A 72,089-nucleotide genomic window follows, 5' to 3' on the forward strand; every position below is an offset into this window, starting at 1 on the left:
TCATTTTTGAAGACCTATCCATAGATACCCCACACGTATGGGTTTGATGAAAAAAATTTTTTTTTTAAATTTTTATGACGTATTAAAAAAAAACTACTTACTAGATCTCGTTCGAACCAATTTTCGGTGGAAGTTTGCATGGCAATGTATATCATATATTTTTTTTAGATTTTTCATTCTGTTATTTTAGAAGTTACGGGGGGGGGGACACACTTTTTACCACTTTGGAAGTGTCCCTCGCGCAAACTTTTCAGTTTAGAAAAAAATGATATTAGAAACCTCAATATTATTTTTAAAGACCTATCCATTGATACCCCACACGTATGAGTTTGATGAAAAAAGATTTTTTGAGTTTCAGTTCTAAGTATGAGGAACCCCCAAAATTTATTGTTTTTTTTCTATTTTTGTGTGAACATCATAATGCGGTTCATAGAATACATCTACTTACCAAGTTTGAACAGTATAGCTTTTATAGTTTCGGAAAAAAGTGGCTGTGACAGAATCGGACAGACAGACGGACATGACGAATCTATAAGGGTTCCGTTTTTTGCCATTTGGCTACGGAACCCTAAAAAATAGACCTATAGTTTCATACTTATGTAGAAATAAAATATAAACAGGTCCGTGGTTATTACAAAAAACAAAAATACTTAAATCTGTATTTTATAATAATAAATACTTGAAATATGTAAATCAGTGATTTGATACGTCTGTAGAAAATAAGTTACATATACGTCGTAGTTCATTAAATTTAAGCAAATAACAAATTCCAGTTAAAATCAATATTTAAACGCATAATTCATAAATATTATCATTCAAAATCATGAATTAAAGGTCATTTCTAGCAGCCAACCAATGGGAACAGCTCAAAATTTGCATAAAATTACTTTGCCACTTGTACTCGTAGATAAATTGCAACTTTCTTATCAGTTTTGGAAAAATAAAGAGCCTTTACGGGGATGGTGTGGTGAAAAGATTGTTTGTGTGATGTATTGTAAGTAGATGAATAAATTAGTGTTAAAAAATATTATGGGACAGCGACCTATATGGGTTAGATAAATCGACGGTAAATATGATGATAATGTAGTCACAAAACAAAACTGTTTTATTTATTTATTATATGTCACCGTTAAATTGTAAACACTCGTCAATTTATAATCTCGCTAGTTACATTATAAACTGACGGTAGTTAGATTACAAACTAATCTAACCTAACCTACGTTAGATTATAAACTAACGGGTGTACAATCTCACGGTGTCATGTACATTGAGTATATCTTAAGAACTAAACGTAGTCCCAGAAAACTCAGGAGCGAGTTTTAGGTTTAAATCCGGCCTCGGCCGCAGGGGAATTGGTAATTGTTTGAATAATATATGATTATTTCATTAAACAAATCTAAACTTTAACCTATAAATGACAATTTTTTTTCTCTCATGGCATTTTGTGGTCTGGGGCGACTAAAAGGTAAAACATTTCTAAGCCTTCTTAAAAAACTCCAAAAGCGCGGACTCACATAAACATAAAAGTTACAAGATAATACCCTAAATGTATTTCCGCGTACAAATTCAGCTGAAATCTGATAAAACTCTCTCGATCCATTTCGTAGAACTTTCCTTTTATCTTTACCGCCACGCCTAAATTTGTACACGCTTATCGCTCAAACTTTGCCAAATTCCATTTTACATTCAATCTTTCAGCAGTCACTGCACGCTGTGATAAGGTTTTTTGGTTCATAGATGCTATTGAATTTTATAAAATTATCGCCAGGAAATCAGAGTTGCTTTTAGATATAAAGAAAGAAACCTGTCCCATGGGTCCTGTTATGAGTTGTTTATAATAGGTAGATTTACACTACTTAGGTACAGTTAAGAAATTTGAATTATCAGCCACTTTATCACAGAGACAATCTCTTTGGATTTCATTATTGTATCTTGCTATACAAAGTGGCACAAAATTCAATAAAAAAAAAGAACTCTCTCGTAATTTGTTATTTTTTTATGACACCGTCCACCCAACCACCACCGTGTGTTACGGCATATAGTATACTAGCAGCTCTGTGAGGTATAGACCTCGCGAGTATAACTTAAAATCTAATGAATATATGCTCCGCCATTTTGAAAAAAGAAAACCAAAAATTTTATCGACAAAAAATCATTGCTCACAAAGAGGACAAACGAAAGCATGTTTGCTTAAGCTGAAACGGAGACCTTCGCTAACGCTCGGTCAATAAAACTAATATATTTATTTTAATAAAAACTGTCGCCCGCGGTATTTCTGGACCGGGACGATCTTCAAACCTTCAACAAAAGTGCTTTAAATATTTATTTTATTCTGTTTTTTAGTATTTGTTGTTATAGCGGCAACAGAAATACATCATCCGTGAAAATTTCAACGGTCTATCACGGCTTATGAGACACGGCCTGGTGACAGACGGACAGACAGACATTCAGACAGACGGACAGCGGAGTCTTACTATAGGGTCCTGTTTTACCCTTTGGGTACGGAACCCTTAAAACTGGAGTGGTGTCGTTCGAAATATGTACAATGTGTAACAAAAATTGTTAGGATCCATTTTTTTTGACGTGAAAAATTTTTGGCGTTTGTATGGACGACCTGCTCAATAGAATTTCTTTTTGTGTCAAAAGTGCCGTTAAGCCTTTTAGACGAAAGAAGACGGCGGATTCTCCATAGAAACGTAGTCCCCATTATCCTCTCTCGATATTTATATTTTGGAAAATATATTTGCATATTGTGGACGCTCTAGGACGACATGGCCTGCACTGCAAGTTGAGCGCTGGCCGTCTTTATAGGCATTCCTCCCTGAACGACTTAGTCCGCCGCGCCCTCAGCACCGCCTCTCTTCCCGCGACTTTGGAGCCATCAGGCCTCTCCGCGGCTGACGGTAAAAGACCTGATGGCTGCACTCTCGTGCCATGGAGCCTGGGTCACCCCTTAGCGTGGGACGCCACCTGCGTCGATACGCTGGCCCCGTCCCACGTTGAGGGATCTGCTCGAAAGCCTGGGACGGCCGCGGACCAGGCACAGACACTCAAGCGCCGCAAGTATGCATTCTTAACGAACGAATACGAGTTTGCGGCGCTTGCAATGGAAACATTGGGTCCTTGGTCGACCGACACCAAAAAATTTATTAAGGAAGTGTCGGTTCGACTGGTAGGCGTCTCGGGCGACCCTAGGGCAGGCTCGTTCTTTGCCCAGAGGCTAGGCTTGGCTATTCAGAGGGGGAATGTCGCTAGCATTTTGTGGAGTTTTCCGGAGGCGGGTGATTTTGGGGAAATTTTTTATATTTAGTTTATTTTTTATTTTTTTAAATATTTTAATTGTATCTAGTTATTGCTTGTTTAGTTTTATAGTTAGTTGTAGTTAGTTGTAAGTTTGATTTGTGTTTGTTCTTTTTAAAGTGTTCGTCTGTAAGTTGTATATCTGTAAAGTTAAAATGTATTAAAAGGGAATAAATAAAGTTTTATCATTTGCATAATTTGATATATATTAGCCATAGCTCTCTCAAACTCAAACGTAGGGGGTTTGAGTTTTTTTCGTTTTTTTGTTATTATTATAAAAATTAGGAGCGAAAAACAGATTTTATACAAAATTTGAAAAGCTTCTAATTTTTATAATAATTAAAAATTCGAAAAAAAAACAAACGTAGGGTCATAGTTATGGTCCAAAAAATTGTGTCATAATATTTTCAATAATGTTAATATCCAGAGGGAAAAATGATGACTATATGTTTGTATGAAAAGGTGTTTTCGCACAGGTCCTCCGCTTTCCTCTTAAACGCAGCGCACATTTTTTACACCAATATTTCCATTTAGTCACGTGTTAAGTAACGTTCCTGCGTAAAAACGTCTCACTTGTACATAATGTAACTAAAATGTAACGAGAAAAAAATCTCGTTTCGCTATGTTGTTCATGCTGACGTATTTTCCTTAGAAAAAACATACCTAGCCAAAAGGACAAATATTGAGACAAACAAAAGAAGTCAGATGTCACCGCGCAGACAGGTTTTTTATTGTATGACGTATGGAGACGTAGCTGCATGCATATTTAATGCTTGCTAAATCAGTATTGCTGGTACAAGGTGGATATAGTACGGAGGGATCAGTCGTGTGGCCTATCTTCAAAATGTTTGTGAAATCGTTGGTGGCTGTTGCCTTTGTAGGTTTAGTTAGCTCTAGTGCAGGTAAGTTTTTTTAATTTTTTTTTATTTTTTTTGGAAAAAATAATTTTTCAACCCTTATAAATTATCCATGCTTGGTGCAGTATAAGTTAAGCCTTAAGAGGAAAGTGGAAGGCCCGCGCGAAATCGTATTTTCATACGAACGTAGTACTCATTTTCCTCCCTGAAGATTAACGATATTAAAAATATTCTGACACAATTTGTTGTGTATCAACCACAGCTATCCCCCTTTGTTTGATTTTTTTTTTAATTTTAATTATTATAAAAGTTAGAAGCATTTAAAAATTTGTATGAAATCTGTTTTTCGCTCCTAATTTTTACAATAATCCCAAATCTAAAAAAATCAAACGTACGAGCATAGCTATGGTTAATATACATCAAATTATGCAAAAATATTTTCCATAATGGGAATATCCAGAGAGGAAAATGGGGAGAACGTTTGAATGAAGACGAGGCCGTTACCTCTCCTCGTAAAATATCACGCTATGGAAGCCCAGATAAAAATTAAAGCTTTGAGATTTATGTTAATTTAGAACTAATTCAGATTACTTTAAACTCTCCAATGAACGAAGTAAAATTTGTTTTTTTTTTTTTTTACTTAAAACGTATTAATATATAAATAAATAAATAAATATTATAGGACATTATTACACAAATTGACTAAGCCCCACAGTAAGCTCAATAAGGCTTGTGTTGTAGGTACCTGGGCGGATCAACTATTTCTTGTATCGAATAAACTTTTTTTGCAAAAAAATAAAGTTTTGTTTTTCCTCACAATATTATTTAATATTGATAATAATACTTCCAAAGATTGCAAATATATCTCGAGCATCGCTCGTTCTTGTGTTTTGATGGAAATTAAACATATATTTGATAACACACTCACGTAAAACGTCTACTGAGTCACAGATACAGATTTCTCGATTTAGATATGGAAACTACATTTAATTTAAAAATTCATTCCTTTATTACTGAAAGTAATTAGTAATGAACACGGTTACAAAATAAAAAGTACAAAAGTCAGTCTCAATTTCGTAATACTGGGGTTGTTATTGTCTCTTGAGTCACATGGGTAGTTTGATGTGAATATTTTTTAACGTAACTCAGTATGCACTCAATATAACTAAACAAGTATAGTGACAGTACTTAACAGAGTTCTAAGCGAAACATTATTTGTATATAATGTCAATGAATGTTTCTTATGAACCGTTTAAATGCCGGTAATCTGTTGCAATTTAGGGGGACAACACTGTAAGCGAAGAGACAAAACATGTGACTCAAGAGACACAATTACACTAACCTTGAAGATTTGGAATCAACTTATGATTACTAGATGTCTAGATGGGTTACAAAAAACACATTATATTACATAAATCTTATATATTATAACTTGTATTACTACTCTAGCTCGTGAGATCAACAAAAAAACAAACAATATTCTTTAATTAAAGTATTATATGTATTTTACGATGGCGAGTAGATTAAGCGTAATTAGAATTTAGAATCATAATAGTAAGAGCTTCGTCATTCGCTATCGTAAATGCTTGAGCAACGAATCATGCCTAAAGAAATGCTCATTATTTCGTAACTTCCACATTCTCTTTGAAAATGAAATATTGTACGCATCGTTTAATAGTAATGTTCGGCTTATCCAAAATTGTAACTATGTCTGTATAGTCTATAACAGCAATATCAGTTTTGTTTAAAACAAAAGTACTTTTATTTTTAACATAACGTAAAAACGTGACTCTTATATCACCGTCATCGTGCAGCTCATCGACAATACAGACATATTTAAAAGTTTTCCCTTTGCTAGAACTTACATTTACTAATGGGAAGTCTCCACGCTGCATTCCTCGATTTTCTTTACCCGTTGCATTTGCTGGCTGATGAATTAGGTTTTGAACGTGTATGTTCATCGTCATCGGAAGTTTCAGAATAAACAGTATCATACCAGTTCTTGTTGTGGGCTTTTGTCAGTTCCAGTAAGTCAATCTCTTTAAAAGGGGACCTTTGCCGTGAAATCCTGTAATTACTTAATACATCATCATCGTCGGAGCTAAGTCTACTTTCATTAAAATTGTTTGCCTTCTTATTCTTCTGCTTCTTCTCCTTTACATTCTTAGTTACAGGTCTCAGTGGTTCATAATTTTTTGGAGAAAGACATTCACAAAAACCTCTACTGCAGAAACAGCTAAGGTTCCTGTATTTTAATTTTCCTACAACGGTTGTAAATGTTTATTATCGGCTATTTTTGCAGTGTCTTTGGATAAAATTTCGTAGAGTTTAATCTTGCTTATATCTTTTAGACCATCGTGAAATTGCTTACTGTTTAAAATGTCTGCACCCCAAGCTACCAACTCCTCAGCTGACCTTTAGGTATCCTATTCCATCAGCTGGCCCTTTACCATGCCCAGCCTCAAAGTAAGACCAGGACATAGCAAGAAACCCGTGTTCAAAAGTCGTGGAAGAGCTGGGGTAAAAGTTTTGTTTTTGACGATACTAACTGAAGGGACCGTCAATATAAAGATCTATGGTTGTAATATCTGGATGAGAACTACGGATGTCCCGGAAGTAGAAGAAGAAGAAGTTTGCAGCTATAATTTTCACTAAAGTCCGCAACCACAACCGCTTCAGTGTGCTGCAAATTGTCGATAGCTTGTCTAAAGCTTTTGAAATGGGAAGGGAAGGTTCAATTTTACATTCTTAAAGGTTTTCAGCTGCTCTATTTCTCACCGTAGGTAATTGTAAATTTTCCCGCAATAATTTAAATCGATCTCGTCTTGTTTGTTTGCGACCTCCTTTCTTTCTGGTTGTGCTTTGAGGACTGTCGATTCCAGAAGCATTTTCATAGGCTCTATATTTTCTGGCTGAGGGCTTTCTGACATTAGGCTCCATCATCGTCGGAGAGCTTGGAGGGGTGTCATTAAGAACTCGGTTTAAATTTTTCCTATACCGTCTTAAATTTTGCTGGCTAAGTTTCCAAATTACTCGTGCATTTGTATCTTTCTTGTGTCGTTAAATCATTGACAAGTCTCTTTTTGCGTAATAATTTGCTCGTTGATTATTTTTGTAATTTTCATACTTTTCAGGGTCAAGTTTAAGTTTATCTTTATAGCTTTTTTGTCTTTCTGTCGCTGTAAGTGGCATTGCTACTGAAACAAACGAACCGACGCGACTTTTAAAATAGGTTAAGACGATGTGCCTTTGCTTCAAAAATATAATAAAGTTAAAATGTGGGGATCGTATTGTATTTTGGTTATTTAAATCGAATGTTATAGTGTCAGGTTCACATTATCTATTAACATTCGTGAACGCGATACATCCATAAAAACTATGAAATTTGAGGTTGCAGATACGAAAAAAAATATTGTGCTTTAGTAGTACTATTGTAGCAACTGAAGCAATAATTATCAGGATTAAATTTAACGTATTATATAAGGATTTAAGGTTAATCAACCTAAAAATGTCTCTTAAGTCACGTAAAAAGTCTTCAGAGTCACGAAAATCGTGACTAAAGGGACTGTGACTAAAGAGACATTTTAAGACTGTTTTGTTGTTTTTGTCGCAAAACTATTTAAATTACGATAAAAACATATACACTGAGCATTTCAGACTTAAAAGGAACTTAACTAAGATACAAATTAGATGTGAAATATATATACTTACCGGAATTCTAATGTCACTCAGCCGACACACAATAAACACACGCTGCCACCTCGCGAGTCACGAACGAAATGGCTGAGCCAGTATGAATCTAAAGCAAACGCAGGCGCCATCAAGCGATACTTAGATCCAGCTCTTATTGGCTGAGCCGTTCATAGTCCCTCTCACACGCACATAGCAAAACAATCTATCCTGTGACTCAGCCGACTCGTGTTATCTTAACGCCTGGGGGACATAGTTTTGAAAAAATATTTTGTATACTTACATTATATATATCGTGCGCGTTAATAAGAATTTAGATAAAAGTTACTAATTTGTTTTTAAAAAGCTCGAAATATAGGAAGTCGTAATGGAATTATTTTTCAGAATTTCCAATAATAGCAAGTCAGTACGCCTGGGGGACAGTGAGATTTTGTATGAAACAAAAATTTCGTCACCTTAGTCACGAGGAATTTTCTATAAAAATGGAAAAAGTTTGCTTTATAAAACTAAGGCAAACACAAAACAATAGATCTGATTAAATAATTAACGTGTAATTATATATTTTATGTAATAAAAAGTAGTGTTTAATATTTTAGAAGTAAACGGGACGCGTTTATACAAAAAAAAGTTGATCGGCCCACCTAGACAACGATATATATAATAGGTTATAATTATAAATACTTAAATACATATAAACACCTATGACTCAGAAACAAATATCCGTGTTCATCACACAAATATATGCTCTTACCAGGATTTGAACCCATCAGCTTCATAGGCAGGGTCACTACCCACTAGGCCAGACCGGTCGTCTTTAATATGTACTTGTAATTTGTGCATAAGAAAAGATAAAAGCGTACTCCCATCTTAAATGCCGGCAACGCACTTAGAACCCCTCTGGTGTTGCAAGTGTCCATGGGCGGCGGTAATCGCTTACCATCAGGTGATCCGTCTGCTCGTTTGCCTCCTGTATGATAAAAAAATACTAATCTTGTATGTCTCCGAAAATTTCGAGCGTACATTTTAATGAAATCACAACTTTCAGGTTTACGTTTTACGTTTTAAGAAATGAAGTTACGTACAGTCACGGTCGTAGGCCACTATAGAACCATGCCATAATGACTTCTACGACAGTGCTTATTGAGTGATGCGTGTCAAGTATCTAGTAGTTAAAGCGACAAGGTTCTATAGTGGCCTAGGATTCAAATTGGTTGACTGTACAGACGATTTCATAAACATGTATACATTTTGTTCACCTTATTACAATGGATTAAGGTGAAGAAATGTATACGTATTTATGAACTCGACTATACGTAGTACGTATAAAGTTGACGACCGTAGCCTCCGTTTTCCCCTCTGTATATTGACATTATTAATACTTTTAGACGTATATTAGCCATTTTTATGTCCTTTGTTTGATTTGTTTTATTTTTAATTACTATAATATTTTTTTAACATGTTATTTAGTATAATTAAAAACAAGTACAATAACAAAACTTATAATAAACTACTACTAAAATGGACTATGATTACTATGAACTAAAAAAAATATTATACTAAAACTTAAACTCGCCTATCTTAGGTCCCCTAGATCTGTACCCCTAGTGTAACTTTGTTCGACATCATAACGTGACGAACGCGTTTGCGTTAAGTCTCATTTTGTATAGGATTTTGAGTTTCCAAAACGTCCCGCTTGGCGCGCTCTTTCGAAATCCAATACAAAATGAGACTAAACGCAAACGCGTACGTCACGTTTGGAAATCGAATTTATTTACACTAGAGGTACTGACCCCTGCGGAAGGCCGCCCATAAGGCTACCCACATTAATATAGATAGCAGGACCGACAAACATTTTGCTAACAAATATTGGAAGCTATGTTTGTACGGGAGCAGTGGTCAATAGTTATCCACTCTTAAACTTTGGTGCATATAATATATAATAAACAGTTTCTTGATCTTCTCAGAAACCCTAGTGTAACATGACGTACGCGTTTGCGGTAAGTCTCATTTTGTATGGGATTTAGAAACAGCGCGCCAAGCGGGACGTTTTGGAAACTCATAATTCCATACAAAATGAGACTTAACGCATACGCGTACGTCACGTTTCGTTGTCGAATAAATTTACACTAGGGGTACAGTTCTACTTTACTACGTGGTTTTTTAGAAACATATGTTGAAAACAAAGAGGAGTCATCGCCTGAAATAAATAGGTATTGTGATGTGTAAATGATGCTTTCTAAATTCAAATGCTTGACTTGTTCTTCAAAGTAACGAACACCGCTTTTATCAATAAAAAGTTAAAACGGTTTTTTTATAAATTAAATATTTAAAATAATTATCTTAAGAATAAAACAACGCTTTTAATAGTACATTACGATACAAGTGCGAAAAATGGGAAATTCGAAACGAGTGGCGATAAATTAAAACACGACCGAAGGCAGTGTTTTAAATCGACACGAGTTGCGAATTACCTATTCACACATGTATCGTACAACGTTTTACAGTACATATGGCCCTTTAAATGTTCGACACAGTAACGTAATATGCTAATTTTCGCACTAGTACAGTAAAGTAGCACCATATGTACTGTAAAAACTATTAATCTACAGACTAGCCCAAAAATACGTCAACAATAATTCAATGATATTTACATTTTTACTTACTTAAGAGTCCGCAGCAAGCTCAGTTCTCCATACAAACGTAGTTACGCTCTCATTTTAAAACGATTGGTTAGATTAATCTGAAACTTTGTACTTATCATAGGATAAGGTATATCTATGCCTGTAATTAGCTTTAGATACAGTAGTAAAAAAATACATCGAATTTAAGTTTTATATAAATAGAAAACTTGTTTTTGCTCTATTTCGTTTGTTTTATAAGCTACATGTCATTGTATGTGCAAAGTTTCATTACAATCCAAAGTATTTTAAAAATGAGAACGAAACTCCGTTTGTATGGGAAGGTGAAATTCGGCCGAGCTTGCTGCGGACCCTTAATACAAATCCCTTGCAAATTACTATTTGTGGCATTTTGTAAGAAAAGGTACCTTATGCGTCACGCGGGTCTCTATTGTTTCCCATAAAGTTTTAAGTCATAATGTATTGTTTGTCCGCATTTTCGTTAGTCATAATTTGGTTTATCTCAGAAACGCGTAACTGTTCAGGATTGCCATAAAACAAACCTAACCTATCTATAGGATAACCTAAGGAAATTCCTGAAAAGTTAACGGTTTCAGAGTTATAACTAATGATAATATGACTATCATTACATTATGACTTTCGATAATTATGCGAAAGAAAGGGATCCGGCGTCACGCACACAGCGTTGTATTTGTATCGGAGCATCATATACGCTGCCTTTTCATAGATTGTTCATAGATTGTAGCTAGAGTGGTAAATGAAAACTAGGTTCTTATGGTAAAACAATATAACAGTTAAAATATGTACAATGAAATAAAATAATATCCGTCAGTACGCGAGTCTAAACCAAATAAATATCGTCACTGGCCTTAACGTTCTCGAATTCCAATCTTCATCGAGCCAAACGATGAATTCCGGCAGCGCGTGCTACTGCGGGCTTGGCGGGCTCACCAGGCGCAAGTAGATAAAAACTTCAGCAGCGAATATCAACAAAATAAGTAGCTTCAATCGTGCGTCTTCAATTTTGAGCCAGAAGAAGGACGTTAGAGACAGCCCATTAAGAAGTAACTTTCAACAATAATACAGCAGTTAAGCTTTACATAACATTAAATTAATCAGAGTTGTGCTATTCGTCGACAAATTGTTAAGAAATTTACATGGAAAAAACAAAAGACAAGCTATACTGGCAAAGTTATTTCGTCACCGGCCAGTGCGCGCGGTGACTGCACCATGCAGGTTTACCATGCTACAAGATAGCGTCACATGGTCTATCTATCTATCTATCATCTCCTAGCCGTTTTCGACCACAGCGACTGCGTTCTACCGCTGAGAGCGTCGCTGGTGCGCTCTCAGGTGACTGATATAGCCAATTTTTGCAGCAAATGTACGACCACACTCGTTGCAAGTCAGCACCCCTCCGACATAATTGTAAAGTATGGCCGCAGGTGGTGGGCGTCACATGGTGTCCTACTTATCACACCACTATGCAATATTTCTTTCATATGATCGCATTGACTATGTCAGTCGATTACGTCTTTAAAATAAAATCGCTAAGCCGATTTAGATGTATATAAATTGTGTCATTCACGACGACGCGTGACTCTTGACTCGTAATATCATGTCATTAAATCTGCGCGTCATCATGGATAACCCAAACTATAGATGACATTTGGTACGCGATTCAATTCGCAAGTCCCAGTTTTTGTGCATATATTAACAAAATATTATGTCTCATTATTGTTACAGTACCCCTAACAAAATGCAAGATAGACGACTCCAAATGCATCAAACAGAACACGGAAGTGCTGATCCCTCTCTTCGCTGCCGGAATCCCGGATCTTGGCATTGAGCAGTTAGATCCCGTCTCGTTTAAAAAGATCGACTCCAGCAGCGATTTGCTGAAGCTGGTCTTCAGAGATGCTACCCTTAAAGGACTGAGCACGTGCAGATTTAAGAGTGTTAAGTGAGTAATTTTACTGGTTACTTTTTATAGTGGGAACTGAGTGGACGCTCGAGCGGAGCGCGCGGCGTCCATAACAAACAAATGGAACTGTTTGTCGCTTGCCGCTATGCTGCCCGCTCCGTAAAACGCTCCGCTAGACGCTCGCCACTGAGACCGTACATTAAGTGAGGAGCGTTAAAAATATGCGTAGGTTTTACAATATGAACAGCTTTGACTTTCTTCGCAGATATAGGTTTTCTCGCAATGTTTTTGTTTTCAAATAATAGCTATTGTCAAAATGGTTTTAAAATTCCTTTTGCGTAGAATCCAGTAGAATAAAGAAAGGTCACAGGACTATTTTATTTTATGAATTTCTAAGACTTCATTGCGTATATAACAATTAAACAGAGAATAATTTACCATTTTTTATTTATGATTAATACATTATTTTGACGACCAGTCCTCCTGACCCTGCCTATGACGTCGATGGTCCCGGGTTCAAATCCTGGTAAGGGCATTTATTCGTGTGATGAGCATGGATATTTGTTCCTGAGTCATGGGTGTTTTCTATGTATTTAAGTATTTATAAATATTTATATATTATATATTCTCTGTTGTCTAAGTAATCTCAACACAAGCTGTAATAATGTCCTATAATATTTATTTATTTATTATATACTACATTTACATAGTATTCACTATCATAGTCTAATAAATATACTTAGACGCGTAAGGCGTATAGCACATCGGACCCGATTCGCATATCGCTCCGAGCGGGATGTCGCTATAATACGCACATAGCGTTGTCTCGCTCTAACATCGGAGCGACGTGCGAATCGGATCCAATGTACTAAATAAGCACCTGAAGGTAAAATATTGTATATCCGAATATTTATCAGCTATGAAGATTGTGACATACAGCACCAAGTGTTTAATGGGAGCTAGGTTGCGAAATGTCAGTAGGATTTCATTTTTTTTTTAATTTACAGACGCGAAGCTACCAAGTTGAGCGCCAAAATCCACTGCGATGTCTCCCTGGACGGCAAGTACGACATGAAGGGGCAAATCCTGGGTCTCCCCATCAACGGTGACGGAAACATGCACATCGAGCACGGTGAGTGGCTCATGAAGGTTTAAAGTTTTCATCTTCAAATAAATGTAGGTTTTACCCCAACTCCGACCCCGAGGTATTTTATGGAACACTTCAATAGGATTCGCTCGACACTGACTTTAAGACACAAGGCACAGTAGGGGGTTCTTCAGAAAAGGAGTGTACAGGTTTTTAAAGGGTCGGCAACGCGCATGTAACACCTCTGGAGTTGCAGGTGTCCATAGGCTGCGGTGACTGCTTACCATCAGGCGGGCCGTTCGCTTGCTTGCCACCGACGTGGTATAAAAAAAGACAAGAGAAACATTTCTGTTCAGGCATGCGGTTTCTGTTATCTTGACCAAATGAGGTCACCTTATTGGTGGCCTTTTCAGGCTGCCATGCATGTCTATCGCCATACTTTTGGGAAAACCGATAAACGGTGGTCAACGTTTCGAAAATGAGATACCTATTTTTCGTCACAGTACTTTGTTGTACAATCAAAGAATTTAATTGCAGTACTATTTCGTATCTTGTCCCTAGGGACCTCATAGTATGGTCACTGTGACAAGATGAGAAATGGTTTTGAAATCAAATTCATTGACCTTTCAAGAGTAAAAGTTTAGTACTCATTATTATTCTGTCGTCCAAAGAATATCCAGAACCTTGGTCACTTCCACTTCATCTTTGATCACTATATACCTGATGACAGATATGTATAAAATAAATAAATAAAAATAAAAGTTATTTATTCTCACACAATTAATACAGTCCATATTTGTTAGTATCAACTTACAACCTATGTTACGTTACAGTACAATAAATAACATAAATGAAATTAGGTAACTTACACACTTTAGATTGCTAATTATTGTGGGGGATCTACCGAACTGCACGTTTGTGAACATGCAATTCGATAAATCGTCCCAAAATAACAGAATCAAACCGCTTGGCTATCATTTTCGGGATCCCGTTGGTGCTCCCGCGTACGGTGTATAAAAGCAATGATTTCAATTCCATTGAATGGGCTTGCCGATAATTCTCAGTCATATTTCTAGACAAGAACATTTTATATATAATGTATCTGCAAATATAAGTTATTTGAGTTAAAACTTTTGAGGCATCCGTTTTTCCAATATTCAGAACAATAATGCATACTTAATGTATATTTTACCTATTTTAGAGATGGGCCAAATATTCGGTATTCTGCATATTAAACAAGTTTTCCAATGTTCGAATTCGGCCGAATTAATCGGCTAAAGTACCAAATATTCGGTAAATATTTTGTATTATACTTATTTGTCCTGTTGCAACACTAAAAGCTCCCCCAGAGACTTTAATAAGGTCTTCCATAAGGTTACTTTTTCTTGTTATCAATAAAACACATGATGAGACTTGCTGAATCCAAAAGATACGAGTATTTCAATTATTTGGAGCGTTGAATTAATTAATTTGTTTGTCTAGGAAGCGATTTATCCTTAGCTAGAATTAAAATCAAATCAAAATTATTTATTTGCATGAACACGGTACAATTACAGATCTTAAAATTAAAAATAGGTTCATCGTATTCAACCTGCATGCAGGTGTGCAAATAGTAAATGCAAGTACAACACGCAATGTGCTGTTGAGAGCATCGCTTACTTAATACAATATTTACAATACTCATTATACCTCATTATATTTATCCAAGTACTCCTTAATACTATAAAACACTTAATATTTGGTTCGGTAAATCTGAACCGAACATTCGGCCGAATATTCGTATTCGGCAAACTCCATATTCGGCCCATCTCTACTTTATTTCTGAGCAAAATTACATATTATTGGAATATTCCAAACATGTTTTACCTAATTTATTCAAGAACACCAAACACGTTTGTCATTCCTCGAAGGTTGCGGTCAAATTAAAATAAATAATTGCTTGTTTGATTTTAATAGATCTGTAAACTTTCGGTTGGAGAAGCCTGTTTGGATGTAAATGACATCATTGTTTGCCACCTTTGACATGCTGCCGAGGCCAAGACACACGCCAGTCAACTTTTATTACAATTACCCCTTGAACGGGAGATGTCTTTTGAATTCTTAGTAATGTTTTTTTATTGTATTATGACAAGCAGGTCAATTTGAGTTTTACTTATTAAGCGTCATTCCAATATGATGCTGATATGATACTGAACTGATACTTAACTGTCATTGTCAAAAGACGTTTTTAGATTCGAGTTTTAGTTACCTTAATAATCTAATTATCTCATTCCAATATGATACTGATCTGTTAGTGTCAATGTGACGTTTTTAGTTGAAAGTGGACATAGTGCGCAACTGCGCAATCCAGCAGGTCCTCCAAAGGAGATTGGAACCATCTCATATAGGAATCATGTCAGATCCATGAGTAATCCGACTACATCTCAAAGTTTTGGACCATACTTAATTACCATATTGTTACTTCCAGAAAAGGTTGAGATCACCTTCGAACTGAACTACAAGGAAGAAACTGGTGCTGATGGCAAGAAGCACTGGACCACTGGCGCCTGGACGCACTCTTTCGCCTACAAGGGCAAGACCAAGATGGAGTTCGACAACCTGTTCGGTGGAAACGAAATTCTAGGTAACACCTTGAGATTCGCACGTTGATTACAAGTCATGGGTCGAACACATTAAAAAAAAGGTCTAGTGTCATATGTGGACAATGCAATCAAAAATAATGAATTTTGTATTGAAGTCTCAAATAGATACTGAAAAAATGTATCTTGTCTTGAAGGGTGCAGCGTAAAAATAAAAAAGTAGCTATAGTAAATTAATTTAATTTTGCGATATCTATAGGTAAAACGCGAGCGAGACATACTATTTTAAAATGTATAATGACCCTCATCTTAATATAACCTTAACCGCCTTTTGTCTTGATCGTATAATATATTGGTGCATGCGAGATTCGGTGCGATTGCAATACCAATTCAATTAACCACAGCTTTAAACATAAGCTACATTTACTTACATGAGCTAAGTGATCCCAACTTCCATAAAAAGCTTATTTTAAAACCGTAATGATACACTGTGTCTCACAATATTGGCAAGCAGGTGTCCGACAACAGTTCAACCCTATACGGCACTAGAACTTACATGCAATATTCGATACATTGCTAACTATAGCGTACAATGATTTCATTCGATCAACCAAATATCGCACTGTAACGAAAATTACATGCAAGTTCTTGATCCGCCTAAATGGAGCTTTACTTAAGCCTCTAAACTATCTTCACTCCAAAGATCGCACGCAGAAATTGGCGAGCTTTCAAACATTTATTACACAAATTACCGAAATAAATTTCCTGTTTCCAGGCCGTGCCGCCCGCGAACTCATGAGGACCAGCGCCAACGATATAGCGAGCATCACCGCCGGACCTGTGATCAAAACCATCACTGGCAGAATTCTGAAGAACGTCAAGATCTTCTTCGAGAAAGTGCCGGTGGAAGATTTTGTCCTGGAATAAATGGCTTAATTAGCCATTGGGAATTGTCGTAACTGAAACGACATACGCGGTATATATAAAAAACTGTCGTGTTTTGCCGATCTGTTTATCGAAACGGGTCGTGCGACTGTCGATTTAGTTAGGACAATTTATTAATTAGGCTCCTCATGTATGTACGGTCAACGAATTTAATTCTAGTACCAGGTCGTACCTCGTCACAGTGACAATAGTATGAGGTATGAGGTGAGGTGTAGTATGAGGTGCTTAGCGACTTCCATATTGGTTGTCACTGTGACCAGGTACGAAATTGTACTCAAATTAAATTCTTTGGCTGTACGTGCGGTGCGTACAAAATAGCGATTTACGAAACGTCAGGCAATGAAAACATGGTCCTTTGTACGGACAGAAACGCTCATTTAATCATACTCCGGGTTTTGGATGCGGTAATGTTACCTCCTAGCAACGCATTTGCTGCCGCTCCCCAAATCCGGGGGTATGCTTAAATTTTTTCTGCTTTGTCGCAAAACTAGGACATCTAAGAGTGAACCTAGTGGAAACAGCTATAATTCCGACCTGAAAGTCTGGCCGAGTTATTTGGTAGTCCTAGACTATCCGATCGGTTAAACCTCCTAAAGCCCATCATACAAAAAATGTCATTTGAATTTAAAATCAATACTGAAGGATATATGGTTGAATATATTTTGTTTTAAAATCAAAAGAAATGCAACTCTAATTAAATTCAAATGGTTTTAAAAACATTAAAGTAATAAGTACTACTGGTAGGTAAAATAATGGCAGCTGATATTTAAGATAAGTGACTACGTCAGTGGAGTGCATTTAGTCACAGAGAGATGAAGTGGACACAATGGTTAATTTCTACTCGATGATGACGAAGATGACATAAAGGAAATTGTCACAAGCTGTACATGAATCCCAAATCGACAGCTCTTCCCACCAGACTTTAAGGCCGATAAAGGACTGCATTCCTACAGGAAAAGTCAACTATGGTTTAACGTTTTCCATAAAGTCTGCAGTCGGAATGTAGTCTGTACAAACCTTTGGTTTCTGAATGTCTGTACAAACATTTGGTTTCTTAATGTCTGTACAAACCTGTGGTTTCTGAATGTCTGTACAAACCTTTGGTTTCTGAATGTCTGTACAAACCTTTGGTTTCTGAATGTCTGTATAAACCAAAGCTGTTATGTATGTTTTGTTAACTATAAAGTACTTTGCCATTTTCTATGCAGGATAATTCATAGTAAAAAAAAACTATAGTCCACTCGATGTTTCAAGTATGTACTAAACTCGTGTAAGTAAATTAAACGTTATTGTTGTTATTTGCCAAGAACTGAAATGGGAAATGTTAAGACGGCTTTTTTACAATTTGTATGAATAAAATCTTTTGAGAATTTATTTTTTATTTATTTAGATAAATTTATTTACTAAAATGGTTATACACATGTTATACCTTTAAACGAGCAATTCTTGTATATATGTATTTATATATTGCGGGGCTCTCGGAAACGGCTCTAACGATTTCGATGAAATTTGCCATGTGGGGTTTTTGGGGGCGAAAAATCGATCTATCCCGAAGAAAACGCGCATTTTAGAGTTTTTATATGTTTTCCAAGCAAAGCTCGGTTTTCAAGATATAATGATTCAGCACAGAATCATAAACTTAGTTAAGGTATTGATGCCCTCGTAGTATCGGTGGGGTTAGTACGAGTACCGATAATTGAGTTTATCGATGTAGGAACACTCTTTCTCATTTAATTTTGCCCCCTTAAATCCGATATCTGTTCCGATATTTACTCGTGCACCGGTGACCATGAACTGAATTTTGCGTCATTCATTAAATCGTATTATGAATTCTCTGTATTTAGTCACGCTATTACAAATAACGTGATCCTTCTAGTTTCATGTGAGTAGTTTACCTTGACCTATAATTATCGATTATCGGCAACTAGAAATATAAATAAAAACACTTAAAAATAATAATAGATATTTAAATTGTTAGTAAATAAACTGTCAAACTAAAACATGAATCTTTATTTGCGCAAAATCTTAATCTGGCGGCAGCCCCCGCCAAGACGAACATAATGAAGCGCAAAGGCACTCCTACCTTACCTCGACCTCGACCTTTTCTCGAGCGCTTCGTCGTTTTTAGGGTTTTTTGAACTCTCACTCACTCACTCACTAATGATCATCAAAACACTTAGGGTACTTCCTGAAGTCCTAGGAAGCTGAAATCTGGTATGTAGGATATTATTATTACGCAAACAACAAAAAATTCAAAAACTTGACATTTTTAGCCCTGAAGGGGGTGAAAAGGGGGGTGGAATTTTGTATCGGGAATCAATAACCGCTGAACCGATTTAATTGAAATTAGGTATGTAGATAGTTTTTGTTATAGGGAAGGATATAGAGTATATTTCAACCCCAAAGTCACCCCGTAAGGGGTGAAGGGGGAGGAAAAGGGCGTTAGGGGAAAAAAGGGTCGAAGTTTGGGGAATCAGTAAAGAAAGCAGACTGTATAAAACATGCCCCCAGATATATATTTCAGGATTTTTAATAGTAAATCACCCCCAACTCTTTAAATAAGCGGTTGGAAGATTGTTATAACCAGACGTAACGTATTTTTACAAGCAAACCCTTGAGTGATCACTAGTATATAGAATTAGCATCGATAGTTGACTTCATCGATACAGGAACTCCCTACTTGTCAAACAATTTTGCCCCGCGGATTTCTATGTCTGGTTATAACATAAGCAACTTCCAAAAGGAAGTGAAATCCCATCAAACACATTTTCATGTAAAATGTTGCCAAGGCGAGACCATGGCTATGGTTATTATGGTTGTTATGGCTCACACTGCCATACTCGTACAAATCAAAATTCCAAAATATACGAATCTAGTGTAGGACATAAAGTTGATTATGTTTTGTTTGAAAATTGAACGGTACAAAACAAATGCAACTCAATATGAACCCAATTGAATATGATTTAAATTTCATCTGATTAAATACTAGGGCCTTAAGCCTTAGAAAACACTTCGGGGGTCATATGGCAGCTTTTGAACTCTATTGCTAAGTACATAAATGTCTTGTTAGATAATTTTTCTCTATGGGCTAAAACATAAAGTATTTTTAGGCATTGTGAAAAATATTTATAGACATTTTTTTTTAATTTTTTTTTGAAAAAACCATACACACAGGATACATGGCACTATAGCCTAGCTACATATATCATATAGTATGTATAGCATTGAATAGGTACTTATATTTTTTTAGCTAGAATGGTCCGTGTTATAGAGCCTTTATTTTGTATGATTATATACAGTTTTTCATACTTCTTTCCTAAATATTTTGGTTATAAAGTTGATTTAATGGAAGAATTCAAATAAATAATTACTTTATTATTGAAAACAAGCAACAAGGATCAGAACTGGTTATTTTAATTATGTGACGTAATTCGAAACCAAGACGGTCTCCGCATATTTAATGGTAATCAAATCAATCCACGTTTAAGGTTACTGGTTTGATGGCATCAGTCGTGTGAGGATCTTGGTTCAAGATGTTTGTGAATTTTATAGTAACCGTTACGGTATTAGGTTTAGTGAGTTCAAGTGCAGGTGAGATTTAATGTTATTTTAATTAGTATAGCAATACAGTGAGGAAATGCTGCCAGCATCTTCGGCGCAATGATGCAGGGGTTTTTAGTATTTTATTTTAAGATCAGTAGCGGTAGTTTTTAGTATTGACGCCCTGTCGTCATGTATTATGTGTTTTACTGTAAATATTATTTTCTCTGTAAATATTATTTTGTGGTTATAAGATGCTATTAAGAGGATTTTTTTTTTTTCGGACCATTTTGATTGTATGACCGGTTTTGTATTGTATTATTGTCTATTTTGTATTTATTGTTAGATTTTGGTTTTCAGTTAAAAGTTTAGTTATTTATTGGAGATGTATTAAATTTGCATGTTGATGAAGATAAATAATCCTTACATTAATTTATTCATAAATGCAAGTTACATTATAATTACATCTTTCGTATGTCTGTGATTCATAAATTCACTTAACGAGTAAAACGCCTTATCTGCTATATAGTCCTTAAGCTTACTTATAAACATATTATCCGATTTAAATTAATTCGCGTTCGATTATAGATTCTACGACTTATGTACCACACACATTGTTCAGACTTTTTTAATCTGCGTCGGTTAAGGAGGAGATTATTTCCATTTTGGCAATTAAGACCACGCATCCTAAGTTCATAATTGGTAGCCGCTTTCGGATGAAAGAAGCGCCTGGTGTCCGTTGGCTCGTTGGGTGGATGACATTCTAAAAATCGGGGGCCACTCCTGGATGAGTGTAGCCCAGGACCGTGATAAGTGGCGTACACGACGAGAGATGCCTATGCTCAGCAGTGGGCGACTGGAGGGTAAAATGATGATGATGATGATGCCATTTTTGTTTGCTTTTTTATATATCAAATATCAAACATTTATTCAGCAAATAGGCCACAGGGGCACTTTTACATGTCCATTTTTACAAACAATAAAAATTACAAAAAAACAATTACGAATATGGAATCGATGAAATAATAAATACTTTATTAGAAATGTATACTGTCTCTAAATGTCAAAATACACAAAAAAAATAAAACCAAGTCTCTAAGTGTCAGAGCTTGAAGCTCCAAGGCTTGAATTCTTATATAAATAATTAAAAGACAAAAAATTCAATCAGACAAGAACCGCTCACGAAATATCAATAGTTCTAAGAACACTCTATCCCTACTATCCATACTAATATTATAAATGCGAAAGTGTGTCTGTCTATTCGTCACATCTTCACGCTTAACCCGCTGTACCGATTTAAGTGAAATTTGGCTTGGAGATAATTTGAGGCTCGAGAAAAGACATACGATAGTTTTAATCTGTCATCATCATTATCATCATCCCACGCAGACTAAATCATGGGCAAAAGCTAGTAGTATTATAAATGTTGAGTAACTCGGTCTACCTGTCCTCTTCCTGCTTACCGTTGAAAAAATTTGGTATAGAGATAGCTTGAGAAGAATGGCATAGGGTAGTTTTATTGATCATCATCATCCCACTCAGATAAAGTCACGGGCAGAATAGCTTCTGCTCGTGAGCGGCAAATCAAGGCCATTTACACATTGCACTCGACCAAATGTATTACATCCTTGATTTGCTGCTCGCTGCGCCGCGCGCCGCTTACCTCCAGTCCGTAGTCTAAATTTAATGCCGTAGTTTCAAAGGGCAATTTAGGTATTTCAAAACTTATATTCCTAATTATCACCTTCTTTTCAGTACCCCTAACAAAATGTAAAGCGGAAGACTCAGAATGCATCAAAAAGAATACCGAAGTTCTCATTCCCCTGTTTGGCGCTGGCATCCCCGAGTTGGGCATAGAACAGTTGGATCCCGTAGTCTTCAAAAAGATCGATTCCAGTACCAACTTCTTGAATCTCATCTTTAGAGACCTTACAGTTAAAGGACTTAATTCCTGTAGATTCAAGAGTGTTAAGTAAGTTTTTTTTATCATTCTGGATTTAAAATAATTATATTTAGAAAACTGAAGTTCTGGTTCCCCTGTTCGGTAACAGAATCCTCGAGTTAGGCATAGAGCAATCGTATCCTGTGTTCTTCTTTAGAGACACGGTGCGAGTAATATTCACAAAGATGTCTTTAAAAAAGGTTTCCATTGCCTCCAAGAGGATTGTAAGATTTTGACATTGAACAGAGAGATCAGTTAGCAAAAATACAGAAATTGAAACAAAATAATAATTAGTGGGGATCCGTTTAAGGGCATATTCGTATCATGCTCTGATCACGAAAAAGTAGAAGATTTTTTAATTTACATTTCCTAATGTGATATTATTCGATGCCGAATATATTCTTAAACGGATCCCCATTATTTTCGTTACTCCTTGAATAAAAGTCAATGGATGTTTCATCGTCTCATCTCATGAGGTTGAGGCGCAAGTCTTTTATTTTGAAAATGGCTGTAACTTTGTATTGATTTGAAAGCAACTGTTGAGCTACTGCTCAACAGTTGCAGCAGTTGCAGCAGCAGTTCGTGAAAGTATACAAAATGAGAAAATGTTCTTCCACTTCTAAATATTTTCCATTCTCCATGATTTTTTTATTATGTTATTGACACAACGAAAAACTAGGTTTATAGGTTCTCCTGTTCTTCAGCAAAACAATTCTTTTTTAATGCAAAACCTAGAATATATTATGCTGAATCGATTTTTTAAGAAGTTAGTGGAAAACGTTTACTCCCGAAATGGAATTTCGTCGAAAAATGAACGTTAAATATTTCGTTACATTCAAAAAGCTATTCCTCCCTTTTAAGGGACGAAAAATTGTATTAAGTAATTGGTGTAACTGCATTATCACCCTATAGCACGAGGCAAGAAAACTGTTACATTAATATTCATGTAAAAGTTCAACGCCAGAACTTCACGATACACGTGGAATTTATGATATAAGGTTTTTACCGAAACTTGTCCTTGAATATTTTTCGCCTTTCATTAACTATGCCTACCGATCGGCTATACCAGTTCTTGGCCAACGAAAATATATTATCACATTTCGTATTATTAAATATTTAAAGTAATCTAAATTTATGGAACTCGTTTTGTATCTTTGTTTACCACGTTAAAATTCACGGATTTAACTAAAAAAGATTTGATAATATAGCTCTATACCTCTGTACACAGCAATGTACCTGAAATATATTTACTGAGAAGCTGACACAGGACCTTGACATTGAATGAATGAATAAATGTTTATTTGAGTCAAACAAGCGGAACAGGGATATGCATGGGTGTTACATTTTTGGTTTTGGCTGATCCTTGTTTTGCCATGACTGGCGTACAAATATTGTTTGGATAGGTCAATACGATACGAAAAAATATGGCTGCTGGACTTTTCCCGCACTTACATCAGCCAGTTGCCAGTGGGCTTACATAGTGGGCTCTGTTTATACATTGCTTAGTCTTTATTGTGAGTTCATACATTTACCACTAAACATCCAAGTGCCTGCGACGCATCCTAGGGATTTAGTGGCCAGGAACTATCTCGAACGTCAGATTGTGGCAGATGACTGACCAGAAACCCATAGGCCAGGAAATCCTTTAAAGAAATGGCGATGGATCGGACTCACGCTCCGTAGACCGAACAACCACCTGTCCAAGCAGGGCCTCTGCTGGCATTCGACTGGCACGTAGACGGTCAGGGCGGCCTCGTACCACATGGAAGTGATCAGTTGAGAAGGAGGCTGGTTCAACTGGACTCGGCTGGAAAGAGCTGGAAGCCGCTCAGGATCGCGACAAATGGGAAATTCTTCTGCAAGTCCTATGCCCCTAATGAGGGATAACAGGATTACACCATCACATTTGCCACTAAACATAAGTAGCAAGTAAAAAATTTATGAACTCGCAATATACACTCAATGTATAAAAAGGCCCCGATGTGAAAACCAGACACATTTATCCCGTAGCCACACTTATTCCTACCTACTTACTACCTATTGATCTTAAATGCTTTTGTAAAACTGATATATAATTGTAATTTACAGAAACAACAAGGTTAAACACTCGATATCCGCCAAAATCCATTGTGATGTCGTCCTAGATGGCCAGTACACAATGAAGGGGACAATCTTACTATTAGCCGTAACTGGCGATGGAAAAGCCCACATTGAACACAGTAGGTATCAGGAAAATAACTATGAACTCGTCTTTGTACTAGAGGGTTTAGGCTAAAGTTACGCTAGCCTAATGTCAATATTTTTGAAGTTCTGATGTTTATATGTTTCCTTACAATGTTTTTTGAGTATTTTAGAAGCTTATATTATATTATTTGACAACCGATCTGGCCTACTGGGTAGTGACCCTGCCTATGGAGCCGATGGTCCTGGGTTCGAATCCCGGTAAGGGCATTTATTTGTCTGATGAGCACAGGTATCTATATGTTCCTGAGACATAGATATTTTCTATCTATTTAAGTGTTTGTATATGTCTGAGTACCCACAACATAAGCCTTCTTGAGCTTATCGTGGGATGTAGTCAATTTGTGTATCTACAATATTTGTTTATTTTTATTATCAGCCATTATTTGCACTCATGACCTCTGATTTGAAAGTTGCATGCACTCCACGCGCCGAAATTTTGCACATTTTGTAAGCTTCAGATTGAAATTACAATGTGTACAGTCACCAGCAGATATATTGGAGCAGCCAAGGCGTTCACAAATATCTGAACAAAGCCTTTATTAAATATCAAGACGTTGAAGTGCATGTTCCTGTATTTTTGAGCACCTTGGCGGCCCTTATACATCTGATGGCGATTGTACCATATCGAATCCAAAACCCTTTTCAATAGTTTTCAATACTAAATGGAGAACTGATCATTTTCAGAGAAAATTGAGATTAATTTCGACTTAAACTACAACGAAGTGACCGGCCCCGATGGCAAACAGCACTGGGAGACCGGCCAGTGGACGCACGACTTCAAGTATTTGGGAGAAAATGCATTGGACTTTGACAACTTGTTCGGAGGAAATGAAGTTTTGGGTAATTTATTTGTTTCTTTTCTAATTAGTCTCTTAATCAAAGGCCGGGAATGGTGTTCTTATTTTTACTGTATGTAGTCGTAGTAATAGTAATTGAATTCTGAGGCACGGTAATACCCCCGCCAAGATGAGCTAAGCGAAGCGCAAGGGCACTATCTACCTTTCTTGAAGCGCTTCGTCGTTTTTTAGGGTTCCGTAGCCAAATGGCAAAAAACGGAACCCTTATAGATTCGTCATGTCCGTCTGTCTGTCCGATTCTGTCACAGCCACTTTTTTCCAAAACTATAAGAGCTGTACTGTTCAAACTTGGTAAGTAGATGTATTCTATGAACCGCATTAGGATGTTTACACAAAAATAGAAAAAAAACAATAAATTTTAGGGGTTCCCATACTTAGAACTGAAACTCAAAAAATCTTTTTTCATCAAACCCATACGTGTGGGGTATCTATGGATAGGTCTTCAAAAATGATAGTGAGGTTTCTTATATCATTTTTCTCTAAAATGAATAGTTTGCGCGAGAGACACTTCCAAAGTGGTAAAATGTGTGTCCCCCCCCCCGTAACTTCTAAAATAACAGAATGAAAAATCTAAAAAAAATATATGATATACGTTGCCATGTACACTTCCACCGAAAATTGGTTTGAACGAGATCTAGTAAGTAGTTTTTTTTTAATACGTCATGAAATAAAAATAAAAAAAAAATTTTCATCATACCCATACGTGTGGGGTATCTATGGATAGGTCTTCAAAAATGATATTAATGTTTCTAATATCATTTTTTTCTAAACTGAATAGTTTGCGCGAGAGAACCTTCCAAAGTGAAAAAAAGTGTGTCCCCCCCCCCTGTAACTTCTAAAATAACAGAATGAAAAATCTAAAAAAAATATATGATATACATTGCCATGTAAACTTCCACCGAAAATTGGTTTCAACGAGATCTAGTAAGTAGTTTTTTTTTAATACGACATGAAATAAAAATAAAAAAAAAATTTTCATCATACCCATACGTGTGGGGTATCTATGGATAGGTCTTCAAAAATGATATTAATGTTTCTAATATCATTTTTTTCTAAACTGAATAGTTTGCGCGAGAGAACCTTCCAAAGTGAAAAAAAGTGTGTCCCCCCCCCCTGTAACTTCTAAAATAACAGAATGAAAAATCTAAAAAAAATATATGATATACATTACCATGCAAACTTCCACCGAAAATTGTTTTGAACGAGATCTAGTGAGTAGTTTTTTTTAATACGTCATAAAATTTAAAAAAAAATTTTTTCATCAAACATATACGTGTAAGGTATCTATGGATAGGTCTTCCAAAATGATAGTTAGGTTCCTAATATCATTTTTTTCTAAACTGAATAGTTTGCGCGAGAGACACTTCCAAAGTGGTAAAATGTGTGTCCAAAGTGGTAAAATGTTGAACAAGATCTAGTAAGAAGATTTTTTTTTAATACGTCTTAAATTGTACGGAACCCTTCATGCGCGAGTCCGACTCGCACTTGGCCGCTTTTTTATCCTTCATAACTTGGGCTTGGATTATGAATGAATGAATGAATATTTTTATTACATGTAACACATGGACACATATTTTCATTAGTAGAACTTACAAACTAAGGGGTTAGTAGGTACAACAAACACTAATTTAAAATAAAACAACACTGATGGGGGAATGCCATCCCTCACAGTGCGACAAGTAGGGACAGTCGACCCTATCCGCTATCATTCGTAGGATGCTGTTGGGATTGCCACGCACCCGGCGCACCAGGGATGCTGCGCGTGAACGCATGGTAGTATAAAAACAGTCCACGCGCGCCGTCACGAACATCCCCGATGCGCTACAGAAACGGGGCAGCCCCATCAGCACCCGGAACGCATTGTTGTACTGGACCCTAAGGGCCCCGTATGCCCGTTGCGTATACTGTGCCCACAAATTGCAAGTGTAGAGGGAAGTGCAAAATGCCCTAAACAGTGTGACCTCTTTTGAGCACCTTGCAAATCTGCGGGCGATCATATTCGCTCGGACCGACAGGGCCCTTCGTTCCCTCTCCATATCCAGGTCGTCCTTGAGGTCGGTCGCGAGAACATGGCCTAGGTACTTAAAATGGTCCACTCTATCTATGGGGGTACCATTGAGGCAAATAGCAGGAATATCCATTGTCTTTTTGCGACCGCACTCAAACACCATGAACTGACTCTTGGTTGCGTTATATTTAAGACCATGATTTGAGACATACGTTTCGCAAATTCGCAACCGTTTACGCAGCCCACACACCGACGCGCTCAGCAGCACCATGTCGTCCGCATAGCTTATGTTGTTGACACAAACTCCATCCACATGACAGCCGAGATGGGTTCTACTGAGCGCCTCGATTAGTCCATTAACATACAGGTTGAAGAGCGTAGGTGAAGTCAACCCCCCCTGTCTCACCCCGCACTCCAACCTGTACTCATCAGATAGCACGTCTGCCCATCTAACGCAGTTGACCTGGTTTCCATACCAATACTTAAATATTCTAATGGTTTCCTGCGGTACACTGGTATTCTCCAGCTTCTTCCACAGTATATGATAGGAAACCAGGTCAAAAGCCTTAGACAGGTCAAGGAAACAGGCCACCACCGGGGTTTTACTTTTGGCATAATACCTGACAGTGTGCTTAAGATTATACCAGATAAACAAAATTCTCAGTATACGTATATAATAAATTTAAAAGTGGAAAATTTTTCTTTGGTGAGGTCTTGGTGGCTCAGATGGCAGAGCACTGGAGTATCGATCTAGAGTTTTAAATTTATTCTAAGCTTAACTGCATCGATTGCAGACGTTTCTGCTTGTTAAAAAACAATACGTATATGATGTCAATAGTGGATTTATTAAAGATAAAAAGTTTCAATTGCATACCTCTTATACTACAAGAACAATTGTGTAACAGAAAAGTAATGAACAGTTAATAAATTTTTCACCTACGCCCATGTGGCGGTAGAAAAACGGCCAAACGAAGTGAAGTTAGGGCAGTAGAGTTAGAAGCTTGGCTCAATAAATGAGATTTGATAACTTTTTGACTGTGCGAGCCATGTGGTCTCGTCTTGGCAACATTTTACATGAAAATGTTTTTGGTGGGATTTAATATTACATGAAATACTTAGTCCTTATTTAAATAACGTGCATTTATTTACTTCTTAGCTGGAGCAACAAAAGCGCTGATGAAGAGCCACCCCAAAGAACTCGCAGAGCTCACAGCGGGACCGGTCGTCAAAACCATCGTTGCAAGAATTATAAAGAACGTCAAGATCTTCTTTGAGAAGATTGCCGTGGAAGAATTTGCTCTGGATTAGTTACAATATAATACAAGCACAGGTCTAGAATATACAAGATTACTTATATGTTTCAAATATTTCCTATATGTGCGACTAAATTTGAAATGACGTATTAAATTCAGAAATAATATGTGTTTGCGTTAATTATTTTTGTAGCAGTTTATTGCAAGATGAAATACATAACTAAATTCATCGAACAATTTTATTATACTATGTCGGTGGCAAACCAGCATACGGCCCGCCTGATGGTAAGCAGTCGCAGACTATGTACGCCAGCAACACCAGAGGAGTTATATGCGCGTTGCCGACCCTAACACTCCGCCCCTCGTTGAGCTCTGGCTACCTTACTCACCGGCAGGAACACAACACTATGAGTAGGGTCTAGTGTTATTTGGCTGCAGTTTTCTGTGAGGTGGAGGTACTTCCCCAGTTGGGCTCTGCTCTAGATCTGGAAAGACATCCGCTGTGCTGTGCCCTACTACACAAAGCGAGATGACATTGTCCAGACCTCTCTTTGGACGTAACGACATACCTCCAATTAACTACACCAAACTAAATTATAATAAACTAAACAACGTATACTAAAGTTTGAAACAACAACGTAATAGTCAGGTATCAAGTACGCTTAAATTACTATTTGAGAGCAGTTTAAGACTTGGGTCATGTAGGAGAATATTATAACGAGCATATAACTATTAAGCTCATGCAAGTGGAGCATTATTTAGTTCCTTCACTTCACTTGGATGAGTAAATAGTTATGAGAATTGTATTGGTTTATTTAATTACTAAGTATTTTTAGATTTGTCGAGGACTTAATAAAAAAAATTAAACAGGTTTTCTGACGAATTCTCAGAAAGCACCATTTGTTTTTAAACTGATTTAACAGATATTAAAATTACAATTTACTATCATAAATAATAAAGTTTATTTATAAAAAAAAAAAAATTAAACAGGTTTTCTGACGAATTCTCACAAAGCACCATTTGTTTTTAAACTGATTTAACAGATATTAAAATTACAATTTACTATCTTAAATAATAAAAATTATTTATAAAAATATAAGGTTAAGTCATGTTATTAGCATCTTTTGGCGGCCAAACAGCTTAAGCTTAACTTCTGTGTCATTGAACAAAATTAAGATGCTTTCTTGACGTCAAATCAAAATTGTTATTTTTTTTTATGGCTATGAAAACAAGTCACTTCGTAATAGAAATACTATCCATACCACAATTAAACAGGTACCTATACACTGGTACAGGTATAAACTAGTGTTACTTTGATTCGCGGGGTAAATACCTACTAAACGCGATGCAGTTTGTGCTGTAAGTGCTGCCAGTAAAGTGCTCCTGGTTTGGCAGATCTCTTCTTTCTCGATTTCTCATGACTTAGGCTCGTGACCACATGATGTCGTTATTTTGTACACCAAGGCTCTCTATTCTACACGATTTAGGCGTATGTGTAGATCCATGACACGCCTTCTTTACAATGTCCACCCAGCGGGTTGGTGGATGTCCTGTACCCCGACCTCCATCCAGAATGCGCTTTTCAAAGTTGTCCGGGTCCCGTCTAGCCACGTGTCTAAAGTGGTTAAGGAGGAAGAAGGATGAGGTTAGGAGGAGGTTTGGTAGATATTATCAAGTGATTTTCAAAATTATTTCTTTACCCCAATGCATCTTACGGTTGAATTGAAAACTGCTCCATATTTTTAAAGTCGGTTGAAAGCCCCATTAATAATAAAAGACCTCTAAACACCCCTATTAAAATAGGAATTCTAATTAAACTGTCAACGTTACAAATCTCAGCGTTGGTATCACAATAAACCGTAAAAGAACAATTATTTTCGATCTTCACACGCCGCTCGATATAAAAACGTCAACACAGCAATGAACTTAAAACATGTGGTCGATCGTCTTTTATTTTTAGACAAAGGGAACTGATGAAATTAAGCTCTAATATAGTTTATTATGTTGATATGTGATATTGTAATGTAGTGTGGGTTTATTGTTGTAAATAAAGTTCTGGAACACAGTGTACGTTGAAAAAAAAAAGAGAGATTCTTTGAAATCGTTATATTTACTTTACTTCAAAAAGGATCTTGGCCTCTGACACAAGAGAACGCCACTTGCCGTATTCTATGACACTTCAAGCCTGTTGGGTACCCCGAGAGTGGACATGTCTTTTAGGGTTTTGTCACTTCAGCGGTAGGCATCTGGAACGGGCGAACAGATATTTACCATCCGTTGTATATCGACAATGTTTTTTAAACTTCAGTTCAGTCATTATTCCTTGGAACTTTCGTTCCAATAAACTTGTTCTAGACTTGAATCTCCTCTAGACTATAAATTTCTGCAACAATGATTTTCAAGCATGTTGTTTTGTCATAAATGGTTTTGGCATGGTTAGGATAAAAATCGTACATAGGTATTTCAATTAAATTTCACTAGGTGGGTGCCTACATTTATTTAGATAGAAACAAGGCCAAAAGAATATTAAGGACGGCAGATAGTAAGTAGCATGGGTGTTCTTAAACATTTGAAAAAAGAACATTCCGTAAAAATAAAACAACGTTTTAAAATTCGAACCAACTAGAGATGTAGCCGGTCGATACCAACGTCATTATTTTGACAAATAGACGATTAGCTTCGATGATGATCTACGAACGATACTCTCTATAATTACCTTTGCTGACTCGGCTGTTTTAAGCCAAGTTTTTTTAAGAGTTTTAAAACTTTGTTTCACATAATAATTAGGTTCCTACAGTAAACTTCATAATTAGGTAACACAACTTGTAATGTATAATTGTTGGTGCAAAGAATATTTACTTACTTACTTAATATGTAACTGGTGGTTGACTGACAGATGGATTTGAACACTTTCAAGCCGCGACCTCCGAATTGCAAGTCGCACGCTCTTACCGTTAAGCCATTTCAAAACCACAAAAAAGAAAACAATTAGAATCGACCTCCTGGTAAAAACTTTATAAATAAATTGACGATGACTAAAAGAAAACATTTTAGCAGGTCACTGTAGTCAGTAGACTACAATGTTTTGTAGTGTGGGATACTTTACTGGGTATTACGCAGTGTTGGCCGAACGTTTATTGCAATTGACCAGTAACCATTACAAATTGAACCGTAAACTGTAGCCGTCCGTAACAGAATACGGTTCAATTTTTAATGGTTAATGGTAAATTGCATTAATATTTTGGCCAACACTGGTATTACGGAGCAAGGATCTACCCTTATCTTACTTTGTGATATCTAAATCGCATGTGTTTTATTACAAGCTTTTATTTACTTTCACCTGACCGTTGTCTGTTTGTAATCAAATCTTGCATGTTAAATTTGATCCACTTCCCGGTTTCCGATTGAGCTGAAAATTTGCATACATATGTAAGTCGGGTGACAATGCAATATTATGATACCATCGAGCTGATCTGATGATGGAGACAAGAGGTGGACATAGGAACTCTGTGATAAAACAACGCAACCTAATTGTGTTTGGGGTTTTTAGAATTTGCTCGATGAGTATTAGTTGGCTGTGGCAAGAAAAGTACAGATGAAATGAAATTATTGCCAAAAACTTATTAATATTCTCTCTGGTTCAAATGACGTGATATACACGTGTTTTTTTTTTAATTCCTTTAACTCCTTTAATTTGTTTCTCAAAGACACCGATATTCTAATTAACTCCATTGTCTCCATTTCGAAGATTTTTAAAAGGTTATTTATATTTAATAAGGCCTCTATGAACGTGTACACTTACCTTAGGGCTTGTTAACATAATTATTGATTAGTGATTTGTATGAGTTTAAGCAATTGCTACTAAACGCAAGTACTATCTCCGACGATCGATGTTCGAAATAATACTGATATGTTAAAGTTTTTAACTATCAGGTTAAAATCATGCCCATGTTATAACAACGCTGTATAGAATATTCAATTCCTTCTTACTAAAAAAATAGTAAATAAAAAAAATTAAATTAACTAAAGTCAAGCCAAGATAAGTTTGCAGCGATTTTGATAGCCTAGAGAGTGCAAGTGTTATTTTAAACGTGAAACTTCTATGAAACTATGATGTTTACTTGCCACTTGCACCGTCTGGGCTATCAAAATGGATGCTAACTTATCTTGGTCTAACTCTACGCCATTCAGTTTCCTTAAATGTACTTAGCGATACCCCGAAGTTAACGGAGTTAAAAAAAACCGTGTATGACTAAAATACTGCCCTTTTTTACAATTTACCAGCTAAAACTGTAACATATATCTTCAACAAGGGTGCTCACCCTTAGGCCGATATTTATTAGGATTTTAATGCAATTAAACGAAAGCGTGACACGCGACAGGCCCAATCTTGACAGAATAACAAATGAACAGAGGCGTAGCTAACCGACAATCAATAACAAACCGATACCGAGGGGTATCTGTGGAAAAATCTCGCACACTACATGCTTCGATACACAGTTGTAAATAGTAAGAGCCGGCGCAAATGGGCAGTTTAGGAGCATTTTACGGGCTGTCCCGTACGGACGCATTTTATTTGTTGGGTTGCGACTTTCTTTCGGCGTTTATATAAAGCAGGCGATTATTTTTCTGTGCATATTTTTGACAATTAGTCACAAAAAAGGAAACTCTTGTACCTTCAACAACGGTAGACAATTTCATGGAATGCTCCTTTATAGGAGTGCAATAATCGTAAGTAATCGGTTTTGGGTGTTGGTACAGGTACCTACAAACTTACATTAATAATATGCACAATATACAGGATAGCCCAAAAGTAAGCACTTAACAAAAAAAAAGTGTTTTTTTTTTTCTTAATTACAAGTCACAAAATGTCTTTAAAAATAAAACTACTCTTTAAATAAAACAAAATCGTAATATCAAAAAATATTCTGTTTTAGCTGTCACACAGAATGTCAATTATCTGTTAAAATTATTAACAATATGCTGCAGTACAAATTTTTATCAACGCATTTCTGGACTAGCCTATACGGTAACTGCTATAGTTTTTTTACAAGATAACCTTTAGAATTTTTCATAAAAGAATTTGCCTATAATTGATCTTTATTATCCACAAAATAATTATCATTAAATTCCTTGCAACAAAAAGACACCACTAAACGTAAGCAATTTAATATCTAATTTTGACTCATTTAGACTGTGGCTTTTGCGGCATTTCTTCCAACGTTGTTTGCAACATCTTGTAACTTTACTTATTTTAATTTGAGTATAAGAGTTTGTTCCAGAAGACGGAAATCTACATAATCCGAATACTATTGATATTGAATATTGATAGATGATAGCAAGTTAGCAACCAGGTAAAGAAATTACCAGAATGCTGTATAGAATTATTTCGTACATGGGTGTTTATCTTAGATGACCATTGGTTGTAATATGAAACCGCTACTTTATTACTTATATATTTCGGTCTAATCGTCCATGTTTATCATCGGGCCCGGTTTTAGAGACCTAGGGCCCCTAGGCACTTGGTATGGCTTTTGGAATTCCAGGGGGTCCCCCTAATTTTATCAGGGCCCTCTTCTCCATCTCAAAATATTGCCTTCCTGGGCCCCTAGTCCTTATACATCATTTCCATTTAAGTAGAATTTACAAGAAATACTTAAGTCAATGTGTGGTATATTCTATACGCTTTATCGGGCTCCATGTGACCATTTACTCCATTTAGTATTTGAAGTTGAAATTTCAATCCAGTAAAATATTCAAGGGGGATTAACCAAGATGAAAATTGTTGATAGAAAACGCCAATAGAAACTTGAAAATTATATGGAAACGTGAATTTTGAAGCATCTATCATAAAAATACATTTTTTCTTTTCGCTTGGCGTTTGTCGATCTAAGGGCTCCTCTACACGATGGCCCAGCGTAGGCCAGTCCAAGGGACGCAGCTATGCGGTGAAATGAGATAGCAATATCACTTACTCCCTCTAACGCATAAATGCGTCCCTAGGACTGGCCTACGCTGGGCCATCATGTAGAGGAGCCATAAGACTATTACGAGTAAGTAGGTATATCAAGTTCAAAAGACCATAGTTTCCCTTAACATTTTTTTACATAGACCCAATATAATCGTTCGTATGCGCCCGTTCTTACACCATTTTCAAAATCGTAATGCACCCATTCTCCGAGGGGATGAGTCACGTGCCGTTCGCGTGCAGTGCCGCACCATTTGCCTCGTAAACACACTACTGCAACTGCACTTTAAAAAATGTCGTATCAATCTATAAATCTGTTATTGAGATACGACCTTTTGTAATAACATATAAACGCTGAGGTTTGTGTACCCAAATTTTAAAAGGACTTAAGTAACGTGAATTCGGAACTAATATTGTACTTTTTATAAGCAAGGTTTTAAGGGACTGTGGAGAATTTAATGGCTGATAATATTGATATTATGGGAATTATGTATGTATGTATATACTTTATTGTACATAGAAATAAAAACACGAAAAACACAGTTACAGAGTAAATTAAATACAACAAAGGCGAACTTATCCCTGTATGGAATGGGAATTAATAGGAAGTTGGTGGCAAAAACATGGTGGTGCTTTGGGGGGTCCGTCGTTATATCGTTTGTTATTATTTTGTAAATACAGTTATAAAAACCCAGCTCCATTTTCTTCTATTTGTGCAATGGCCAGGGGTCGACAAACTTTTGAGAAGAGCCAAGCCAATTGGAGTAGAAATCACCAGTATTCAGAACCTGTTCTTGCAGCAGCAAATGATGTTTTCAGTGTTCTAATAATACTAACGGCCCGATTCGAAGAATGAGATACGATAACGATAAGTTCTGGTTTAGATAAGTTCTCATTTAGATATCGATTGTATGTCGTATAATTGATAAAAGCAGCTCGATTCGGGCAGCCAATTTCACTTTGACATTAGAAATATCGTAGATAGATCTTATTGGGATCACAGCGGAACCGAAATAAACGTCAATTTTGACATCAAGTATCGATCTTTAAAAGATTCCAAAATCTTAAACGTGTCTTAATTATTCTTCCGACCGCACCGTAAGTGTGTAGTATTAAGAATACTCACTATAGATACCTAATTACCTACTTGTCACCTAAAATAGTATTTTGTACAATAGGTACAGTCAGCGTCAAATACTTTGTAGCAGTCAAAGTGGCCAAATAGTTCGGTACACCATACTAAATATATGGTGTACCGAACTATTTGACTACTTTGGTTGCTACAAAGTATTTGACGCTGACTGTACATAATAAGGGCAATAAGGGTTATTAAAATTCGAGGGCCGAACTTACAAAACGAAATGAAATTAAGTTTTGTAAAGACAGGCCCGAGAATTTTAAGACTTAATTGTGTACCGTTGAATAAAATATTTTTTCTGCAGCAAACACCTTAAAGTATAAATAATGTAGACGGCAGAACCTGAAAAAGAAACTTAAAACTAATACTTACCTATACTTATATCTATATATACCTTTTTTACTTACCTATTTTGTATGATGATGTACTTCTTATATAAATAAATCTATACTTACGCATTGAATAGTGAGCACGAGCGACATGCAACGTTATATATACATACATAGATGCATACGTACCTGTATCGAACCCAAATCAGTTGCTAACTGACCACTGTCACACACAGACGCTGTCCCTCGCGGCCGCTATAGCTATTTCATTTTCGTATACCTACTTGTTTTTCTCCTGCTACTCTTCTTCCCTGCACCCCTTTCACCATCTATAGTCTACAAAGTGGTCTTCGAGCCGGATCTGGAAATTTCCTGACCGCCGCGCAAGATGGTGAACACCCGCAGAAACGTTAAAAAAGAACGTGAAAAGCAGGAACGCGATATGAAACAGGCGGACAAGGAGGAAAGTGATGAGAAGCAACACCCTAAGGAGTCTGCCGATGAAAACTCGAAGAAAAACGTTAAGGAATTCGACAAGACTTACGTAGCACCCGAGCCAGGAGAGGGTACTTCAAAAATGTTTTTGAACCCGGCTGATAAAGAGCCCCAACACCCATCCGGTTCACGCTGTAGCAATCGCTCGAAGTCGAAAAAATCTCCGTCGTTTAAGAGTATATTATTAGATGAACGCAAAAATTTAAAAATAAATGCTGCTGAACAGTTAGCTCGCATACAGTCGGAATTGGTTCAAAAGAAATTAGCGGCAGATCTAGCAGCCTTGGAAGAAAAATACAGTCACATATCGTCGTCGAAGTCAAGTGAAAAGAAGGATAATGGAAGTGGAATTGAGAAGTGGATCGACCAAGGTCAACAAGTGCTTCAACAGGCTCGCGAGGAGGGTGACGTCACTGGCCGCCCGCCGGCGCTTGCCGCCAACGATTCAGAAGCCACCGTGTCTATGCTGGCGCAGGCCCTCAAGGATCTCACAGCTTCCACCTGCAAACAAAATAATAATTTAATTAGTCGTTTGAGTACACCGCGAGAACTACCTACCTTCTCTGGTGATGCTATGGAGTGGCTAAACTTCAAACAATCCTTTGATGAATCTACAGAACTCTGTAATTACAGTGCTAAAGAAAATATGTGGCGTTTGAGGAAGTGCCTCGTCGGTGCGGCACGAGAAGCAGTAGCGGCATTACTTACCAGCGGTTCGTCGCCCGACACCATCATGGCAACCCTCCAACTGCAATTTGGAAACCCAGAATTAATCATAAATAAAATCATGAATGATATCAAGAAGTTACCTGCTTTGCCTCAAGATTATATTGGAGACATTGTGAAATTTTCAATAAAAATTAAAAACTTCATGGCAGCAGTAAAAACGCTCAACCGAGATGAGTACCTAAAAGGCGTCAGTATTTGTACAATCGTCTTATCAAAGTTACCGACGGCCTTACTCACTAAGTGGTCTGATTATTATTATAAACAAAAAGAAATAAAAATCGACATCAAGCTAACCAAGTTGGAATTATTATCACAGTTCCTCTCAGAAGAAGCTACAAAAATTACTGAATCTGGTATCAGTTTACTAAACATGAAGCAAATAAATTACAGTACTGATAAAAGTGGATTTAAACAACATGCAGTTTGTACGACAAGTCAACAAACAGAAAAATGCAAGTTTTGCAAGTTATCCCCTCACAGCCTAATTAATTGCAGATTATTTAAAAAATCATTACGCAAAGAGCGATGGAACTTTGTGAGAAATAATGGGATTTGTTTTAAATGCTTATCAGCTGATCATGATAAGGAAACCTGCCGAGCGCCGATGTGCGACAAGGACGGTTGCGCACAGCCACACCATGCACTACTTCATTACCCTATCAACAAACAAGCCCCGAAGCAAGTTCATGCCGTTGATGTTATCGCTGAAGACAAGGATTTGGATCAGGTGGAGCCTGAAGACGATTCCCAATCCTCACAGCCCGAAAGTGAGCCCGCGTCTGAGAACAGTATTGTGGCGAACGTTAGTGATAATAACAACAAAGTACTTTTAAAAGTTGTTCGTGTCAATGTTCACGGTCCTAAGGGTGTGATCACAACGCACGCCTTTTTAGACGACGGTGCGGCAATTTCATTGATTTCGGAAAACGTGGTAAATGGAGTGGGGTTGACTGGAAAAACTCAAAATTTGCGTTTACGTGGTGCCTGGAACTCTGGAGAAATCTTGTGCAAATCGGAACTAGTGGACTTAAAAATATCAAACGTGGACAATGAATGTTTTGAATTACGTGCTCGAAAAATGTCGGAGCTGAATATACCAGTGCAAAAATTATCTAAAATAAACATTAAAAACTACGAACACTTAAGTGAATTAAATAACTACTATTATCAAAATACGGATGTGAAACCGGAACTATTGATTGGACAAGATTATTATCACCTAATTATGCCTCTAAAAATAATTTCGCGTAATTGGAACGAACCTTGTGCTACGTTAACTGTTTTAGGATGGTGTGTGCACGGCCCTATAAATCAAGACTCGTCAAAGAAGCGCACTGCAAGCGACATCCTATTCGTGTCTCACTCTCCCTCGCGTGCGCATCATTATCGCTCGCTCCCTCTTGGCAAGTCAGGCGCATCACCTATTGTTGATGAAGCTGGCCGCCTTACCTACGATAACCGCGGCCTGCCCGGCGCGCGCGCCGCCCCTGTAAGTACATGTGCGTCATCCGTGTTGTCGCCGGCCGAGCAAACCTGTTGTGATGAATCGTCAGTTTTATTTATTGATGCGAGCGAGCCCACTGATAATTACAACGCAGATGTGTTATTGCACGAAACAGTGAGAAATTATTTTAACTTAGAAAGTGTCGGCGTAACTTCAAAAAAGAGGGAAAATAAAGAAGAACAACAGGCAATTTCTATTTTAAATGACACGGCAAAGTTAAAAAATGGCAGATGGGAAGTGGGACTTCCTTGGAAAAATAAAGAAAAATTTGTGGAATCTTACTCAACTGCGGAAAGAAGGTTAAAATCCGTGGAGAAGCGATTACGAAGCAACGAAGAATACGCTTCGAGATATCGCGAGCGAATAAGACACTTATTTGAAAATGATTACGCAAGAGAATTAAAACCGGAAGAAAGTGGGAATAGAATTTGGGTAATTCCCCACTTCGGAGTGGATAATCCCAGGAAGAAGAAATTGAGACTAGTCTTTGACTGTGCTAGTATTTCTCATGGAAAATGCCTAAATGATTATTTGCTTCAAGGCCCTGATTTATTGAACTCACTTTATGGGATTATGTTACGATTCAGAGAAAACCCCATAGGAATAACGGGTGACATTCGCGACATGTTTCTGAGAATCAAAATAAGAGAAGAAGATCAACACGCCTTAAGATTTTTATGGCGCGACAGTCAAGATCAACCAATAAAACAATATATTATGACGTCACTTTTATTTGGAGGAAATTGCAGCCCATTTATTGCACAATTTATAAGAGATAAGAATGCTCAACAATTCTCCGAAACAAAGCCTAACGCCGTCCGAGCTATTATGCATAGTCATTACGTAGACGATTTCATTGACTCGCTGCCCACAGAAAGCGAAGCGATAAATATTATTGACGATGTTTCTACGGTGCATAAATTCGGAGGATTTGAGATACGTGGATGGACAAGTAACAACAAAAATGTTTTGTCACACTTACCTAAAGATCAATTAAGTACTAACGGAGGAAGTTTGTTGGTGGATGGCGAAAATAAAACTCAGCGAACCTTGGGATTATTATGGGATCCAGCCCATGATACTTTGGCAGTCGATGTGTCTTTTAAAAATATACCCGAAGACATCCTGAAATTCAAGAAAACGCCGACTAAGCGAGAAATTTTACGCATCACCATGTCAATTTATGATATATTTGGTATATTGGCACCTGTAACAATAAAAGGAAAAATATTACTAAAGTCTATCTGGAAGACCGCCCTATCGTGGGACGATAAAATATCTGAGGAACTATTTATTGAATTTAAACACTGGATCACCGACCTAAAGGGTGTTGTGCACCTCAACATACCAAGATGGTATTTTACTACGTCTGCGAATTTTATAACGAGTGCGAAAGAGACAACTAGCATTCTGGAACTTCATTTGTTTTGTGATGCAGCGCCGACCGCCTTCGCAGCTGTTGCATACTGGAGGCTTGTGAATGCGAACGGAGATGTGTGCGTGTCCTTTATCGCATGCAAAAATAAAATTTCATCAATGAAAAGATTATCTATACCGCGTTCGGAATTAGAAAGCGCATTAATAGCGGCGCGTTTAGCTAAAACTATAAAGGACGAGCATCGTATAAAGTGCGACCGCATGTACTTCTGGACTGACTCATCTTGTGTTCTGCACTGGATTAGAAATCACAATCGCAATTATAAAGAATATATCGCTAACAGACTTGGAGAAATCGACGAACTTACCAGCTCCTTGGAATGGCGATACGTTCCTTCCCATTTGAATATCGCTGACATAGCTACAAAGAAAACACAGTACATGTTACGCGCAGATTGCGAGTGGTTTAGAGGACCTGCATTTTTATATCAGAAGGAAGATCAATGGCCGAAAGACATTTTAACTCCGGAAATAAATAAAGATGACCTTGAAATTGCATTGATGGTGCAACCGGAAGCTATAACCATTGACATACCTGAACCTGAGAGATTTTCTTCATGGATACGGCTCGTACGCGCTACCGCTGCTGTTCTGAAATTTATAAACAAAATAAAAAGATTAGAAACCTGTGAAGCTACTATAATAGGACGCGCAGAATGCTTAATATTGAGGTACTCGCAGTTACAGTCGTTCGGTGCGGAAATGGCCTTACTCGCTAAGGAAAAAACATTAAATAAAAATAGCTTACCTGTACTACTTACCTTGGCTCCTTACCTGGACCAAGATGGATTGATGAGAGTCGGAGGCCGAATCGACGCAGCGGCTGATATATCTCCTGAAATGAAAAGACCTATAATTTTGGATGGGAGAAACTATGTGACCAGATTAATAGTGCAGTTCTATCATGAAAATGCTGCTCATGGCTACCAGGAGATGGTCGTCAACGAACTCAAACAAAAATATTGGATCATTCGTATTAGACCGACAGTGAAATACGTAGCCGCCAGATGTATGACTTGTAGAATCCAAAAGGCTCAACCGGAAGTTCCCCGCATGGGCGAGCTACCTGAGGCCAGAATGGCCCATCATCAGCGGCCATTCTCTAACACCGGTCTAGATTTATTTGGTCCGATGGAAATTACCGTTGGCCGACGGCGAGAGAAGCGCTACGCAGTATTGTTTACGTGTTTGACGATAAGAGCAGTACATATAGAATTAGTACATTCACTCAGCACGGATTCATTAATTTTGGCCTTACGAAGGATGGCGGCAAGACGAGGTTGGCCAAAACAACTTTTTTCTGATAATGGAACCAATTTGAGAGGAGCTAATACAGAAATCAAGTTAGCCGCTGAAGAATTGGACAAGTCACTACTTACAACCTACGCAGCAAATCGTGGAGTTACGTGGAACTTCATTCCTCCTGCGAGCCCCCATATGGCAGGCGCCTGGGAACGAATTATACGCTCGATTAAAACGACCTTGAAGGTGACCTTGAAAGAGAGGGCTCCACGTGAAGAGGTATTGCTTACGCTTTTAGCAGAGGCGGAGAACATGGCAAACAGCAGGCCCTTAACTCATGTCTCAGTGGAACCAGACTACCCTGAAGGATTGACCCCTCATCATTTTTTACTTGGGACCTCATCAAACTTACCGCTGATGGGATCATTTGATGACACCGATTTTTTCTTGAGACGACAGTGGCGAATATCCCAAAGACTGGCAGATATGTACTGGAGCCGATGGGTAAAAGAAGTGTTGCCAACCATGCTACCCCGTCAAAAATGGCATGAAGAGTGCCGCGTATTACAAGTGGGAGATCTAGTGCTAATTGCTGACCCAAGCGCCCCCCGAAACCACTGGGCACGCGGCCTGGTACAAGAGGTGTGTCCCGGCAAAGACGGACGGGTGAGAACAGTCCATGTAAAAACAAAATCCCGAGTGTTAGTGAGACCAGCAGCTCGCATTGTACGCCTACCAGTGTGAGTACTGCCGAAGCAGTACTGGGCGGGAGGTTGTAGACGGCAGAACCTGAAAAAGAAACTTAAAACTAATACTTACCTATACTTATATCTATATATACCTTTTTTACTTACCTATTTTGTATGATGATGTACTTCTTATATAAATAAATCTATACTTACGCATTGAATAGTGAGCACGAGCGACATGCAACGTTATATATACATACATAGATGCATACGTACCTGTATCGAACCCAAATCAGTTGCTAACTGACCACTGTCACACACAGACGCTGTCCCTCGCGGCCGCTATAGCTATTTCATTTTCGTATACCTACTTGTTTTTCTCCTGCTACTCTTCTTCCCTGCACCCCTTTCACCATCTATAGTCTACAAATAAAATAAAAGTAAATATTGGTTTCTCGATCTCTGCCTAAAAGTCAGAATTTACAAAACAACAGTCGCATAATATTTTAAGTATGAATATTTCTAACAACACTGCTGTTAATATAATTGTTCATAGTACTAAAATGAAGTTTATTTTGATCTCACTGGCAGTTGGATTGGAAACAATTTTACTATGTTGATCGTCCATTGGTCATTTATTTTATTAGTTAGCTGGTCTGTCATAAGTTATAACTGTTATAAGTAAAATCAAAAATCTAAATATCCTTTATTTTTAACATAAAAAAAAAAAAAAACAAATTTTAGATTTGACATATTAATTCATCCTTCGAAGTAAACTGCCATGATCTTCACAAAACCCTCCACATTTTGGGTCTTCGCCCAAACCCCGGATCACTTAGGTCCAATTAGTCTTATCTATCATCTAACGTCAGCGGATCCGAACCCTCAAAATTACATCAGAGGCAAAAACCAGGAATGTGCTCAGTCATTCAAGAAGCCAATTCGGTTGTAACAATTTGTTCATATTTCGATACGACTAAGATTCATGTCATTCATGACATTAGACATTCAGACGAAGACGGGCAATAGCTAGTAAGTATCAAAATTAAAATGTTCTCACTAACCAAATTGATCCTAAGTTGGACTGAAATAAAATGAATTTAATTTACTTAATTTTAATTTAATGCGCACGAATAAGTGCAAGCGATATGTTTTATGAGACTATTTTTGATTGCAAGTTAAAGTGGCGTTCGCATTCAGACTGCATCAGCATTACTGCTGCAGAATTGCAGCGCGACATTACTATTCAGCAGCAACATTCATTTGCATAGTAATGCAATCGGCAGTAATGTCACACTGCAATACTGCAACATTACCCAAGGCTGTTGCAGTCTGAATACAAACGTCACCTTTAGCGGCTCACATTCATTGCCGCAGCGGCGCACGCTGCCTCAACGTCGACAATTTAATATTACAATTTTATATAATTATAAGTCGTGTCAAAATAATATCATAATTGTATCAAATATTTCAAATTGTTAAAACGGAACCAGCCTCCAAGGTATAACACTTCGGAAACAACTTAAGTGACTCCACATTTCAATTACTTTACGGCTTTTTTTAAGTGAGTAATGGAGTTTCTTTAAGTAAAAAAGAACACAATGAATGTGGTTAGATAGCTATTTAGCAAATTAAATTTGTAAATAAGACTCATGACTTTGCAAATGGTTTGGATTACTTGCTAATTTTGATGTCAATTGGTAGTTAAGTTCGTAATTGATAGTGCTTGGTACTTTTTTATTGACTTTACTTTTTATGTTGATCTCGCGGACAGTAGCTCGCGGGACATCCTACTACCCTTTCTAATTCGGTCATTAATTAGTCACTTACTAGTCTAGATAGTCTACTTATTCTAGTGGAATGAACGTCATAATCGCTGTAGTAATGCGACGGCGAACGTCACTCATGAAAAGTGGAGATAAGGAATACAATCTCAATAGACAGAACTGTTGTAAAAGTGTCCACCTGTCAGCTATTAATAATAGTTCAAAATCTCTCCAGATTAGCGCTAGAGTAGCTAAGAACCTAGACGTTATTGAAGGAGTGAAGTGCGCTATGATTTGAATTTTTTCGTCAAATATTCTAGGTATTGTAGCCTATTTAAGGTTTTCTGACGGACACTTTTTGGTACATGGAGATTGTATTCCTTACCTCCATCTTCCATAGTAACTCACTTTATCAAGAAAATTGACAGATGGGTCAAAATTCTTTTCGGTGTCTTGTTTCTGACCACTCCGTCACGCTTAGTATTTGTGTTTTCTATCAAATTAATGAATAAACGAGTGCTATTGTATGTATTTCTAGCTGTAGATTATATTTAGCATAAGAAAAATATATTTTACATACAAAAAGCTCCACTCCGTGACATTTTCATGAGACTAAAAACAAGACAACGAAAAGAATTTTGAGCCAGATACAGCGGCGGAACCACGACGTCGCAACAGTAATGCAGCTGCAGTTGATATCCGAATGTCACCTTAAGATTTATTTCTTAGGGCGATGGCTTGTCAATTAGATAAAAGAATTAACGTATTGTTAATCCTTAGACTTTTTATTGGCTTCTAATATCGAAGAACAATTAAACAAAAATAATAAAATATCGTCTTACTCATTAATGTATTGTGTCTCAGCCCTCTGGACATTGACTGAGATCCCGAGTTTTGTTCCTTCTCAGTTCTAATATGGTAAATTATTTAAGTAGAAAAACATAAAAAAATAATAATAATAATTAATTCAAATAAATCATCAATAAATAGGAGCATACTGTAGTAGTCGTTCACAATGACGATAAGATTAAAGTGACACTAGTGACATGACATACTCTTTAATTACCGTGTATCTACATACAGGCTGTTGCGAAGTATTAAATCGTAAATCATTAATTTCTCTGTTAATACTGTGGCGTTTGGAATGAGACTTTGTATGTACAAAGGTTGACTTACTTGACTTATTGTCCTATGTCCCCTAGATGGGGCAGAGCCAGAGGGCGTCCACAGTGCGCCGCCATCTGGATCGGTCTAGAGCTTCGTGCTTGAGTTCGCTCCAAGTCTTCGCAATAGCCTTCGCCTCTGCAATTATGGTCCGGCGCCAGGTCTGCTTTGGATGGCAACGTTTCCTTTTTCCTTGGGGATTCCAGTCTAGGGCTTGCCTCGGTATGTGTTTAGGATCCCTTCGGAGCTTATACCCAATCCAACTCCATTTCCGGCGCTTGATCAGATATACCCTAATCAACATGTATGTCCAGAGAGTAAAGACACGATGTATAATCAGAAATTGTGACCTATAGATATTCAACACTATTAAATAATGCAATTTAGTTGAACTTCGACCAATTATCCAAAAAAGCCAAACCCTACAAATCAGCAAAGCATTTTCCTTTTACAAATCCAATGGAATAGAAATTTCCGCTAACTAGACATCCTATTCAAATATAACATTTCCACATTAGCTCTCGCGCAATCTAAAATACGGAATTAAATATTAACTTGTAAATAAAACAACAATTTAAGCCTTTTGTTAAAGGTGTAAGGTTCATATTCTTTTGTTAGTTTTGACCGGGTTGTTTTCACGTAATTGGTGGTTGTCACAGTGGCAACGCTCTGCATTTCACATGCATTAGTTGCACGAAGCTGTCACAGTAGATAGATTTTGGAATTGTCTTTCTGCCCACGCTTAAACGGAGATAAATCGAAGTCCGAGAAGTAAAGATAAAATTATTCATAGTAATGAATCTATAATGAAAATGATAAATAAATATGTAATATGAAAATGTAATTTATGTAAGGATTTACGAGTGGTTTGTTTAGGGATTGCAATCCGGTCCGGCGGATCCGGTAATCCGGCCGGATCCGGCACTTTTCAGGAGCTACCGGATCCGGTAAAAATCACCGGATCCGGACCGGATCCGGTAAAATAAAAAAACGCCTAAATACAGCACGCGCTGTGCGTTTCAGATGAGGAACAGGCGACGGATGCGTGGTATGAAGTTGAACAGAACAAAAAACGAATGAAAACGTTTAAATTTAGTAAGATAAAAATATATTTATTATGACGATGACTAGGAACAGAAGAGGATTTCTTCTTCTTTCATGTTGATGGCACGATTTGACGATTACATAAATACTGTAATAGAAGGAAAAATTAACGGATGGAGATGCCATGGAAGGCATTTTTAATTTATGCTAAAGAGAAGGTTAATGTCGTGTCATAATGTTGTGATAGGAGATTAAAAGTAAACAAATGAGCAGGATTAAGTCAGCGGTACTCAACCGACTACAGTTGACTCAATATGAGTGAATTAATATATGATAATATTGATAATCTTTAGTTTTCTCCGATATATGTATATATATGATAAAATATAGATTCTTTTATATTCAAATTTAAGAGAGAATCTTTTGTCTTTACAATTTCATCCAATCTTAGGCAATTTCCTTTATCTCCTGGTACATGCTACTCTGCGTCTAGCCAATTTTTTTATTTGATCTATGTAACTTTTCTTAGGGAGTCCCTTTCCGCGATGGTTTTCAATCCTACATTCTTTTATTTTTCGCATGAGATCGTCGTGTCGTGTGTTGTTCATTATAATTTGACCAATATACTATTCTATAAATTAAAAATAAGTTATTTTTTTTAAGTCATATAGTCTACTACTTTCTCGGACAAAAAAATTAGAGCAAGATAATATTGGAGCGCATTTAATATCATAATTAGTTAAAAGTAAAATATCTTCTTTTGTTACTAGAATCAAAAAGAAGACCAAGAGTGCTCACTCTATACAACGGTTTTGTTACCAAAACACTAATACTATTATTTTCGTAGTTTACATCTAGCGTCACGTAGCGGATCTCTCAGTACTGCTACTCGACAATAGAAATCGCAGCAAACAAAAAGTCTAATGCTCAACGATTTTCAGCTAATATTATAACCATAGTAAGCGTAGGAGTTGAAAATAGAGTTCCGCTAGTACTGAGAGTTCCGCTACTCGATGCTGGATGTCGTCTACTTAAATAATAAGCGTTTTGGTACCAAAACTGATGTATGGAGTGAGCACTTTATGTATTTCTTATTTCTCTATGCTAGAATGGATGTCAACTTTAGAGTCTGTGCGGAAAGAGAAGAGCCGTGGAATGTATGGGGCCCAATACAGACTCTACGATGAATTCAATCAAAGAACAGTTACGAAAACTTGCCCTTTCAAGGAGCTTCAATTCCCACCCCACATCCCATCATCAGGCTTTGGAAACTAATCAAATTTATAATTGTAAACGAAAATTTGAGCACTTGCGAATGGTTAAATATAATAAATTACCGAGTTCAAATTTTGTTTTAACAGTGATATTGACGTTGTGACACTTTTTACTACCAAGTTCTATTTTATTGTTAAGAAGTTATTTATAAACATCAAATTATAGATTTAGGAATACGTATTACGCAAAAAACTAGAAAAAATATGTCATTTAATTAACTTTAATATCCCTACACCAAACCGGATCCGGTCCGCCCGGATCCGGCCGGATTATGGCCAAAATCCGGCCGGATCCGGCCGGATTCAAAATCAGTCCGGTTTGCAATCCCTAGGTTTGTTCCACCATGACATCCAAATATTATACGATTGTATAATCGTGATATAATAGAGAGCTTTTCAGTTGAGTACCGTATTAGGCACCGAAGGCTGCTGAGTTGCCTAATTAAGGTACGAGATTGAAAATATTGATTATATTTGTTCTTCAAAAAATGCCAGTCATTATTTTTGTATTTTTTCATAAATTTTGTGTTTTTCTACTGATAATTACAAACTCTTTCGATCCTAATGGGGTAAAAAAATGTCACAGTTTTTTCCTATTGTGTTACCATTTCCCCATATATATATTTTTTTTTCTTTATACCACGACGGTGGCAAACAAGCATACGGCACGCCTGATGGTAAGCAGTCACCGCAGCCTATGGACGCCTTCAACTCCAGAGGTGTTACATGCGCGTTGCCGACCCTTTAAAAACCTGTACACTTTGTATGGTGGTAACAAAAAGGAAAGTTTGGAAAATGTATGGTAATTTTAGGATATTTTTTTTCTTTCTCCTATAAGGATTAAAAGAGCTCGCGATACTGACTAGAAATAACACAAAAGTGGCAAAAAGGTCACATGAAAAAATGGCAAAAAAAGAAACGCTCAGCTAATAAATGGGTCATACACAAATTTTAAAACAAAGGCTGACACTCCCCTAATTTAATGTCTACTGCAATGATAGCTTTTATCTATTGGTTAACTTTTTTTACTACGTCGATGGCAAACAAGCATACGGCCCGCCTGATGGTTAGCAGTCTCTGTAGCCTAACACTCCGCACCCTCGTTGAGCTCTGGCACCCTTACTCACCGGCAGGAACACAACACTATCAGTAGGGTCTAGTGTTATTTGGCTGCGGTTTTCTGTAAGCTGGAGGTAATTCCTCAGTTGGGCTCTGCTCTAGATCTGGAATGACATCCGCTGTGCTGTGCCATACCACACAAAGCGAGATGACATTCACAGTGCCCATATCCCCTCTTTTGGACGTAGTTTAAAGACGTACCCGGGTCCAAAACTGCGTGCAAAAGTAATCAAATATCAAATCATAATGATGCGCCAACATTTCCATCTTTCACTACCTACTTAGATGGTTGGCAGTCCTCAACTGTGTGAATAAGCAGGAGCTAGACTGTGGAATGAACTGTCAACCGCGATATTACCGGGTCAATCTTCTTTTTCTTCCTTTGTTGTCCTGTCATTTTGCTACGGCTCATGGGAGCTTGGGGTCCGCTTGACAACTAATCCCAAGATTTGGCGTAGGCACTAGATTCCAAGTAGGCATTTCCGGGTCAATACTACCTTAAAACGAATGAATGAATGAATGAATGAAAGAAAACTTTAAAACTAACATACATAATATATTATAACAATATATATTTTAGAACTAAACACTACAATAGTACATTATGATACAAGTGTGAAAAATAGGAAATTCGAAACGAGTGGCGATAAATTAAAACACGACCGAAGGAAGTTGAGGAATCGACACAAGTTGCGAATTACCTATTCGCACATGTATCGTACAACGTAATATGCTAATTTTCGCACTAGTGCTATAAAGTAGGCACCATATGTACTGTAAATCACATTATGGTTGCGATGCATTACGCAACCCCGTAGTGTTAAGAAGGCCACAACGCAGTAGCAACCTCTCTGGTGTTGAAGGTGCCCATGGGCAACGGTGATTGCTTATCAGGCGATTTTTCTGCTGGTTTGCCTTCTATACAATACAAATCCTCTTTATTACACAACCTCAGAAAAAAATTACATGGAAACCCATAATACATGAAGTAGAGGTAAACAACAGGCGGCCTTATCGCTACATAGCGATCTAGATCTTCTCGATCTTCTATATGTATAATATTATAAAAAAACGTCTTTTTCTAATGCACTAAAGCACAGAGTAGACTATATATTATTTATAACTAAAGTATCTTGTATAGATACTGTGTAATGTGATTAAATACAAAACAAGAGACAAACTGACTAATTACTTCAACTTCATTTCTGCTTTCAAATTGTTGTCATTAGCAAAATGTGTACATTTGTATAACTCTTATCACAACGGCGTAAGAGCGACATTCAAACGAATAAATGTAATCACGAGATATGCTCAAGACGTACTATTTTGTCTGATGATTAAAGTAATTTTTAGTGTAAATTCTACAAATTACTACTTTATTATGTTGTTGCATCGACTTTGGGATTGCCACACGCAATGTTGTTTGCGCTCGGATCAGTGATCGGAACTATGGGAGTAAAACTTTAACGAAACTTGTTAAGCGGACATAAAATAGTGCATACAGTCCTAAAAATATTCATTCATAGGGATAGGAATAGTATAGTACTTACAGCCATAAAAATATTTACATTCATAGATATTCGAATATTTTTAAGGCTATAAGCACTCTTTTTACGTCCGCTTGATAAGTTTTGTTAAAGTTTTACTCCCATAGTTCCGATCACTAGCTCGGATGGAAGCTTTACTCAATAAGAAGAATAAGAATATTATATGTCAAAGATAGATATTTTAACTAAACACCTAAAGAAACCTACATGTGTTAAGGTCACAACTGCAGCATGACACATAAAGCTGACTCAGCGTAAAGGTACCGTTCGGATTCACACTGCACCAGAATAACTGTTGCAGTATTGCAGCTGACATTGCTAAACACTGAATTGATCTTTGCAGCAGGAAAGCAGTCTTCAGTAATGTCGCGCTGCAATACTGTGGCAGTAATGCTGCCGACTGCATTACTGCAGGAAACGTCAAAAACCTTTTTAGGATGACTTACGCTAGACCGGGCCGGGGCCGGGCCGGACCAGCGCTTCGTTTTCTATGGAAAGCACCACGTGATCACCGATCAGCCATCATATAAAATGACGTGTCGCGCCCCCTAGAGCCGTGGCAAAAAGCCGGGACAATGCTAGGCGGACGACAAATAGAATATAGATATCTTTATTTCTTCGAACTCTTTATTGACAGTGTACTAAAATTTCCGCAAAAAGTAAATGTAACAGTCGATAGTGAAATGGCAATAAATATTACTAAAAACAAACACGCAACACCCACCAAGCCAGCTTTACATGATTAACAACAATTCGCCAACGAGAACAATTCTGCGAATCCATGAAAAATAACTCTGCCGTCATAAATATAAGCCATGTACAACCCTCATTGACAATCTATGGGCCTTATATCTTCACAATAAGGTCTATATTTTGTCAGCGTGGAGTACTACCCCGTAATTACGGCTACATTTCGTGTTCACATTCACACCGAGTTATTCCATACAAAATACGCAAAGGGCTGGGAAGAAGCTAATTGTTCCCTTCCGATTGCTCTAGAAACAAAGGCCTAAAGATGCCTATGTTTTTTCCATTGCGCTCCTCTTTGTTAATACGAGCTTAAGTGATGAATGACCAGCGATTTTGAAATCACCTTGCCATGAATTAATCACTCATCATCATGCTTGTTATGACGGTTTTACATCTTGTGCTCTTTTTTTTTTATACTACGTCGGTGGCAAACAAGCATACGGCCCGCCTGATGGTAAGCAGCCTCCGTAGCCTATGTACGCCTGCAAATCCAGAAGAGTTACATGCGCGTTGCCGACCCTAAACCCGCCCCCCCTCATTGAGCTCTGGCAACCTTACTCACCGGCAGGAACACAACACTATGAGTAGGGTCTAGTGTTATTTGGCTGCTGTTTTCTGTAAGGTGGAGGTACTTCTCCAGTTGGGCTCTGCTCTAGATCTGGAATGACATCCACTGGCTGTGCCCTACCACACAAAGCGAGATGACATTCACAATACCCATACCTCTCTTTTGGACTTCTTCTTTCTATTCTTGTCCCACTTTGTGCATTCACGCGCACCAAAATAAAGGCGAACTAAAGTTTGTATCATAACAAATTCAAGACCTTCCAACTTGCCAACAAACTGTCTTGCAGTTTGGCAGAAGAAAAAAAAAATTTAAAAGCAGGGTTTTTTACCAGAATAAATGTTATATTATTTATTATTTTTTATTTTAGCAAATTGTTGAATACGAACCGGCTAATCCATGGTGCAGTTGTATCGGGAGGTTTCAATTTTCAACCCTTTTCTTGACAATGTACGATTATCTGACGTGGTGACATCATAGATTTTGATCATTTCATGAAATGCCATTAGGTTAGGTTTGACTTTTTCATGATGTGGCTAACCGACCATTCCATGCAATGATTGCCACATCACGAAATGGTCAATTCTAAGATCTGGCCACGAAATATCTATACAGGGTGAAATTTTAACCACCGTTCGCACTCTACGTAGTGACTATAGGTCATACTGAACAACTTTTATTATGGGACCAATACCGAAATCACGAAAAAAAATTGGCTGTTTTATATATTCCGGCTGATGTGATGCCGCTGATTTCTATAGGACAGCCAATTTTATTTCGCGATATCGACATTGGCCCCATGATAAAAGCTGTTCAGTATGTCCTATAAAGTCACTACGCAGAGTATGAACGGTGGTTAAAATTTCACCGTGTATATTAATAGTTTTTAAACTTATTGCAGTAAAGCTTGTAACTTGCACCACGTCTCATGTGCGAGTGCCCCTCGTTATGTTAGCTGTTTGCAAAATTACTTTTTTTTATTTTCCCGTCAGCGCGGGTGTTGTGCTCGAATAATTATTTATAATCAGATTAAAAACGGCTTATTTCGCTTTAGGTAATAGGCGAAATAATACGCTCGCGTGTTTGCACTTTGTTTTTAACCTAGCTGCGGAAAAGGGAAAACCCAAAAATAAAAGATATGTTGTTTGCGGTGTTTGTATTTGTACGGTCACGTCTGAAAATATCGATACGAAAAAAGTGCCAAAAATATGTGTACACAACTTTATTGCCCATATATTAAGGTAGCGGATACATATTTTTGGCACATTTTTCGTACCGATATTTTCAGACGTGACTGTACTAAGATTGAGTGGTTGAGAATGTCTTTCCATTGGTCCGCCTTTTGTAGATCAACTTTTATGCTATACCTAATCAGCAGCAGAAGCCGCTAAGCGGGTGAGGTGTTAAATCATAGATCGTGTCATTCACGAAGCCGCGCGCCTTCTCGTATTGCCAAGTTATTAAATGTTAGATTTGACAAATTTGCGCGCCATCGTGGATGACACGAACTATACTCCCTTAACAATAAAGTTGTGCTGAGGGGGGCAATCGTTAATAGAAATGCCAATTAAAACTAACCGCAGCCAAATAATACTAGACTAGACCCTATTCATAGTGAGAGCTCAACAAGGGTGCGGAGTGTTAGGGTCGGCAACGTGCATGTAACATCTCTGGAGCTGCAGGCGTCCATAGGCTACGGAGACTACTTGCCATCACGTTGGCATTTGACCTTGTATAAATAATAGCGTATGGAAATAGTCACTTGACTTTTCGTAGCTTTTTTTCTTTTCGTTCGACATTTGTCGATACACGATTGTCATCTTCGCTAAGGCCCCTGATCATTTTGAACACACCGCATACAAATGCTGCTCGTGGTAATACCCCCGGGAACTAGCTGATTGATGAGATTTTGGTGTCCCCTGTGATCATCATGATCATCATAACAGCCTTTTTATCGCCCACTGCTGAGCTCTTCGAGTACGCCACTTATCCCGATTCTCAGCCCATCCCATCCAGAAGTGGCCCGCAATCTTCCGAATGCCGTCCACTCAACGAGCCAACGCCGCCAGACACTCATTTCGTCTAAAAGCGGCCACCATTCCGTTAAAATTTTGGCCCACCTGCCATCACTTTACATAGACATAGAAGACATACTTTTTTTTTTATTTAACACCACATTGAAAAATGTTTACAGGCAATTACGCACAAATTTATGTTTACATGTAGATATAAAAAAACTTTTAAAATTATGATGCTAAAAAGGAGCGAACCTCAGCATGTGTTGCAGCAGGCTTACCTACTACAACGCTGGTTTTAGTTAGCTAGCTAGTTTTATGCATCTAAGCCGGCGTTCACAAATGTACTTACAAGTTTCCTTATGTTTTCTTCATGTGTTTGTGTTGTGGGAGAGTCTAGCCAGTGACCGTCCACGTTGGAGGCATACTGTGCAGACTCAGGTGCGTCAGTTTGAAGCCAGGCGGCTCACAGAACTCGACGCTAAGCGCGACGAGCTGAAGGCCAGACCACCTGCGGCCATACTTTACAATTATGTCGGAGGGGTGCTGACTTGCAACGAGTGTGGTCGTACATTTGCTGCAAAAATTGGCTATATCAGTCACCTGAGAGCGCACCAGCGACGCTCTCAGCGGTAGAACGCAGTCGCTGTGGTCGAAAGCGGCTAGGAGATGATGATGATGTTTTCTTCATGTGCATCCACATCGCAGTTGGGTCAAACACAAAACTGTGTTCACGTGTTACCTGTAGATATACCCAAAAGTTCAGGGCTATAAAGGTTAATTTTCTTATGTTCACCCTTATCCACATGAAAAGGTACTCCTTTTATTTTGATAAGTATGATAAAATCATTACCTACACGCCCACAAGCTTTTGAACACAAGAGAGAAAACTTCTATGTTCATCAAAACTGTACAGTTTTCTCTCCTGCGGGCCCAGCCAAGGTGACAATCGCTACCGCTTCGACAACGAAACGCTGTGTGTCTCTCTGTCACTCTTCCATATTCGTGCGACAGCGACAGTTACGTATCGATCGCTACGAAGCGTAAGCGATTTGCATGTTGGCTACGTGACCTGAGGTGTTTATTTCGAAACATTATTTTTATAAATATGGTCGTATGTTACGTAAATGTTCATGTAATTTAAGCATGTCGTGCTATTACGTGACTTTTTGGCAGGACGTTCATGTGACTCTGAAATAAAAAGATAAGTATTTTATTTTAATATTACAGCCAATTACTTTTTTAATTAAATACCAAAGGCTGATACGCGACAGATGGTCTGAATAGCCGTGTACTGCGGCCTAAGGCTTTAAGGCTTAAAAAATCTAAAACTTGTATAAAATCAGCTTGTATAGATTCGCCCTTACCGCAACAGCAGCCTTGCCTGATCTTGACCGCCCCTGTCCATAGTTCACGGGGTCAACGACCGCGGTTATTAATGATCGCACGTCAAATTATTACGATTCAAAGTTTCGGGTGTCGAAACTGGGTAGGGTCAGGTCGGGAGAGTTGGAAAGAACGGGCTAACGAAAATTCCTCCTGGCCTAAAGCGGTGTGGGGAGCATGCGTCAAAAACGGTACGCATACGACGCGTCACTGCGATTCCGTATCGTGACCGTTTTTTAAGCTGCGGTCTGGTCGCACCTTTACTGTTGAGGTCGTTGTTGCCGCTGTATCTGTCCATTTCCTTGATGAAATGAGTGATGGATTGTACGTCATAATCGCGGCAGTAATGCGGCAGCGAACGTCAATAATGTCACAACAGTAAATCAGCTGTCACATCCGAATGTCACCTTTATTGGTGCATGCGAATCGCAATGAGTTGCACTGCGAGAGTCTTGTGAAAGTGGGAATGGGTTCATAACCTAATCAAATTCAGTTGCGATTTTAAACTTACTATTGAGCTCCAATCCTTAGGGTTCCGTACCATTATCTATAAAAACGGCATAAAAATCACGTTTGTTGTATGGGAGCCCCCTTAAATATTTATTTTATTCTGTTTTTTAGTATTTGGTGTTATAGCGGCAACAGAAGTACATCATCTGTGAATTTCAATTGTCCAGCTATCACGATTAAGGAGATACAGCCTGGTGACAGACGGACAAACAGACAGACAGCGGACTCTTAGTAATAGGGTCCCGTTTTACCCTTTGGGTACTGTGACGTCTTAACTCCGTTGTATGACAAGGTGGTAAATAAAATACAAATTGTGATCGTGTGCTTGCCTAGCCACCTGCCCGCCATGACACATCCCAACGGAGTGTCGACTTGTAGGTAGCTGGCAAACCACATTTATTGTATAAACGTCACAGGTACGAAACCCGAAAAAAACACACGTGTGTAATATCTAGGGTAGCATAAAAGCGGTTCAATAAGTTCCACGTCACGAGCAAGTGTGTTGTAAAACCAATGCTGACACCTGTAGGGCTAAGATGGTCGGCTGTTTATCATTTGTCACCATGCCTGTCACGTTCTAACAAGTATGTAAGTGCGAAAGTGACGGACATAGTGACAAGCGATAAAAATGGAACCATGCTGCCACTGCTGTAGGGCTAAGATGGTCGGCTGTTTATCATTTGTCACCATGCCTGTCACGTTCTAACAAGTATGTAAGTGCGAAAGTGACGGGCATAATGACAAGCGATAAAAATAGAACCATGCTGCCACTGCTGTCGTACTTTACGTACTTATATATTATGGTTCTTATAAACATAAATCTGCATGAATTATGAGAAACTTGATTGCCTTGCGTTTAATGCATCGTAAAACTAAAAATTATGTGATTTAAATGTCCTCTAGAATTAATTTTATAGCTAATTAGTTATTTTATTAACATTAATCATAACAAGTAATTATAGAGATGATTTTATGATAAACAGTTTTTTTTAAATATATTTAGTAAATTATAAAATGACCTTGAATTGATGCGAACGAGTTTAAAATTTATAAATAAAACATTCCTTATTTTTTAATTCATAACACTTTATTGGGTTTCGTGAGGTACGAAAAGAATGGAACCCTGTCCGTCCGCCCGTTTGTCCGTCTGCTGTCAGGCTGTCACATCACATTGGCTCCGAAACTACTGGACCAATTAATTTGTAGGTCATATGTGTACATGACCCAAATACGAACATGTGACGTCAACAAATGAATTTAAAACACAGGGGCCACTTTTGGGAACTAAATGAGAAAATTAAAAAAATTAAAGTTTTACAAACTATGACGCGTTATTTTCAACTATATAAATATAGGTTTGTAATCCAATGATGATTCCATCTCCTTTCACAATAAGTACTTTATCGACCACGCGGGCGTCCATAGGTTACGGTGATCGCTTACAATCAGGCGGGCCGTATGTTTGTTTGCCACCGACGTGGTACATAAAAAATACATTACGTACTAGGTTGACTCAGTAAAGTTAAAAGTAAAAGCCTACTACACAAAAAAGTACAACATTAAAGTAAGGATACTAAGTAGGAAGAATTTCGTACATTGACCCGCCTCCTGTTTCTTTCTCTATCGCACATGCATAATTATATTGCTGTCCCGCCCATGGTGCCGGCGGTTAATGACACTGTGCGAGCGGGACAGCAATATAGGATACTTTAGTGTGAAAGCTAATAGGATGCATAATACAATACAATATATTGAATTGTATTGTATATAATCCATGAATCGAAACAAAAACAAAACTAACGGCCCGATTCGAACTTTAACATACGTCAAAAATTTCCTAAAGATACGATATGGATTGGATATGTCAGTGTCAAAAGTGACGTTTTTGTTTGAAGAAACGTCACTTTTGACATTGTCATAAGTATCAAATGCATATCGTATCTTTAGCAAAAGTTTGACGTATCTTAAAATTCAAATGGGGCTGTAATAATATTTTTGTTAGACAGCGGTGGTTTTAGTATCAAAATAACGTGGCATCAGTTTGTCTATGAATGTACTCGTAATATCACCCAAATCACTACATTATTATCAAAATTTTTAAAAATCCTTTACAGTACATATGGGGCTACTTTATAGCACTAGTGCGAGAAGTAGCATATTACGTTACTGTGTCGAACATTTAAAGGGCCATATGTACTGTAAAACGTTGTACGATACATGTTTTTCGCACTTGTATCGTAATGTACTATTTTAGAATGAATTTTATTGTTTTTCAACTGTCGTTTCAGTGTAAATTTTATTCCATAGCTCCCACATTGTCTTCTGAATTATACATTAAATTTCTACCGTCACTCAAATCCAAGGTCATAAGAATTAATTTACGGGGTGAATATATAGGTCATACTGAGCAACTTTTCGGACCAACCCCGAAATCGCGAAAAAAGTTGTCTATGTCTATGTCTACATTTTGGCTGTATGACCTTGACATTTTGTATGGGAGAGTAATTTTTTTTCTCGAATTCGACGTTGGTTCCATAGTAAAAGTTGCACAGTATGACATATTCACCTCATATGTTATTGGAGGTGACTAAATAAACACCCTGTATACTATATAAACATCCTGTATATACTATATAAACATCCTGTACACCATATCTAGTTTAGTTTTATTTGTTTTTTTTTTGAGACATTTCATTTCTAAATCGTAAAATGAAACACATTAATTAGCGACAGTAGGTTGGGTAATTTTTCGAATATTTTTTGACGTTTATAAAAGCCAGTGGAAGGTAGATAGATTGCTGCTCATGGCCGTATACGCAAGCTCGTGCGTCGTGAGAAATAAGAAATACCTAAAAACTGTCGAATTGTGTGCTCGAAACCCTCACCGGAGCCACTACAGCATCAGCTCGCCAATGAAGAGTGTCGGTACCGACAAGCGATTCGTCGAGCAGAAACCGGGTGAGTTGGCTTTTAATCTATTTCCTTTCACTGGCGTAGATTGTTAAATTTCTCGTTGTCTAAAACAATTTCCCTATTCGAGGGCGAATGTACACTATTTTTAAGGTCAATGCAGCCAAATTCGTCTGCGTGAAATTCCGTTCATGAACCTTTTTTTTTCGAACAAATAATACACTTTGCTTTTAGTTTCTGGCGGTTAAAAAGGTGTAGGTACTTTATTTGCCGACGCTCGTGTAGGTACGGAATTTCCCACAGACCTATTTGGCCGCATTTATCTATGAAACTACTATTAATGTTTTCAAACTTTTCCTCTCAAAATTCACAAAATTTTTCTTTAACCCTTTAAAAACACTTTGACTTAAAAGAAATTAGTAGATAGGTTCCTAAGTACGATGTACGATGGCCATGTCACAACATTTTCTTGTAACTCAAAAACTATCTAGATTAGCGCCACTGAATAGACCAAAAAGGATAGTCGGCGTAAAAGATATGCCTATTATGTTTATTTATTGTTTATTAGGTATCGCTGGAGCGACATGGTGGAGGCGGATCTGCGCGAGCTTCGAGTCGACAATTGGCGAGAGGTCGCACAGGACCGAGAAAAGTGGCGCTGTCTTGTGTCGGAGGCCAAGTCTCACTTTGGGTCGCTGAGCCAACGGAGTAAGTAAGTATTATGTTTACACTTGTGCACCTTACCCCTTTTTAGTAAGGTAAAAAATGTAAACATTATCTTTGATGTAAACATATCTAGACTTGCGCCCCCGAATCGACCAAAAAGTACCAGTCCGAGGCCCACACACCAACTAATCAAGTTTTATTGTTTGCCGACACGCCGATGATCCAATACTAGCCACAATCTAATTGACGCAATTCCCATGGACTACAGTTAGAGATACAAATCAAATAGCGGGATCGGAATCAACATTAATTGTTCGAGTCGATCGAACTAGTAACGCAATTATCTAATCACTGTTAAGCCGTATGTCGTTGCAGTAAGGTTTACGATTTGTCAGTTCAGTGTGTCAAAGATGGTACAGCTCGCCACATAGGTTTACGATTATTGTCTGTAACGCGATTGTGGATTGTCAATAGAACTTTAGAAGCGTGTAGAAGGATTGTTCAAACGAAATTTACAAAATCATTATCTGTTTGGCTTTAAAATCCTTGTTGTGAGTATCAGTACCCCTAGTGTAAATATTTTCGACAGCGAAACGTGACGTACGCGTTTGCGTTAAGTGTCATTTTGTATGAGATTTTTGTCTTTCCAAAACGTCCCGCTTGGCGCGCTGTTCAAAAACCCATACAAAATGAGACTTAACGCAAACGCGTACGTCACGTTTCGCTATCGACTAAATTTACACTAGGGGCGCAGTTTAATGTCTGTTTGGAACCCTAATACGTAAGGTACGTGATTATCACAAATAATCGCCTCTTTGGCGTCTGTCATTCGTGTTTCGTGAAACTGTGCTAAACTTTCGGGAAGTCGAGTTCTGCTCATCTAATCGGAGGCCAGCCTCTACGCTTGCCGTCTATGTACCTTTTGTTCATTTCATGCCTCCTTTATTACATTCATTTCCATACCTACTCCAACCATACATGCTTCCCATCAGGCGGCTCGTCTGTTCGTTTGCTGCCTCTTACATAAATAAAACCCAAACTTTTTGACTTGATTTCGCATTCCGATTTTTATAGAAATATATTTGTGACTTTTTATCTATTCTATCTATCTCTCGGACCCCAAAAACGACGCCATAAAACTAGTTTGTATCGCAGTGTACACCATCTCATCATGCTTTAATTATTTTCTAAGTAGGTACTCGCAAAGAAACGATTCAAACGATGAATGGACACACGTGTTGCTCGAAATTAATCGATTTGTATCGTTCGCACGTATGACGAGACGGGGAGAATGTACTAAAGATGTGATTATTATTGCTTACTTGCTTATAATTGTGTATGTTATACCTACGAAGAGTACTTTTTAGCAACGAAATCTAGTACCAAACATAGATATACGTTACTAAAGCTTTGAATGTACGACTTCTATTTTCTTGATTTCCGCTTGAAAAATGATTAAAGGCTCTAAAAGTTGACAGTGAATTTATGTATAAAGTGCTCCATGACATTTATGTATTGTATGGCATCATATGATACGAGTAGGTATAGGGTTTTTGGTTCGCCTTTGTTGTATTTAATTTACTCTGTAACTGTGTTTTTCGTGTTTTTATTTCTATGTACAATAAAGTATATATATACATACATACAGACATACTATACTTTATGTATACTACCTTTGGAAGCGATGATGGTCGAGTGGATCTGACATCCGACTTTTAATCCGGAGGCTACCTCTACGTAGTGCAAGTGATTATATTCTCTTTAGTCGCGGGTTCAATCGCTACTGGCTCGTACGGATGAGTTTTTCGGAAAATAAGAACGGAATATCATTTGATATTTACCACTAGCTTTTCGGTGAGGATCTGCATACATCTGCAAATAAATTCTAAAGCGTACGTGTAATCGTCAATCTGTATTGGCCAGCGGGACTATAGCTCTCGCGCATGAGAAGAGGCCTGTGCATAGCTGGAATATATACAAGCTGAATTATATACTACTCGTACCTTGAGAACAAAGCTGGTCCTTCCTATCTTCTTTATCTTAGCAGTTTAGTCACATTTTAAAAGGAATAAATAGGTACTTAAGCGCTAAAAGGACACTAACAATAATTCTTCAGCATAATTAATCCAATCCAGCTACATTGGTAAGCCAGACTTGTCCTTCCAAGAAATCGTTTATGATCTGATGAGTTATACTCACACTGAATAAAAAGGCGTATCAACATACGGGGTTTATAGTGACATACGCCCTTTTGGATTAGCAGAGTAATAAGTGTCGGGCAAATATTTTAATGCGTTCGTCCTCGCATGATGCATTGCTCGTATAAATACAGGGCGACATTTGAAAGAGATCAGAAATAATAAGATATGATTAAGAGTAAAAGGAAACGTAGTAATGGTAATGTCAAAGTTTGTGGCTTCGATGTATGCATATGCCATGGAGGAAGGTTTTAAATGTTTAACACTATATCGCTTTTAGGGTATTGACCCTCCACTATTACTTTTAACACAAATTAATCATGAGCATTGGGCCATGATTATATTGATTTTTAGCCATATAAAAAAATTGGACAGTAACTATCATGTAAATATTAAATACATAAATAGGAACTTAAGAAAATATGACTTAAAGACAAGGTGGGGTGAGATGAACATGGTCTATTTTTCTCGGGGCAAGACAAACAGTATGAGGGTTCCATACAAGTGTTTGTCTTAGCCCGGTGATATTCTTACCCCACCTTGAGTCAAAAAAATATTTTCCGATTACATCTCCTTAGTCACCCTGTATAAAATGTTTTATTGAACTATAGATACGCAGCCAAACGTTCAAAAGAAATACGACGTATTTATAATGTCTGTTGTACTAAAATGGCGTCTAAATAAATAGGTAGTGGTTTTCTTTTCATAATAAATTCACAAATCACCGCATTCGAACTCAACCATTACAACCTGATTTGATTTTGCTTGTGACGTTCCTTGCAGCATATTTTGCGCGTATCAGTATCGTTTTAAAACACTTTTTAAGGTTGCATTTGAATTACGACTGGAGCAGCGTTACTGCTGCGAGGCGATGCCACTCAATTTCCGTTATAAAATGCGTGACGAATTGAAAATTCTAATGGCGAGAGCTATGCATTGCAGCAACGACAGCGACGCGATTATCAATGAAACAATTTCTGAAACGTTGCACTAGCATCGATATATATTTCGTATCATCCACGATGATGCGCAGTCAAATCTAACCTTTAGTAACATGACATTACGAATCAAGGCACACGTCGTCGTGAATGACACGATCTGTACAACAGTAAAGGTGACATTCGAATGTCAAATGCAGCGCGCTGCTGCAGTTACAATCCAAATGTAACCGTAAATAAATAATAAATAAATAAATATTATAGGACATTATTACACAAATTGACTAAGTCCCACAGTAAGCTCAATAAGGCTTGTATTGAGGGTACTTAGACAACGATATATATAATATATAAATACTTAAATACATAGAACCGTAAGGCCGCGAACTTGAAGATAGCAGCGTGCGGCGCGACGAGCGGCAAATCAAGGCCGTTCATACATTCGGTCGAGCACAATGTACGAATACTACGAATGGCCGCGCGCCGCTTGCGTCCAGTCCGCGGCTTAAATACGAATGACATTTACTAGGAGTAATATCCAATCACGTTAATATTTCTAAAGTTCGAATATAGCTCATGCTTCATTTATCATGCGTAATGAGTTCTAAATATCTCCGCGTTGCGATTTATAATCGCAATATTATTAAATTAATGTGAACATCGAAATTAGAAGCAGTTTTGTTTTGAATGCTCTCTAGAATTCATGAATAATTACATTTAAATTTATAACTAGATAATTCCACTGTAGTGCAAATGTTATTATTTTCGGCAAAACAGTGTTCCAAATCCCTTTGTTTGACATAATTATTGAAAATCATAATTGATTGTCAGATTATAATCACTCATAATTCTCAAACCGTTAACTTCTCAGAATTTTTGTGAGTTTATCCTATAGATAGGTTAGATTAGATTAGGATTGTTTTATGTCAATCAAAAACCAAATTATGACTAACGAAAATGCGGACAAACAATATATTATGACTTAAACCTTTATGGGAAATAATAGAGACCCTCATCGATCCACTATAAGGCAGGCTGTCCTGCGTTTTTAGGTAGGCAAGTGATCAATAGCCAAGTGTCAATAATTCATACATAACGCCAATCGACATTTAAATAATATATGGAAATGAGCACCTAAAAAAGCGCCTAGCGGTAAGAGCGTGCGACTTGCAATCCGGAGGTCGCGGGTTCAATCAAACCCCGGCTCGTACCAATGAGTTTTTCGGAACTTATGTCTCATTTGATAGGTATTTACCAGTCGTTTTTCGGTGAAGGAAAACATCGTGAGGAAACCGGACTAATCCCAACAAGCCCCAGTTTACCCTATGGGTTGGAAGGTCAGATGGCAGTCGCTTTCATAAAAACTAGTGCCTACGCCAAATCTTGGGATTAGTCGTCAAGCGGACCCGAGGCTCCTATGAGCCGTGGCAAAATGCTGGGACAACGCGAGGAAGAAGATAGAAATGATCACCTAACTTTTCGTTTGGCACATCATCCCGATACATATTTTCGATTGACGATTGTCGACTTGCAATTGTCATCTTGGCCATCGCATGTCAACTACTGAATATAGGCCCTATCTGTGTGCGTACCCAACATTCTAAGTTAACGCTCCGTAGCGAACGTAACGCAACTGTCACTGTCGCTGGTTAATGTAGTATGTTTAGTTTTTATAGTTGCCCAATTTCACAGTAGATGTCGCTGATCTATCGGCTACTTCACGCTATTAAGATTTTTCTACAGCCCCTTATAAGGTAAATTTGGTTTCGGAATAAATGAGAATTAAGTTGTCAAGTGAAGTGTTTCATTACAAAAGGTAGGAAGTGCAGTGCAGTGTAGGGAGTGAACAGTCGCATTAATATGGAAGAGTGATTGAGATACACAAAGCGTTTCGTTATTGTAGCGCAAGTGATTGTGTCCTTGGCTAGGCTCCCTGGTCCGAAATTGGCTACTTGGTTTTTGTAAATAATGTGAAACGATCTTGATTTTCCTGAGGATCAAATGTCTATATAGGACTCATGGAATTTAAGCAGCACAAAGGTCAGAAATGAGAGTTAAAGTCTGACGCTTCCACTCGAAGGTTGCAACGCATCTAACAAAATGATAATGTGATGTGACGTCACATTATATAAGTCTGTCCTAAATGTATGGAAGATCAAGGAAATTGCCATTTTGACCCTGAAATATTGCATTTATGTGTATAGTTGTCATACAATTTAGTTTTCAATAAAATTTAAGGAATCGAATGGTACCATAATGTTTTCCATTTTAGAAAGATAAAATAAAAAAAATTTTGAGACTGGAGCCTTGTATTTTTTTATAATCTCTATATAGTTTTTTTAAATTCCACTTTTTCATAATGGATGGCTCATTTTCTATCCATTTAACAAAATTTTGTTATAATACCTATTCAACATATGTCAAGTACCCAATTGCTCCGAAACAGGAGGATTGGCAGTGTAAGGAGGACTTTGCCCTGTAGGGTTTATCTCCTTCCTGGTCCTTTCTCTTTCAATAGTGTAAGTACTTCCTTGTTACCATAAGGAACACTATAATAATACACGTATTTATGTTGATCAGCATTTAGGGCATGTTGCACCATGTACAGTCAAGGAAATCAATACTTTACCTTCAGTCAAACTTTCATACAAGGTTTGGGGCAAAGACAAAGTGTCCTTAAAGTAGTAAAGTACCAAATCTAACAGTAACTTTTTTAGAAATACAACTCCAATTCTAACAACAATCATTAGTTCCATGGAATAAACGGATACTCTTTTCCTAAACCAAAATAAAAAACACAATCAATTACTTCGTCACTTAAGTTCAACGGCCAAATAGAAACTAATGAGTTTAGTACAATACCACACGTCATCCGTCGGTGGTGCTAAAATGGCTGTATTGTCGTACGAGCTCCGTATTGAAATACGGCTTTTTGACTTAGGCAAATGTGGGACTGGCGTCATAGATTACTTTTATACCAGGCAGAACCAAAGCGAAAATTGGCAAAATGACGTTTCCGATTTTTTACTTCACGAAAGTGGCCAAGTCGCAGTGTGTTGGCCGTCGGATTTGAAATTGCAGTAGTTCTCTTGAAATAGGTACCTAATAGTTTGAAGTGTGTGTGCCACACTAACACTGCTGCACCTAACTATATATAAGTAGCGTACATAGTAACTTTAACCACAATGAATAAACCTATACTCCAGCCGAAGTAGTTCTCCTTTTACGCCCCACCTCACATGGCGGCCCTGCCAGTGCGGCCTTGTGCTATACTGGCGGCGCGCCGCGCCAGCCATTGAAGGCCAGAAATAAAATAAAAATAGAAACTATAGATGAGCCAGAGAAGCTCTGCTCGAACAGTTATAAATATACTTACTTAATATTCAGGCCAGTTTGACCGTACACTATCATCTAAATGATGGCATTCAGTTATCGTGCAGTTTGCTCGTAACTGTCCGTACATGCATTGGCGCGAACGAGATGCACAATAACTAAATTACATTATTAAAATATCATTCTGATGTCAGTGAGTTTAAATTGACCTGACTGAAAAGAATTGTGTTAATTTTTTTGGAAAACTCAACATTTTACATGTCATTTTTTCTTAACCTAGGTATAAATAAAAAAAAATTAGGGGTGCATTCAGAATAATGGGGCAAATTGCTAGCACAGCATAATAGACCGTACAAGATGGCGGTAAAAGGCAAGGCCGAAAAACTGATAGTGGGATTGACGCATTTATTACAGACTCGACGGGTAGATGCATGTACCGTGATAACTAATGGAAGGGTGTTTCCCCACCAATCGAGCGAGAATCGATCGATGGCATATAGTTTCTACCTAGACCACTGGATTGATCGACATCGACTGTTCCGTGCTACCATCGATCGATTATCGATGAATTGGTGCGATCACACCCGAAGCGAATGGGAAACCTACGGAAAAAAATCAGGCGTAACTAACTCGTGGTCAACTTGACATAATGTATCTGTGCTAAATAGCATAGTTAATTAGTCGACGCCGTTCGATAGTTCCTACCTAGACAAATCGATCGATCGACGTCGACTGTTCCATTCTACCATCGATCGATTATCGATGGATTGGTGCGATAACACCCAAAGCAAGAGGGAAACTTACGGAAAAAAGTCAGGAGTAACGAACTGGTGGTTCTACTTGACATAATGTATCCATGCTAGCATGGCGTACACAAAGCGTGGCAGTTTGCAAGTTTGCAGCCATCACTAACGTCGCGCTAACTGATTGCTGCACGGCATGCGTTCTAATGAGCGTGCATTTGTATGGGGGTTGTAGGCGATCATATGCGGAAGATTAGACCATTCATAGCTCTGATAGAAAATCACACTGCTATGCTACTCTGTATATCAAATATCAAACATTTATTCAGCAAATAGGCCACAGGGGCACTTTTACATGTCCATTTTTACAAACAATAAATTAAAAAAAAAAAAACAATTACAAATATCGAATCTATGAAATAATAAATACTTTATTAGAGATGTATACTGTCTCTAAATGTCAAATTACACAAAAAAAACTATGATAAAAAAATAAAACCATAAAATACTAAAATTCTTTAGAGATGTATAAGTCTCTAAGTGTCAGAGATAAAATATAAAAATATATATTAAATTATATATTAATATATAATATATAAAAGAATATAGATATTTTACTTAAGGTAGCGGGTCGTCCATGCCTGTCACGTTCTAATAAGTACGTAAGTGTGAAAGTGACGGGTATAGTAACAAGCGATAAAAATAGGACCATGCTGTCACTGCTGCTCATTTTGTCTATAAGGGTAAGTGTATGTTGCACAAAAATATGATGTTTTTTTTTATACTACGTCGGTGGCAAACAAGCATACGGCCCGCCTGATGGTAAGCAGTCTCCGTAGCCTATGTACGCCTGCAACTCCTGAGGAGTTACACGCGCGTTGCCGACCCTAAACCCGCCCCCCCCTCGTTACTTACTCCCTACCTTACTCACCGGCAGGAACACAATACTATGAGTAGGGTCTAGTGTTATTTGACTGCTGTTTTCTGTAAAGTGGAGGTACTTCCCCAGTTGGGCTCTGCTCTAGATCTGGAATGACATCCACTGGCTGTGCCCTAACACACAAAGCGAGATGACATTCACAATGCCCATACCTCTCTTTTGGACATAGTTTAAGGACGTACCCCCGGGTCCAAATTGAACACATTTTAGATAGGTAGGTAAGGTTTTAGATAGATATTTTTCTATGAATGTCCTAGACCACTGGCCACCACGAAAGCGGCATTTAAAATGACTCAAGGGCAACACCGGTGTGAGGGCTGAGGGTTTAGAAGTGTCATTGGACTTTTAGTCAACTCGCCGATTATATGTTTCCAGGTTTACCCTCGAAAACTAAGCTCTCGCAGCTCCACTCTGAACGGCCGATTTAGGCAAATCAGGCGGGCTCTGTCCACACCCTATCTGTCTGACGATGCCGCATCTGCCTCTCAGCTGACAGAACTCTCCAGAAGCATTCGGTTACGTAGGGTCGCTACTCCCCAACAGCTGGACAGAAGCTGCCCTGCGTTAACTGATGGCACTGGGAAAACCAGCGGGTTGGGGTCGTCTTATATTAAGTATTACTATTGAAACCAAGCTGGTTTTTAAGATAAAAATGTCTGAACCATGGAATGAAGACTTTTTTGATAAACGTCTTCAATTTAGATTAAGCGCGTCTGCAAATTGAAAGATTAAATCTAAACTACAACCGCTTAAAATAGAATCATTAAAGTGTTTGGAAACCTTCTAGATCAAAAACTTCATTTCATTGTAAATAAATTGTAAAAGTTCCCACTTATTATCTAGTTATTCACATTCAAAGTAATATAGTAGGATCAAAGACAATTGAGTACCAATAGAGGCGTATTGTTTAAAAGAAAATTTTATAGTCAACAAATTTACTGCCATCTTTCGACACAGGACTAAGTACTCTTAGAATTGAGGAAGAATTGGAGAACGGTAGACATCAAAACTGTACTAAACGGCATAAAAGAAAATATTTAATTTCCTATAAGATAGGTAAACCTATAAGTCATTTAACCTAGAATATATAAATGGGATATGAAATAAAACAAATATGTAAATAGTCATATATAGTTAGTGGTTAGGTTAACAATGGCGTTATTCAACACGCTACAAGCCCGAATTACCTATTTTGTCTTAATCTTAATAAATATTAATAGTTTGTCTTAATCTGTAATTCTGACTTATGTATAAATAAGAAAGGGATACAACATAAATTAACTAATTGAGACGTTTACAGTTTCAAACAAGGGGTTAGTGTTTATCCTTTCAACAATATTCTATTATAAAATAACACTTACCAAAGAAAGATATTGTATTATTCAGTATACAGCTGAATTTGAAACTTTGTTTCAAATTAGGGCGGAAATCCTATATAATATAAGCGGAGGGCAGATAAGGGTTTTATTGCGTTACGCAAATCGCTGAGGGGAAATGTTTTTAGTATATTGTTTTGGAAATACACTCAAGAGCAATGGAAACGGGTCACTTAGGTACTTTACAAAATTCCACATTAACTGGTCCGTTATCATTTTTGGGTGTACTTATTCCTACGAAGTCTGATAGAGCTACAAGGAAATTACGTCTTTTGTAAGACGACATTTTACATGTCCGGACAAGTACAAGAAAAATGCACGATAACTGAATGACATCAGGTAGATTTATTTATTTAATCGTATGGCGATATTGTCAAATAGGCAAAGTTACATATACGTGGAGTTACGTATACCTTACAATTACGTGAAATGCTCCTGTTATGTAGACGTTGGGTGCAGAGGGCCTACCGCCAACTACGTTCGACGTGTTGCGTCTCTGTCGCACTTGCAAATTCGTACGTAAGTGTGACAGGGAGGCAACACGTTGAACGTGGTTCGCGGTAGGCGGTTCAGATATGGTTTTGCTTCCATTTATGTGTTTACATGTGTATTTAAATTTGCTGCCTCTTTCAATCAATCAATCAATCATCTTTCAATCAATTTCAATTTCTCTTTCAATTCTTTGTGTGACAATTCTTAAAAACCCTATACACAATTAGGTTGCGTTGTTTTATCTAAGAGTTCCTATGGCTACCTCCTGTCTCCATCATCAGATCAGCTTGACGGTACCATAATATTGCATTGTCACCCGACTTACATATGTATGCAAATTTTCAGCTTCATCGGAAACCGGGAAGTGGGTCAAATTTAACTTGCAAGATTTGTCCCATAAATACTAACAGGGCAAATTAAATAAAAGCTTGTAATGAAGCAATACTAGCGTAATTCACAAAAAAAAAATTGAATTGAATAGTTGTTTTTTTTTTTTAATATTACTTTAATATTATGGTGATTGTTTCGGGTAAGAAAATAAAAGGGCTTGAACAGCCATGGCGGGCATGGTGCCACCTTGATAAATCGCGCACCGGCCACAGTCGCTGTGCAGTCACGGACTTTAATTCTTAAGCCATTCAGTTTTTAATTTTACATTGAACATTTCGTACAGTCACGTCTAAAAATATCGATACGGACATAGTGCCAAAAATATGTATACACGACCTCAATATATGGGCAATAAGGTCGTGTATACATAATTTTGGCACTTTGTCTGTATCGATATTTTCAGAGTTGACTGTACCGTTAGTATTGAGAAAGAAATTAGCGTGAACCTTATATATATATGGATCCATATAATATAGTATAAAGTACGTGGAGTCGCCTGCCTCTGTCACTGTGGAGCCGAGGAGCAGAGTAGGTAGATAATCAACATATTTTCCAAGAGTACCCCTGCCGAACTAAATTAAACTATGGAGCTCTCAAGTGGATTCATTTTCTGGCCTTTCATTTATATTTTCTCTGTATCTGTTTGCTGTATAATGCCATACAATTAAATAAAACAGTACCCCTAGTGTAAATAAAATCGATTTTGAAACGTGACGTACGCGTTTGCGTTTAGTCTCATTTTGTATTGGATTTAGAAAGAGCGCGCCAAGCGGGACGTTTTGGAAATTCAAAATAGGTAGTCAAAATCCTATACAAAATGAGACTTAACGCAAACGCGTTCGTCACGTTATGATGTCGATAAAAATTACACTAGGGGTACTGAAAAACATCAACAGAAAAAACGTCCACATGGTAGTTATATACTCGTAGGTAGTTCGTGTCACCCGCGATGATGCGCAGATTTGCAAATCAAAAAAATCAAAACAATTTTTTTGTCAAATCTAACCTTTGAACCTTTTTTAACCGGGTGTCATGTAGTGACTACATTCAACTAACATCTTCTGTAATGCACATGACTTTTAATGTTGAATAAATGAAATGAAATAATAAAAACATGACAATACGCCACGCGTCCTCGTGCATTTACGAGTGTCATTACACGATCTACACTAGTTAACCTAACCTAATTGTCGATGATAATATCAGTGGTGTTTTGTATGGTAATAAGATCATTACACATTATATTTTTATTTTTCTTCCTCGCGTTGTCCCGGCATTTTTGCCACGGCTCATGGGAGCCTGGGGTCCACTTGACAACTAATCCCAAGATTTGGCGTAGGCACTAGTTTTTACGAAAGCGACTACCATCTGACCTTCCAACCCAGAGGGGTAAACTAGGCCTTGTTGGGATTAGTCCGGTTTCCTCACGATGTTTTTCTTCACCGAAAAGCGACTGGTAAATATCAAATGATATTTCGTACGTAAGTTCCGAAAAACTCATAGGTACGAGCCAGGGTTTGAACCCGCGACCTCCGGATTGCAAGTCGCACGCTCTTACCGCGAGGCCACCAGCGCTTCCCAATCAATGACACACATTTCACATTATATTTTTATATAGAGCAGAAAGTAAGATACTGCATACCTAAGCTGTGTCAGGGTCGGGTAGCAGTTTCAACAATTTTTCCAAAGGTCACGTGGGGATGATTTACTCGTTCAATAATACGGAGTCAGGTGCGGACACTTGAAATTAACCTAGGAAATATGGCTGTTGGAGAAAAATGGGGTAGGCAGCAATACTGTACAGTCATGGACTTTAACTGTTGAGCTATTTAGGGCTTTCTTTTAAATTGGACATTTCTTACGGTTAGCATTGAAAACAATTGAAAACTGTGGCCATGAATGGATGGAATGGATCAGTGGTATACGTACCTTAACGTAACGTCACAGTTGGTGCCCCGAAAAGTCAGGCAAAACGACAAAATCACACATATCTCACTGCATTGCTGTTGCCCTTCAGAGTCTAGAGCACTGTGAAAAGGTAGCCTGTTTATCGGTATTCTACCGGATACACTTCGACTACTTCAGATGATGGCAGAGTGCCTAGACAGCCCTTTCCAGCTTCATTGGAAGAAGCTGCACAGGGCATCTTACTCACCGGAATTTATTCGTTTTATGTTATTAGTTTTAATTTCTAATTTTATTCGGTTGTTATTTCGGGGTATGTGCGATGGAATTACGTAATATAATCCCCCAATCTTCGTTCTGCCACCGTGGGACTAGACGCAGACTTACGTTTCACTCTTACGTCGTTACTCTGCCACTGAGCACTGTGTATATGCCACTGACTCGCCACTAAATGCTACGCATGAACTTTATCATGCGAACGGCTAAAGAGTGGAATTCATTTACTTCTAATTTATTCCCAGTCCAGTATAATTTGAATATTTTTAGAGAGTGAATAGACATTTTTTAGGAGAGCATGTTCCATCGTAGACTGCATCGGCACTTACCATCAAATAAGATTGTGGTCAAATGCTTACCGTTCTCCAATAACAATAAAAACATTG

At 37.7% G+C, this 72,089-nt stretch overlaps 2 protein-coding genes across 2 annotated transcripts; both read left to right on the plus strand.

The window, feature by feature from the left end:
- The first annotated feature begins 4,049 nt into the window (after window positions 1–4,049).
- On the plus strand, window positions 4,050–18,395 carry LOC133523042 (circadian clock-controlled protein daywake-like). The gene is made up of 5 exons (XM_061858547.1): window positions 4,050–4,202; window positions 12,233–12,449; window positions 13,418–13,542; window positions 15,965–16,120; window positions 16,852–18,395. Exons 1-5 carry the CDS (start codon window positions 4,070–4,072, stop codon window positions 17,001–17,003), a joined length of 783 nt encoding a protein of 260 aa, XP_061714531.1. The 5' UTR covers window positions 4,050–4,069; the 3' UTR covers window positions 17,004–18,395.
- A 2,090-nt stretch (window positions 18,396–20,485) lies between these two features.
- LOC133523043 (circadian clock-controlled protein daywake-like) lies at window positions 20,486–29,032 on the plus strand. Its single transcript, XM_061858548.1, has 5 exons — window positions 20,486–20,612; window positions 22,317–22,533; window positions 24,592–24,722; window positions 25,432–25,587; window positions 28,769–29,032. Exons 1-5 carry the CDS (start codon window positions 20,555–20,557, stop codon window positions 28,918–28,920), a joined length of 714 nt encoding a protein of 237 aa, XP_061714532.1. The 5' UTR covers window positions 20,486–20,554; the 3' UTR covers window positions 28,921–29,032.
- The last annotated feature ends 43,057 nt before the right edge of the window (window positions 29,033–72,089 follow it).

The sequence above is a fragment of the Cydia pomonella genome, chromosome 11, assembly GCF_033807575.1.
Source record: "Cydia pomonella isolate Wapato2018A chromosome 11, ilCydPomo1, whole genome shotgun sequence".
Lineage (NCBI taxonomy): Eukaryota > Metazoa > Arthropoda > Insecta > Lepidoptera > Tortricidae > Cydia > Cydia pomonella.

Coding starts and splice junctions, on each gene's coding strand:
- LOC133523043 (XM_061858548.1), top strand. CDS start 20,555: ATGTTTGTGAATTTTATAGTAACCGTTACGGTATTAGGTTTAGTGAGT. Junction 20,613..22,316: donor TTTAGTGAGTTCAAGTGCAG/GTGAGATTTAAT, acceptor CCTTCTTTTCAG/TACCCCTAACAAAATGTAAA. Junction 25,588..28,768: donor CGGAGGAAATGAAGTTTTGG/GTAATTTATTTG, acceptor TTTACTTCTTAG/CTGGAGCAACAAAAGCGCTG.
- LOC133523042 (XM_061858547.1), top strand. CDS start 4,070: ATGCTTGCTAAATCAGTATTGCTGGTACAAGGTGGATATAGTACGGAG. Junction 4,203..12,232: donor TTTAGTTAGCTCTAGTGCAG/GTAAGTTTTTTT, acceptor TTATTGTTACAG/TACCCCTAACAAAATGCAAG. Junction 16,121..16,851: donor CGGTGGAAACGAAATTCTAG/GTAACACCTTGA, acceptor TCCTGTTTCCAG/GCCGTGCCGCCCGCGAACTC.